Source organism: Vigna umbellata, chromosome 1, assembly GCF_029865625.1.
Source record: "Vigna umbellata cultivar VRB3 chromosome 1, Vumbellata_1.0, whole genome shotgun sequence".
Taxonomy (NCBI): domain Eukaryota; kingdom Viridiplantae; phylum Streptophyta; class Magnoliopsida; order Fabales; family Fabaceae; genus Vigna; species Vigna umbellata.
Window position 1 is genome coordinate 104,825,919 of NC_142165.1, and position 70,248 is coordinate 104,896,166.

At 32.4% G+C, this 70,248-nt stretch overlaps 9 protein-coding genes across 17 annotated transcripts in view; 5 read left to right on the plus strand and 4 right to left on the minus strand.

Moving 5' to 3' along the window:
* LOC124823560 (serine/arginine repetitive matrix protein) overlaps positions 1–1,200 on the plus strand; it is an 11,330-nt gene extending 10,130 nt beyond the window's left edge. For both annotated transcript variants that reach the window (XM_047295783.2, XM_047295784.2), the window contains exon 15: positions 113–1,200. In XM_047295783.2, coding sequence (XP_047151739.1) covers positions 113–831 — 719 coding nt within the window. In that variant the 3' untranslated portion in view covers positions 832–1,200. The remainder of the gene's footprint in view (positions 1–112) is intronic.
* Positions 1,201–6,266: 5,066 nt separating this feature from the next.
* On the plus strand, positions 6,267–10,125 carry LOC124823557 (protein phosphatase 2C 50-like). 5 transcript variants are annotated; one of them, XM_047295779.2, is made up of 6 exons: positions 6,267–6,432; positions 6,867–6,942; positions 7,067–8,132; positions 8,214–8,570; positions 8,667–8,772; positions 9,546–10,125. In XM_047295779.2, exons 3-6 carry the CDS (start codon positions 7,245–7,247, stop codon positions 9,878–9,880), a joined length of 1,686 nt encoding a protein of 561 aa, XP_047151735.1. In that variant the 5' UTR covers positions 6,267–6,432; positions 6,867–6,942; positions 7,067–7,244; the 3' UTR covers positions 9,881–10,125. The 5 variants fall into 5 exon arrangements, with proteins under 5 accessions (XP_047151735.1, XP_047151736.1, XP_047151734.1 ...); XM_047295780.2 differs by having other exon boundaries at positions 7,099–8,132; XM_047295778.2 differs by having other exon boundaries at positions 7,103–8,132.
* Positions 10,126–10,206: 81 nt separating this feature from the next.
* On the minus strand, positions 10,207–15,662 carry MKK2 (MAP kinase kinase 2). 3 transcript variants are annotated; one of them, XR_007027656.2, is made up of 10 exons: positions 15,328–15,620; positions 15,131–15,215; positions 13,872–14,006; positions 12,355–12,579; positions 12,077–12,259; positions 11,758–11,987; positions 11,145–11,190; positions 10,973–11,064; positions 10,793–10,850; positions 10,207–10,583 (listed from the first exon to the last, which is right to left on the minus strand). XR_007027656.2 is itself a non-coding variant. In XM_088105346.1 (10 exons), the coding sequence occupies exons 2-9, from the start codon at positions 15,402–15,404 to the stop codon at positions 10,975–10,977; spliced, it is 1,071 nt and encodes a 356-aa protein (XP_087961472.1). In that variant the 5' UTR covers positions 15,405–15,454; positions 15,644–15,662; the 3' UTR covers positions 10,207–10,583; positions 10,973–10,974. The 3 variants fall into 3 exon arrangements, 2 of the variants coding, with proteins under 2 accessions (XP_087961472.1, XP_047151738.1); XM_088105346.1 differs by lacking the exon at positions 10,793–10,850 and adding an exon at positions 15,644–15,662 and having other exon boundaries at positions 15,328–15,454; XM_047295782.2 differs by lacking the exon at positions 10,793–10,850 and having other exon boundaries at positions 15,328–15,617.
* A 10,865-nt stretch (positions 15,663–26,527) lies between these two features.
* On the plus strand, positions 26,528–30,926 carry LOC124823556 (uncharacterized). 2 transcript variants are annotated; one of them, XM_088105347.1, is made up of 6 exons: positions 26,528–26,670; positions 27,513–27,582; positions 28,862–28,972; positions 29,693–29,819; positions 29,892–30,009; positions 30,541–30,926. In XM_088105347.1, the coding sequence occupies exons 2-6, from the start codon at positions 27,573–27,575 to the stop codon at positions 30,616–30,618; spliced, it is 444 nt and encodes a 147-aa protein (XP_087961473.1). In that variant the 5' UTR covers positions 26,528–26,670; positions 27,513–27,572; the 3' UTR covers positions 30,619–30,926. The 2 variants fall into 2 exon arrangements, with proteins under 2 accessions (XP_087961473.1, XP_047151732.1); XM_047295776.2 differs by having other exon boundaries at positions 26,533–26,794.
* Positions 30,927–31,734: 808 nt separating this feature from the next.
* LOC124823555 (zinc ion binding protein) lies at positions 31,735–35,074 on the minus strand. Its single transcript, XM_047295775.2, has 6 exons — positions 34,855–35,074; positions 34,698–34,772; positions 34,138–34,268; positions 32,402–32,891; positions 32,096–32,209; positions 31,735–31,999 (listed from the first exon to the last, which is right to left on the minus strand). The coding sequence occupies exons 1-6, from the start codon at positions 34,939–34,941 to the stop codon at positions 31,937–31,939; spliced, it is 960 nt and encodes a 319-aa protein (XP_047151731.1). The 5' UTR covers positions 34,942–35,074; the 3' UTR covers positions 31,735–31,936.
* Positions 35,075–36,513: 1,439 nt separating this feature from the next.
* VIP3 (Transducin/WD40 repeat-like superfamily protein) lies at positions 36,514–39,370 on the plus strand. Its single transcript, XM_047295774.2, has 2 exons — positions 36,514–36,940; positions 38,625–39,370. Exons 1-2 carry the CDS (start codon positions 36,602–36,604, stop codon positions 39,249–39,251), a joined length of 966 nt encoding a protein of 321 aa, XP_047151730.1. The 5' UTR covers positions 36,514–36,601; the 3' UTR covers positions 39,252–39,370.
* An 876-nt stretch (positions 39,371–40,246) lies between these two features.
* On the minus strand, positions 40,247–42,057 carry LOC124823553 (threonine synthase 1, chloroplastic-like). Its single transcript, XM_047295773.2, has one exon. It carries the CDS (start codon positions 41,982–41,984, stop codon positions 40,404–40,406), a length of 1,581 nt encoding a protein of 526 aa, XP_047151729.1. The 5' UTR covers positions 41,985–42,057; the 3' UTR covers positions 40,247–40,403.
* Positions 42,058–48,878: 6,821 nt separating this feature from the next.
* Positions 48,879–64,793, plus strand: LOC124823552 (myosin-17). Its single transcript, XM_047295772.2, has 39 exons — positions 48,879–49,132; positions 53,239–53,367; positions 53,607–53,750; positions 53,861–54,006; positions 54,086–54,242; positions 54,398–54,456; positions 54,744–54,903; positions 55,012–55,161; positions 55,240–55,376; positions 55,452–55,598; positions 55,973–56,074; positions 56,145–56,202; positions 56,297–56,398; positions 56,496–56,533; positions 56,767–56,893; positions 57,010–57,180; positions 57,315–57,446; positions 57,565–57,674; positions 57,792–57,852; positions 58,328–58,505; positions 59,148–59,353; positions 59,457–59,576; positions 59,664–59,762; positions 59,872–60,093; positions 60,497–60,636; positions 61,142–61,259; positions 61,343–61,393; positions 61,495–61,575; positions 61,705–61,875; positions 61,999–62,154; positions 62,248–62,454; positions 62,895–63,032; positions 63,118–63,188; positions 63,271–63,370; positions 63,448–63,504; positions 63,584–63,640; positions 63,727–63,807; positions 63,916–63,998; positions 64,093–64,793. Exons 1-39 carry the CDS (start codon positions 49,130–49,132, stop codon positions 64,214–64,216), a joined length of 4,593 nt encoding a protein of 1,530 aa, XP_047151728.1. The 5' UTR covers positions 48,879–49,129; the 3' UTR covers positions 64,217–64,793.
* A 2,582-nt stretch (positions 64,794–67,375) lies between these two features.
* Positions 67,376–70,248, minus strand: part of LOC124823551 (glycerophosphocholine acyltransferase 1) — a 3,965-nt gene continuing 1,092 nt past the window's right edge. Inside the window, exons 5-8 of the mRNA XM_047295769.2 lie at positions 69,737–69,832; positions 69,569–69,662; positions 68,029–68,266; positions 67,376–67,861 (exon numbers count right to left, since the gene is read on the minus strand). Coding sequence (XP_047151725.1) covers positions 67,531–67,861; positions 68,029–68,266; positions 69,569–69,662; positions 69,737–69,832 — 759 coding nt within the window. The 3' untranslated portion in view covers positions 67,376–67,530. The remainder of the gene's footprint in view (positions 67,862–68,028; positions 68,267–69,568; positions 69,663–69,736; positions 69,833–70,248) is intronic.

Here is a 70,248-nt window from a genome sequence, read left to right on the forward strand (position 1 = left end):
TTAACATCTTTGTCTAATGTGCTATGTCATCAACTCATCTTGTTTATCTTTTTGCACATCTTGACAAACTCTGATTTTTTTTGTTTTAATTTAATTGTTTTACTTTCTGCAGCTTCTATGGGTTCACAACAGAGTCCATCGCAGTTTAGTCAGAATATGGATAATCATGACCTCCATTCATCAGATATGCTTCCTGCTTTAAATCATTCATCTGACCAAACTAGTGGGAAGGAAGATCTCTGGTCAAACAGAGTGAAGAAGAGGGAATTGTCCCTTGATGATGTTGGTGGTACTCCTGGTCTTTCTAGTGCTTCAGGCATTGGAAGTTCTGTAACAAGCAGTGCCAAAGGAAAGAGGAGTGAGAGAGATAGAGATGGAAAGGGGCACAGCCGGGAGGTACTATCCAGAAATGGAACCACAAAAGTTGGTAGGCCAGCATCATCCAGTGCTAAGGGTGATAGAAAATCCAAAACAAAGCCTAAGCAGAAAGCAACTCAGAATTCAGTTTCTGTGAATGGCCTCCTTGGGAAGTTATCAGAACAACCAAAACCAGCATTATCTTCTACTCCAAAGTCTAATGAAATGCCTACAACTAGCAATACGAAGGAAAAGGATGAGTTTGGCTTGGGTGGATTGGATGATCACGAGCCTATTGATTTGTCCAACCTGCAACTACCTGGAATGGATGTACTTGGTGTTGGTGATGACCAAGGTCAGGATCTTGGTTCATGGTTGAATATTGATGATGATGGATTACAAGATCATGATGACTTTATGGGCGGCCTTGAAATTCCAATGGACGATCTCTCGGACTTGAATATGATAGTTTGAAGCTGCCTTTTTTGTATAGTCCTGTTTAGTATACCAATAACAAAAGCAAACAGTACGTTCAAGAAATGACTAGTTACATAGGATGGTCTTATGGCTAATCCCGTCCACAATTAGGTTATATAGATTCTTTGGTAGACTATGCCCTCCAAGTTGTTTTTGAGTGACCTTTCCAGCTGTTTCGAATTTTGCTCGTGTTAAAGTTCATGACTTCCACTGTAAAGATCTTTTTGTTCTAAGGTACAAGTTAGCATTCCTGGTAATTATATCTTAGCCAACACTTCCTGGTTGTAGCTCTTACAAATCAGAGAACAAGACCTCATGTACATACATTTAATATTTCTAATAAAATCAGCTTTTCATTTGCTGAAATTACACTTGGCTGGCCACCCTCATGGTCTCCCTTCTCTCTCCCTGTTTCTTTGGTTTTCTTTTGGAGTTTTGCTTTTGCAGGTACATATTCAATGTGATGTACGAGCGGTCTGCTGCTGTAGCTTCATCCAGGTATTATCCACATTATTGTACGAGATAGTCTTGGAAAAACTGATGCTGATGCTTATCTGATCAACTGATTGTTGTCTACGTTGCACCAGATAATCCAGTTGCTGTGTTAATTTGGGTATATGGGGCAGATTCTGGGAATAGCATCGCTCATTCTCTCGTCTCCAATTAAGGTTTGGAAGTGAATAGGGACTAAACATTTTTCCTGATATTATAGTCGTTCTAGTTGATTTTGACTTCTGAGATTCTGTAGATGGATGAATTACAACCTTTGTAGATTGAAGGGAGATCTTCTGGAGTATTTCTAATATTCTTCACAGGATTCACCATTGTTACAAATTAAACAATATGCAAGGGAATTTTCTTCCCTGATGAAATTGGACTGCAGTTCCTTGTATGCTGGGAGGTAAGCTTTGAATCCTTGCTGGCCCTCCTAACTTAACAGCTTCCTATTTAAGTTTTGGTTAGTATATTGTTGAAGAGACTATGCTATGTCATTGTAGTAAAATTGCATTGGGACATCAAACGCGCTAGTAATTTGGTTACACCATCCATTGATTTGTAGCATGTGGCACACATGGACTATCTTCTTCCTTAAGCCTGACTTCCTCTATGTAATTATATATTATATGTTGCTGAAGCCAGGGTTTTCCTTTATATTGGGACTTGATGTCAATTTTGAATTGTGTTTTGAATGCGCAGTTTTAACCCCATAAACAAATCAACAATTTTGTTTTTAATTCTTACATGTCTGTCTGCTTCAAAATTAGGAATACTGCTACAAAAAAAAAATGTTTGGTAGGTTACATTCAACGGAAAAGCTTAGTGAGAGTAAAATTCCGTCGAACAAGCTTCGTAAATCGGGATTAATATTGAACAGACGTACACATTGTAGTTGTGAAGTTCGCTTCAATCCTCTACGGATGCCAGCTGATATCTGTAGATTAGTTTTCAGACTATTATGTTGAACAGTGTATTCTCATGAATCCTAATGGTCTTCATGGATGTAAAAAAGTAGCTTGAAATTACACATACTGATTGTAGATTACATAATAAAAAAGATAACATTATTGTTCAAAATATATATTACGAAATATTTATATTTACTAATGATTTAATAAACCCTTTTTGCCAAAAAATAATTATTTATAATTTCTTAATATTTTTTGATACAGTAGTATTATTTTACTAAAACGTGTTTATTAATACTTTAAAAATGATTTACATGTGAAGGAGTATTTCATTTGGAATTAAAATGTAAACTAAAATGAAAAATAACAGGAGAGTAGGTTTTACAAAGAAACAGAGAAGGTGGAAGCAAAAATAAACTAGACATTTTGTTATAAGATTACGGGAAATAAATTGTGTATTTTTTTTATCCATATGAATATGATACTGGTACACTAACAATAATATAATTGAAGAAATGCATTCAACGGTCCTTTTATTTAGTTGTAATAACTATGAATAAAGGAATATTTAGACTGTCAATTTAACATAATATTTTCCTTTATGATAATACAATGTCTAACTTTCTTTGTCCTATTATAATAGTGCCGTATTAGAATAATTGTTATTTGTTGTTTTAAATTTAAAATTAGTCCTTTTCTTTTTTGTAATTAAAAAATGTTTCTTTTGTAGTATTTTTTAACATACATTATTGGTGTGAACTTTTTACGAATTTCATTGATAATTAATGTTTTGGTAACTTTATTTTCCATTTTAGGCTTAAAATAGGTGTGGAAGAAGACAAAGGCATACATTGAGAGAGAGAGAAAGAAATGAAAATGATATGGTCGGTTGGTCAGCAGCGAAGATGGAGAACACGTGGAGACAAAGGGAAGGTGTTGTGTCGTCTCTCTGTCATGATTTTCTTTCTTTCCAATTCTAATACAATATAATAAAAATATAATAATGTAAAGAGAAAAAGAGAGAATCTCTCGTCTCTCTTCATCTCTTCCCATCTCTTGTTTCATCTCATATCTCATGCTACGCCAATTGCTCATAACTATTTCTTTCCACTTCACTTCATGCATCCCCCATCAAATTATTTTTACTTTTTTATTCAATCTTTTCTGTACGTAAACATCTACTCATCCCGCCTCACACAATTTTTATACTTTTTATTTTTCATTTTTATTAAAAATATATGATGAAATTACAACTACTTTATCATGAATTTCTCAATAAAAACTTTTTTTCTCATCATAAGAACCTTTTTAAAAATAATATAATTTAAGAAAATATGTCTAGTTTATGTAGATTAGAAAATAAATACTTTTTACACAATATTTGAATATTCTAAATGTGAAATATCATTTATATTGTTTATGTAAATATTGTGAACATTATTGACATGATTTTTTTGATTTGTTGTTCTTTATAATTCACTTTTGTTAGCAATTTAGTCTTTAATGTTTACCTTACCTCCTTATGTAGGAGATGAATGATAAAAATCTTAAATATTATCAAACACTAAAATATGTAGAAGAAAGTATACTATTGTCCAGTTAAAGATGGTTTAACCTTGATCTAATTTTTCTCTCCAAAGCAATACCAACTAATGACGCCAAAAACATAATTGAACTTCAATCTAATCTTGTCTTCAATACAGTTGATACCAATTTCAGATTTAAATCATATCATACGTAAAGTGTAACTGTTTTTTTTTTCTCTTATAAAATCTGCATGGAACTTGGTATCACATTGGAAAAGAAAAATACTCCAAAGTGAGACACCATTTATTTCACTATAATAAAGTTTACGTGAACTTGAAAATTTATGTAAATTCATGAAAACTTAGTAAACTCAACTATTACTAAATATAAAAAAATAAAATAAAAATATAACAATATTATCTTAATTCAAATAAATTTACATATAAATAATGTTCATAGATATATTGTTTATAAAAATATTATAAAACATAGAATGTTATCCATTAAATTTGTCTATTAAAATCCAAAACAGTCTATTAAATACCAAAATAGTGTTAGAGGCTAAACTCACGATTTTGTTAAAAAAATAACTTCACTCAACAGTGAGTGGCGCAGTGCTGAAAGCAGGCGAGACGGTGAGCACGACAACAGACAGCAAGCGTGAACCAGACATGACGACGACCAAGAATGGAGTGCGAACAAGTGCGACCGATGCTGGGTGCTTATATTCCTACATGATTTAATAAACACACTAAAGAGCATGATCCAACAAGGCTTATTAAGTATCTTTATTCTTGAGTAGTCCAAACTTATGTCTATTGGAGCAATATTTGCATATCATAACCAATCTCGATAGTTTGGTATTATGGTTATTATGTATGATAAGGTATCATTATGTCATGTTATTATTAACTACTCTCTCATTATATATTTGAGATAGATATTATTCCAATAAGAACATAGGTCAACGACCCATGTGGATCCTATAAACACAACTTGCATTCTCCAAGGAATACTCATCATATATCTCATACTGATACTTATAGATAATAAACTCTCTTATTAACTTGAGCGTCAAATAATCTTTTGCAGGTAAATCTGTCACAACAGCAAGAAATTTCATTTTGACCATAAAAAACATTCAAACCACGTTAGAATTTCATCATCTATCCATAAATTCATACTACATCTGATAAGTTGAAGATATAATTTGAAATATGATGACATATATATATTTTTTTAAAAAGTTATCATTTTTTTTTATTTTTAGTACATTTTCTAATAATTTATAATTATCACTTTTCAATATGGTTCAATAACGCAATATAGACAATGAAATTGTTGACGAAAATTATTGACAGTGTTAATATCCATTTGATAACAAAATTATTTACAGTAACCGAAGGAAGTGTATATTAATAAAAACAAATTTTTGAAATTCACTAAAGCGCTAACAGCTATATTTTTTAAAAACAAAAATAATAATTTCAGTTATGTAATTTTATAACGTGTTGAACTTTAAAGAAGTAACATGTGAACGAAAACTAAAAAGAATATTAATGTAGATTTGATTGGGAAGGTAACCATGTATCATAATTACTAACTAAAAAAACATTAACTAGCGAATAAAAAATAACTTCAAATACATTAAATACTACTAACATTCTTTTAGTTAGCAATCAAACAGTATTCAGATTTCAAAAAGTAAACAAAACCCCTCTTAGAAACAAAAATCTAACGTATATTTTATTATATATACCATCTTTAAAAGAATCAGCTAATGTGAAAAAAATATTTTTACTCTTTTCAGTTTTTGATTCTCTTAAAAAGCTAAAAGAACTTTATAAAACTGGAAATAGTATTAATTTATTCAAAAGTAATTATATGACAAAAAAGAATAGTGAGAGATTTAAACAGATTTTGTCCCTAACATTTTCACTTGAGCAGGTATCTAAAGAAAATAGAAACAGCCAAAAAATAAAAATAATAAGAGAAATTGGTTTATTTTGGTGTTATTATGTTAGAAGTGGTTTCGTACATGTACATCTCCCTTTGAAGTAGGGTTCTCGATTGTGACGCCCACGTGGCTTCCTCGTACTGGCCTTCTTCTTTCCGTGCGAATTAAAATAGGAAAAATAATGTTTTGGTTGGTTCAACGTTTCATCTTTTATGATTAACCTTAACATTAACATAAGATAGTATAAAAAGACAGCACATTCAGAAAAGATAGTAAAGTCCATAATGGATGAGAGAGACTGAGATTAGAATGACTTCCACGTCTTAACCTCCTATTGGTCGATTTGACAAAAATAAAAGTTCTTTCCTTGGGAAACGATGTACCAAAACTCAACCCTAATTTAATATTATTTTTTACGAAAAAGAAAGGGCTAGGTGTCGATCCTCCAGGGGAAGAAACGGAAAGCCTGCTAATAATACATTTACTTTTTGTTTCTAAAGAAAATTATAAATAAAAAAAACATAGTCATCTGTTACGTAATAATTTATTTTTCAAAAGCTGAAACTCCTTTCTCTCTCTCTTTCTCTCTCTCTTTTATTTGTCAGAAATGAAAACTCATGAATCAATTACTGTGTTACCACTGCATATAGTTTGTTAAGGTTTCTGTGCCTTCGTCCCTTCTCTCACTTTTCGTCACTGTTTTTGAAGGTAAATTAACTCAGGACTCAGGTTACTGAATTAATGTTATGTCCTTTTTGTTATCTGTAGAGATTGATTAAACTGAAATGGAATCTAGGCGTAGTTTGAGCATAGATGGTGAAGGCACGGAGTGGGTATGAGTTGACATGACGGAAAGTTTTTGGCTTTGGTTTGATATGATTATTCATTTTGAGGGGTGGGTGGTGAAGGCTTATTGTAGTTAACACATGAAAGGAACAGAAGAGGTGAAACCAGGGAAAGGAAATTTCAGTGGCCGGGGTGACTTGCCTCAGATCTAGGAAACTTTTATTATTTCTTTGCTATTTTTTCGCTTTCAGTGACCCCATTTCTCTTGTCTCCCTTTGCTGGAGAGAGACAAGGCATTTGACGTTGTCAATTATTTGCTGCTGTTTTCTTAAACAATCTGTTGTCTGGTTTTCCAGGGTTCATATACAGAGGAAGGAGTAGAAGTTTTTGGGTCATCAATTGTGTCATCCTGGCCTATAAAATCTAAAACAGGTGAATTCAGAAAGGATCTTGTGGATTTTTTTTATTTTTTTTTTTAGTTTTTGATGCCGTAAGAGAATAATAAAACCTCAGGATTGAATTTTGTTACGCTGTGTTATTTGACTGATTTCTTAAGAGGTTGGTTCTGAACCTCGTAAATTTCTTGAGGTAGGAGCCTTATTGGTGTTTTGATGCCGATTGGAATTATATAATAGAAAGGAGGCTTGAGGGAAAAGGGTGGAAAAAGTGGTTAAAGGGATAGCAACTTGTCGGATACTGAAGGATAAGAAGGCTATTGCTACAAGGCAAAGTAAATGGAGGAAATATCTTCAAGTGTTGCAGTACCTTTTACACTTGGTGTTGGAAATTTGATTCAAAAAGAGTCTGCAGTGACAACTCACATGGAGATAACTGGGCTGAAGCTTATGGCAAATACAGCAGCGGCTGCTTTGATGTTAAATCCTGCAGTGGAGTGTTGTCAGTCATATTCTGTTGGAAGTGAAAGCCATGCAGATGTAAGTCTGCAGCACCAGATCACGGTATCTGCGGAGGTAAAAGAGAATCAAGTTGGGGATGCCCTTGTCTCAGAAATGGTTATTGAATGTGAGAGTAATTGGGTTTTGAATGAAACCCATCATAAGCCTATAAAGGAAGATGAAGTAATGTTAGCTGTGGATTTTCACTGTCTTCATAGTTCAAGCTCTCAGTCTGTGGCTAATGGCCAAAGTGATCCTTGTAGGGAGGAAGCGGTGCCGTTGAAGACTAGTTATTCTGAAATAGAATCACCAATCATCATGAATGTTGATGATGATGTTCATGGCAAGTCTGGAGTAAACGAACCGTGTTCATCGATGAAGTCAGTGGAGAACACAGTTTCTGTTGCAATGGATATTACTAGTGAGGATCAAAGTGGATCAGATGAGTCTGATCCTAAATCATCTACTGTGCTTCTTGACCAGTTGTCTGGGGAGAATAAAGCATGGAGAACGAACAACAAAAATGCTTTGGAATTGAATAGTGGTCCTCTGTGGGGTTATTCATCAATTTGTGGAATGAGACCGGAGATGGAAGATGTTATTTCTGTTCAGCCTCAACTTTTTCAAGTTCCTTCACAGATGCTGATGAATGACCACGTAAATGAGAACGAAAAACAGACACTAGCCCACTTTTTCGCCGTCTACGATGGACATGGGGGCCTTCAGGTATGCCTTTAGAGCACTGTCAAATTATACGAATTGTATAGTTGAAATTAATGTTTGACTGATGAGGTGTTGTTTTGATAGGTTGCTAACTACTGCCAGGAACGTCTTCATTCAGCATTGATTGAGGAGATTGAGGCTGCACAATCAAGTTTGGCTGAAACAAATGGGAGAGATGATTGGCAGGACCATTGGAAGAAAGCATTCATCAATTGTTTTCAGAGAGTAGATGATGAGGTTGGAGGAACTGGTGCAAGTAATAATGGAAACAACAGTGGTGGATCTGAGTCTAGTATTGAACCTGTTGCTGCTGAGACTGCTGGTTCCACCGCAGTTGTCGCTATTTTAAGTCAAACCCTCATAATAGTTGCAAATTGTGGAGATTCAAGAACTGTCTTGTACCGTGGAAAAGAGGCCATGCCACTGTCTTCTGACCACAAAGTGAGGCATTTCAGTATAGTTTCATAGTATTTTTGGTGAATTTATAGTAGAAGCAGAAGTTGCCGGATAGATGTAACATAAGTTCCTGTTTTGCAGCCAAATAGAGAGGACGAGCGGGCAAGGATAGAAGCTGCAGGAGGAAGAGTCATACATTGGAAAGGATATCGAGTTCTTGGTGTCTTGGCAATGTCAAGGTCCATAGGTATGTATCTTCTCTACAACATGATTGGTTTTCTTGCAACTTTATATCATGCAATTGCATGTAAGGAAAGGTCAAATGCTTCAGCCACTATATTTTCAGTCATGCATCTCTTCTAGATATTATTTATCATGAGTTTATCTCAAGTTGAATGCGAGGACAAACACTGTTTATTCATGTCATTGATGTGTTAGTTTTAACTTTTGCTAGTTTCCAAGCAACTTGTTCTTGCTGCAAGTGTTTTTTTATTGGTAGTCTCTTGTTTCTTCTTAATTGTCAGTTTTTTTGATAAAAAGTTGTTTATTTTTATTTTTTATTTTAAAAGTTTTAAAGTATTTTTTTATTCATTATACTCTTAATTTAATCAATATGAAGAGAAAGTATTAGTTATGATAACATAAAGAGAAAGCTAAAAGGAATAATAGGTAGTGCACATAAAATTGCATTAAAAACAGAAAATTATTCCCTTGATTTTGGTGAAAAAACTTTAAAGGGAGAAATTATCTGAAGCAATCAGTGTCCATTATGACTATAAATTTTTACATCACAAGTAACTCGGATTTTCAAATTACATTGAGAGTTATTAGTCGGATAAAATTGATTGGAAACACGATAAATTGAACCATGTAGTAATTTTTCGTGTCCAAAGACATTCAAATGTTAATAATTGGAACAGAAAGTGGGTTTAGTAAGTTTCCTTCAACTTCATTTCAGTGTTCAACAATTTTGCTGCATAAATTTTTTGTAGACTAATTTTTGTTCGTACTCAACAACAGGGGATAGATATCTTAAACCATGGATAATTCCAGAACCTGAAGTGAATATTGTGCGTAGAGAGAAAAATGACGAATGTCTTATTCTAGCAAGTGATGGTTTGTGGGATGTAATGACAAATGAAGAAGCCTGCGAGGTTGCTAGGAAGAGAATCCTTCTTTGGCACAAAAAGTTTGGTGAAAACGGAGCAACAGGACATGGCGAAGGAGCTGATCCTGCTGCTCAGTCTGCTGCAGAGTATCTAACAAAGCTTGCCATCCACAGGGGAAGCCAAGATAACATCTCTGTAATTGTCATAGACTTAAAGGCTCAAAGAAGAATTAAGAGGAAGCCTTAAAGTGACGTATTTCACTTCCGGAACATCTTCATTTTAAGCTATTTATTTATTGTATTTTAGAGTCATTGGCACATTTTAGCCCCTCAGTTTTTCACCAGGGCTAAGTTATATATGCTAAGATTCGCACTGTACAAGGGTACATTCAGCTTGGATGAGATATCACTCAGTCTCTGTGGGAACTTTCCAAGCGTAACAGTTTTTTTTTTCTTTCAAAAATTTATGAATCAACCTTTTGTGTTAGTTAATCAATTGATCAGAAAATAGTTTATCACATACGCACCTTGGAGCAACTCGTAAATTTCATTGTTAGTAATTTGCACGCAATAAACACTCGAACATCAATCAGACAATTTGACAAGACTAAACCAAATACAAAGTCTCAAATATAGCTTGAGAAACTGTTCAGCTAGCGTGACTCAGATTTATGGTTCATTTGGGACTGCCTGACAAAGCTTTCATCTCATACAAGTTTGTACATCAGATCATATTATCAGCAACTCGGACAAATCCCAGTGATACATTCTGTTGCAATCATAAAATTTTAAACATTTTGCTGCAACTTCTTGACCCTTGCATCTGAGTTTCTCAACAAATTCTTGAACTCAATCACTCAATAACTAAGTACAGAATAATCTTTGACGTAACTCTAGGAGCTGGTTCTTCAACTCATCTGCAATCGCTCCTCATATTTGCAAGCAGTGCTCTATAACAGAAAGAAAATCTTCGGTTACAAACTACTTCCACCGTTTAGAAATACTAAACATCCGGAAATATTAGTGTCTGAAACTTGAAATTGCATGAAAGCACATCCTACCATCGTAATTTAGGAAACAACATCTGAATTTAAAGAACCATAAGCAACCCAGGACAAACTTTCATAACAAATGATCTTGTCAAATTTTAAAAAATTACCTTCAAAGCATTGTCAAAGAAAACAAATTCCTCGATACAGAACAAAAACTACTTCTGCCTACGACAAATTAATACATTATCATTTAAGAACACCTGATATATTCGTAAATAAAGAACAAAAGAATAACCTTTACTTCAATTTATAAATGATAATACAGTCCAAGATTGGAGCATACAAACCTTTATAAGGTAGCAAGAGGAGATCCTGCATTGGAGAAGTAAGATGAAAGATTCACCTCCAAGTCATCATACAAGCTGACAAAAGGATGTCCCTGAAGTTTCAATCAGATACATAACATTAGAAAGACAATATTCTACATGGTATGTGTACATAAGCAAGATTTACACATACCATTAATTCCTGAGCTGACAGTCGATTCTTTGGGTCTTTCTGTAGACTAAACATCGTGAAGATTGAAAAGGAAGATCAGCAGACAAATAAAGTCACATAGTAAAATAGAATTTTTGGAAAAAAGCCTAGAGAATAATGATGGAAATGCTAAATTTTACATGTTTAAACACGTTTGTTCAATGAAATTAAGAAGATACCCTAGAAAAAATTTAATTAAAACAATGGCTGAAAGGTATGACAAGTGCATTACATTTCAGCAGAATGAAAGCTCCCCAAGCATCCACATAAAAGGCACATAGTATAATAGAATTTCTGGCAAAAAAAGCAAATAACGATGGAAATGCTAACTTTTATATGTATAAAAACTTCTGTTCAATGAAATTAAGAAATATACCCTAAAAACATTTAATCAAAAGAATGGTTGATGGGTATGGCAAGTGCATTACATTTCTGCAAAAATGAAAACCCCTCAAGCATCTACACTTACGTCTGGATGACCTTTAAGAAACTGCTACAGTTACGTTAGCTTTCTCAGTGTGTGGTTGTGTTTCATTTTCTTATGAAGGATTAAGATTCTTGTCTTTACACAAGTAGTATCATACGTTAAACTTACCATGCTGAGATAAATGAGCAGAATTCTGTAGAAAATTGTCCAGACGGAGGAATAGGAGGAGGTTTATCAACAATGGTTTCAATAAGCTCGAAAATGCTTTCCCAAATTTCACTTTGATCTTCTGGTGTATATGGAAACCGCCCCAAAGCACACTCTAGCAATATTAGTCCCAAACTCCATATATCACTTTTATAGTTGTAGCCTCGCTGGCTTCCATTGATTCTCTCCGGCTGTAAAATTGGCAGTGTATGTTACATTCTAGGAAACACTAGCATATTCTGGTAGTAAATTAATAAATATAGTTGCACCTATTACTCACAGACATATAGTTGTAAGTTCCAATGAAGGTATTTGCTTGACCAGATGTACTTTCCATAATTGCACTCACACCAAAGTCAGTAATCTTTACTTCTCCTATATGATTTATTAACAAATTAGAAGGTTTCAAGTCTCTGTGGATAATATGCTTTTCATGGTGAAGATAAACTAAACCCTTCAGCACCTACATCATTAAAAGAGAAAGTGATCAGATCTTGTTTGGGATTCATTCAATAGAATTATGGGTACAAGACTGAAGGTAAATTCCTTACTTCTTACCTGCTTACAGATGGCAGCAAGAAAAGGCTCTGGAATTGTTTTAACTTTCCTCAGTAGATCAGCTAAGGAACCCCCATCCATGTACTCTAGGATGATTGATATGACACCGTTTTCATAAAATGATTGATAGCAGACAACAACATAAGGACACTGTGCCTGTTGATTAATTTTCAACTCTTGTGCAATCTGCTTTCTCATAGACTCCTCAATATTCATTTGAATTACCTGAATTGTGAACGATGCATACATTAAGTGATAAATATTAAGCTTGTTTATATAAACAAAAAGAAAGTTATTTGTTTGTTGGAATCAAATAGAAACACAGGGAGTAAAAATGTTGTATAACTATCCGATTACAAAAGAAAAGACTGAGACATTAAAGAAAAGCCCACTGTACAGAGGACCAGCTCCCTCCCAGAGTCACCCATTTCGTTACAAACTGATTCAGCATCTCGTTCCCCTAGTTCCTGCATGCCACCTCCAATAAGTTATGCCCTCTTTTCCACTCATTTACTCCAAGGCCCATGTAACCTTCCAGCCCAATATTAATTTTCGCATGACCATCCTTGCTCCCCTTTTCTCTTCTTTTATATACTTGCAAGTTAGGCATATTAATAAGCCTGTCATAGTTCAACTACAAAAACTAGTTTGAAAAATAAGCAAGATGGAAATTAAAAATTGCTGGAAGGAGGGGACCATTATGGGACATGTTACCCCATCATTGCTGCTCTATTTTCAAAAACTAAAAAGAAAAATAAAAGGAAATGAATGTAGACCTTAGACCAGATGTTAAACACAAGATTAGTTGTTTTTTGTTCTATGATCGATTAATATATACAAGTTCCTAGGGATGAGAACCTCCTTAAATCAGAGAAGGGGAGAAGGAAAGTTTAGACGTTGAAAACAATTCTGAGGTGCAAAGTTGGGTTAACAAAAAGATGATGTTCTTTGAAAGGGCATTAGAGAAGGGGATTTGGAATATTAATCAGTTAGTTAATCAGAGGGAGTAACTAAATACAAATAGGGAAGGAGGTACAATAGCAGGATTCGGGAATAAGTTGTCATTTGTAAATAGAGCAATAGCTCTTTGTGAATGGGAAAACCTTTGGAGGGAACCTATTAAAGAAAAAATTTCTTTCCTTTCCCATTTCTATTCTTGGTTTGTATCGTGTTATCACATAACAAAGAAAGCACCAGCAACAAATTGAAGTAAACTAAAATTTCTATTTGAATGAAAACAAACTACTACTAATGAAATTAAATGATTAAGCACTAATTGAAAGAAAGAACATTCTGAAACTTACAGATAATGTGCCTTTCAGTGACACTGAAATTGCATACAGAAAACAAGTTTTCAAAATCCTTGCTCAAAGAAACGGATGTAAAGGAGAGGGGAAGGGCATTATCAAAAAGTATTTAAATGCGTAGGCAGTGCCAATACAAGGATAAATGAACTAGAAATAAGAGAACAGACTACTCAAATTCAAAGCATCGTATGCAACATGCAGCAAGTGTACCTTCAATGCAAAAAACTGACTAGTCCATTTATGTTGTACCAATTGGACTACCCCTCCATTTCCCTTTCCAACAACTTTGATAACATCTACATCTGCCAAAGTTAACTGGTCGTCTGTAGGCTTGATTGGAGGTGGCTGAAAACATATCACGAATTTTATAACCGTATACAATAAATTGTCAGAAATTCAACCAGCACGTGTATTGTGTATTTTGACAGGATAAAAAAAGCAGGAAGTTCAACATTCAAGCCTCCATGTGCTGCTCTTTTTATACCTTAAACCACTGGTTGGAATGCACAGATATAGATATTAGAAGTTTAATAGGAACAAATTTAAACATGGTCACTTATAAAAGCACGGGCCCACGTTTAATGTTACCATGTATAATGTATCTACTATTAACTCATTTTGTTTTTTATAAATTGTTTACATTTCAATATAATTATTCAGATTTATGTTTTTCTATCATGATTGACAATGTAATACATCAGGAATTGCTGAAAGAATTGATGTAGGAAAGAAGAAGAGGACCCAACATTAACTCAGAATGCAAACAATTTTGTGCAACAAACTTCGTTTTACAGAGAAATGAATTTAAAGAATCGATTCGTTTAGTGGCTCGTGAATTGGAAGACTTGTGCTGAGCACAGTTTCACTTGATAAGCGTGCAACTTGTTCTCCATTTGATTAAAGATACTACACAAATAAGATAAAAAATGTATAACAAAAATTTTGTTCACTTTGAAAACAGTAGCAAAGAATAGCCCCATCACCGCTAATACCGCCGCCGCCACCGACATATAAAAGAAAATAAAGGCCAGGGAAAACAGCAAATAATCCACTTCGCAATTTTTTTACTCATTTCAAAAAATACAATACTCCACTGGGTTCGAAACCTGAGAACAATGAATCCACAGAAAAATCAAGAACCCCTTATTACAAGGCATTTCATCAGATCCAAAAGATCAAATTCATGAAAAGAAACAGTTGAGCAAGAAGAGTGCATACATACTGAAACAAACAAATAAACATTCTGGAAAGGCAATAATGCGCAAAAACATATATTCTTTAAGAAACAACTGAGAAATCGGATGGACATTTACCGAAACAAACAAATAAACAATCTGCAAACGCAAAAATGAACAAAAATATATATTATTTAAGACAAGATGGACATTTGCTGAAACAAACTGCAAAGGCAAGAATGCACAGAAAGATGTTTCCTTTAGTAGAAGAAAAAGGTGAGAGAAATATGTTACAGCTTCGACATCACTCTGAGAGACAATTCGAACTCCATCCCTGTTGACAAGCAGATCCCCATCCTTAAAAGTCCCACTTTCAGTCCTGCAAGACCCCCCACATGCCATCAATTCCATTTGGTCAAAACCCAAGCATAATTAACCAATCACATTCACAATCACGCACAGAGCAGAGGGAGAGATAGAGAGAGACTCACAGGAACTTGGCAAAATTGGATTGATCAGAAACAGGAACAGAGAGTTTGAGACCAAGCCCCAAGTTTCCTTTCTTCATGATTCGGGGACTCTGATGGGGTTCACTTCACAAAGTCTGACACAGTCTCACTAGGTTTTCAAAGAAAAGAAAAAATTTCTAGTTAGACTCTCTCTCTCTCTCCGTCTCTATGATTTGGGTATATAAAATCAAGACATAGTACACAGTATATATATATACTATTGGTGACAGTATTTTAAAAGTTAAAAATACACTGAAAATTATAAATTTTGTGATTGGCTGACAAAGAGAGCAGTCACCATTGACGAACTGAGAATTGAAGAAAGAAGCAATTTTGAAGATGAGCTGCTGTTGACTTTTCACACTTTCTGCCTTATTTAATATTCTCTCACACTTTTCTTTTTCTTCAAAACAATTACCAATATTTCTTCTATGCCTTTTCTTACCCAAATTCAAAACATTTTTTAAGACAATTATAATATATATTACATAAATTATTAATTTTTTGTTTAGTTTTTTATAAATTCTAACCATTTTTTAGGCGAAAGTTAAAGACTAAACTTATTTTAATAAAAGTTTCAGGGATTTTTTTAGAGCTTCTTTATTAATAATACAAAAATATTAATGGTGAATTGTAGTTTTTAATCCAAACATATCTACTTACAGATACAGAATTACATATCGATTTAAAAAATATTGGAAAAGTTGGGTGTATGTCTTGTTGTTTATAAAAAAAATTCTGATGATCAACGAAGAATAATTAATAAATTTATTAAATTTTATAAAAGTTTAAAATTGACTATGACATTAAATAAATTATGACATTAATAACTATTAAAATAATTGACCTTTTTCTAATGATAAAGTGATAATTTATTTTATATAAAAGGATTTTAAAAATAATTAAATATAGTTTTTTTTAATTATTTTTATTTAAATTTTGTTAAAAATTAAAATATAATTAAATATAAAAAAACTTAAATTAACAGAGAAAACAAAAAAAATAATAATAAACAACTATCAAGTAACAAAATATTAAACATCTAAAAATAAAAATAAAACTATTAAAAACTTTTATAAGTATAAAAGAAGTATTTTTATTTTAAAGAAATCTGTTATATGAATTTATATTATTTTAATCAGTTGAGTTAATTATTCTAAATTATTAATGTAGTGAACTTAAGGATAATTGATTTTAATTAGTAAAGTTAACTGTTTCGTATTTCTACCTAATATAGCAGAATTGATGATTATTAATTATACTTTAAAAGTACTGAAAATCATTTTTAGTTGAACAACTATATTTATACCTTTCATGTGCATGCTTAATCGACTCATTTAAAAAATAAACAGATTTCTAATATTTTTGGAGAAAAACTTGTATATGTATCCTAAATGAGAACTTTTAATAAATATGAATACCAAAATATAATAATTATATGTTTAGTAAATCTTTTCAATATTCTTTGTCACATATAGGTCCATTTAAAAGAATACAAACTATTAATACGTTGATATTTGTTGAGTTGTATATAAAAGCGAAATATGCTTATAAAAAATGTGGATAATTTTTTCTGACCTCAACTTTGTTTTCTATTGTATATTAAGATAATGTTATTAAAATTAATATATTATTCATTTTGAATTTTAGAGTTTAGCTACAATTTTATCCTTATAAAATATTTAAAAAGTTATATATACATAATTTATATTGTCTTTTTACTTTTACCTCAACTATATATATTTTTATATTATTTTAATATAACAGACTAGTGTTTAGTTGGTTGGCAAGTAAAAAAAATATTTATGTTTATGTATAATCTAGATAGATAAACTTAATGAAGATGCATTGTTAATATTAACTATTTACGATGTTAATCAATTAAACAATATGTCTAATATAACTTTTTAAATGACTGCTACAAAAATTAACAATTTCATTACATATAATGATAGTTTTGTTAATGATGATATGCAATTTTGTTTTGAACGTGTATTTTTTATGGTCAGTAATTGCCAATATTAGGATTATCTAATTCATTATTTAAATTGCTAAGAAAATTTTATATTTTTATGTAATTCAATATTCCTAAATTGATTTACAAAGTTTCTCGAATTTAGATTCTCTTAAAACTTTCTGTAAGACCCTAGAAAAACGAGCGTCATTAATCCCTGTCTCATCCTCATTAATTGCCCTAAAAACCTTTCTGCCGTGCATTAAAAACGCACTTCCAGACTCACTGCCTTCCTGCCAGGTGTCATGATGGAATGTTCCTAAATCAGTAGTGGAAGACAAGTGGCAGCAAGAGAACGGACGTTGGTTTTTAAACAAAAATGAATTTTCTGAAGTCCGCATCACTCTTTGCATGCACTCTTCTTCTTCCTCAGATTCTAACTTTTCATATTCTTCACCTTCTCTCTAGAAACCTCTACCTTCTCTCTACTGAAACTTCTTCTTTCTCTTCTCCGTTCACGTTTCAGAAACCGTAGAACCATTCCTGGTGTCGTGAGCTTCGTTTTGAACCGATCACCTCAACGTTCTGATACTAGTAAGTCTCTCTTCTTCGTCGAACGTTTTCTGTCTCATGCAAAGCCAAATCCTGGTTGCATGAAGGTTTGAGTTCTTAGTATTTCTTGGTTTTTATGGTTAGATCGGGTTGGAAGAATTAAGTGATCCTGTGTGAGTAGAGAACTGTTAGCGGGCGAACCAAACACCTGAGTTAGGACGTTCACTTTTGATCCAGGTAAGGGAAGCTTATTAAATTTAATTCGTATGTTTGTCTTGTACTGTATGAACATTATGTGTGTCGCATGAAGTATGAACGGTGTTATTTGATTGTTGGTATATGATCATAAGTATGAGGTGTATATTGGTTGAGTATGCATGATCGAACGTTGCTGTACTGAATGAATATGATATATGTTGGTTGAAATGTATGATATGGGTGATACGTGTGAATATGAAATATACATGTTTAGAAGCAGTGAACGTAAGTGAAACTTGAATATCAACTTCCCTATGATAACGTATTTCCGATATTAAACGGTTCTCGACCGTTTGGTGTTCCAGTAAACTTCTTTGAATTGGAATACTTTCATTTGGGAAGGATTCTGGTCGAGCATGAGCTATGAAGGTCTTTTACTTAGAGCTCATAATGAGCAGTGTCGATCTTACACATAGTAATCGTATTGGGTAGTGCTCGGTCTTACACCAAGCGCTCTTACTCTTTTCTGGAAAAATCCTTGATAATACAGATCCTTCATCTGTGTCGACCAACAGTGTCAAGCGTCCTTGATAATGCAGATCCTTCATCTGTGTCGACCAACAATGTCGAGCGTCCTTGATAATGCAGATCCTTCATCTGTGTCGACCAACAATGTCGAGCGTCCTTGAGAATACAGATCATCCATCTGTGTCGACCGACAGTGTCAAGTACCATTGTAATACTGATCATTCATCTGTGTTGATCAACAGTGTCGAGCACCCTTGATAATACAGATCATTCATCTGTGTCGACCGATAGTGTCGAGCAACCTTCTTAATACAGGTCGTCCATTTGGGTCGACCGACAGTGTCGAGCACCCATGTTAATACAGATCGTCCATCTATCTGGTAGTCGGTCCTATTCTGTTTTGGAACGAGGTAAATTCTCCGGTCTCGTTCCTCATGGTTGTCCTCGTTATAAAGAGGGCTGGACGTTGTGATTTTATGTATTTGGACTGAAAGACAAAAAAAAAATGAAAATAAAAGTGAAAGATTATGAATGATGAACATTATATGAGATGAAATAAACGGTTGTGGATTTTGGACGAGCGTTCCAGGGAGGAACGACTCATGGTTGAATATGGAATTTTGTAAAGTATGACTGTGGGCATGCTAATGCTGGCTTGGTCCATCCTGATATTCCGTGATACTCATCTTCACGTAGAGGAGAGTAATTCATGTGTGGGAATGGCAGGAGGTCCTTAGTCCATAAGTTAACATGGGCGACGTAAGAAACGGACTAACCTCGAGTGGCAGCTGTCGAGTGTAATACAGTTACTACACCACTCGGGTGCAAGGACGCCTGTAGCTACACAGATTCATACAGTCCGGACGGTCAGTCTAGTATCAGGAATTGATTTGAGTTAAGGATTGATTTAATTATATGTTGTGAAATATTTGATATGTTGATGTACTATGAAATGAATGATTTTACTTGAATTAAATTCAATAAGCTTACCCTGTGTTCTCTTCCTTGCGTTGTCGATCGTCTCTGTACATTCGTCCTGTTTATGCAATGATCATCCGTGTGGATGTGAGCAGATGGTGAGGCGTTGCTCGAGGAAACACTGGAAGAAGAAAATTTGGAGGAAGCAACCCTTGTAGATGTTGAAGTGAAGGCCGAACAGTAGACGTTCGGTTAGCTGTTTGGACTAGATGTTTCATTGTACTAATTTTTGGATCGACCTTTATATTATTTGGTCGATCGGTTTATATCTGTGCTTTGTAACCATTGGTTGGGTACGTTTATGTCGAGCGTGTTTTTCTTATTTGACTTCTTGTAAGGCCGCTCAGCCTAAACCCTTGCTTTCGTTAATTTAAGACTGATTTGTTTATCATTAAATGTAATTAATTCTACTATATGATGTTACTGTATTTTGGGATGTTACACTTTCTATTGTTTTTCTGTTTTAAAATATATTAATAAACATTTTTATGTTTTAAAATATATAAAAAATATATATTTAAAAATATTAATATATTTTAACTCGAATTTCTCGCTATGTTTTAACACGTCATTATTCAAAAACTGGTGACGTAATTTCGTGTTGGTGTTGGTCTTTTTAGTAGGTTATCATTTAATATCAACATAAAGTTGTCCATTCAACATGCTACATTTAAGATTGAATCAGCTGAGTAACGTTGAATTTTATTTATTTATTTATTTTTCTGCATTAATTTCTGAATAAATTCCAACCATACCTTTCCTTCAATCTTCTTCTTAACCTTTTATTAATCACATGTGTTAACAAAAAGTTAATGTCATCATTAGATAACAACCAATTATTATCTATATTCTCTTCTGGCTTAATTATGTTATTATAGTTCATGTTTTCAATTTTTATTAAATTATTTTTCTATTTAAAAATTTTTACTTTTAATTGAATTTATGCTGTTTAAATTTTTCTTTAATTAGGTAAACATGGTGATTATATTGTTTTGTCATCTCTTTTTTTATCCCCATGTTAAAAAGATTATAATTTTTTTTCCAGAACATAAAATAATAGAATACTTATAACTTTATATCAGCAGTGGATTGAAAATAATAAAAATTGAATATCCAGTAAAAAAATAATAATAGAAGCTCAATAAAAAAATGTATAAAATTATTAGAAATTTAAAATTTAATAAAAATTTAAGAAAAAAACAAATTAAAAAAATAAATAAACTGTGTTGATTTTTTAATATTCTAACATTATCTGTAAAACATTTTTCTTATAAAACAAAAAACGCCGTAACCATTAGTCAAATATTAACGAGAGTCAGAGTATTTTTATAAACAACATAAAAAGAACTGCGATTTTTTTTGTTTATAAAAAAATAAAAAAAAAATTATTGTTGTAGTCAATAATATTGAAAAATGGGATTTATCGTCAAATATTGTGACTACCCAGTGACTCAATAATTAAAAAAGAGAAGCGAATGAAAGAAAGGAAAAGCTTGCGAGGAAGGCACATAGAAGAAGGTGGTTGGAAATTTTTTTGAAAAGGAAGGATGAATATTATATTATGTGTTGAAAGACTTTCTGTTCAAATTCAATCATTTATCATTCATCTATGCCTGCCTGGAATGGTCCTACTGCTGCTGCTCCATTTCACCAATAATCAATGCATAATTTCTACCATCATTTTAGTAAATAGGTCTATCATTAGGTCAATCTTACATATTTTGACTTTAAAATATGCTTTCCTGTGAGATTTTTAACTTATAGTATAAAGAGTTAATTAAATTATTCAAATTCATAATGTTCCTAACAAGACTGGTAAAGAAAACAGTTAAAAAAGATATCGTGTGGTGTTAAAAAGGAACTCAAATGTATATAAATGGCAAATCGAAAAATGCGTGTGATGATAATATATTTGTGCTACTACATCACTCCAAAGGTCCCTCCACTCACCACTTGTATGCAACCTTTGCTTGTGTGGCTTAGTGTTACTGTTTTCACACTTTTACTTTATTTTTTACTAAGTCAATTGCAGTTTTAGGAAGTACCTTTTTATGTACAGTAATTATTTAGATGATGATACTTTAACACTTTTTTTAAAAATATTTTAATATTATTTACGTGTATTGGTCCAAAATTACTCCATAATCAATAATAATAATCATAAACATCAAGGACCAATCACAGAATGACATGTAGATGGTCTTCAAATATTGTCAAAATATTATTATCCTACTTATTTCACTCTTTCTGAATAAAGATGTAAGGTTATAAAGTGACCAAACTTATTCTTTAATAATACTTATAGCACATTTTGCTTATATTGCATTTTCATTTTTCTTATTAAAGTTTCAACGCTATGATACCAATGACATTAAAAAATTAATTTGTACCGTTGTACTAAAATTTTGTTAGGATTCTAAATGTGAGTCTAAGTCTGTAAAAATAAAAAAGCAAAGTACCATATGAAGTTGAAGATTCATTAACCCATTGTCTTAAGGTTTTTGATAGAGAGTGATGTTAATCTCTTATATGGTTTGACTCATATCTCATTCGTCTTATACTTCTTGAGGCATTTACATTGGAATAAAATAAAAATTGGATAATTAAATAAAAAAGAGAATATAAATTGTTTAAGGCATTTACATTAGAATAAAAATTGCAAAAAGATGTTAAAAAGAATGCAATAAAGTGACATCTTCTTAGAGAAAGATATTATAAATACTAATACACAAGTTTTAGCATGAACAGTGAGTAATTAATATTAAGTAAGTTGTAATACAAATTAAGCATGTTTGGTGGGTGATCTGTTTACTACTTAGCATCATAATGCTTTCAATGGAGAGGTGGACATTTGTATATATCATAGCATTGATAAAATGTTTTGAGATATACAGATTACTAAAACCAGATTACTTTCCTATTTAAATATGAACCTAATTTCTTGTTATTTGTGTTTAGCCAGTTGTGTGAAACTTTGTTGTGACAGACAACCTAATTTCAAATATTTTGTATTGTGTGAAAGATTAAATGGAGGGAATAACTAATTTCGGCCATTTCATTGAAACAAAAGTAAAGATTAGATTTAATTGATATAATTTATATAAAAAAATATTTATCTATTTGAAATTATAATAAATGACAGTCCCATTCACAAATAAAAAGATGAGAAACCATGAATCAGAATTACAAAAACTAGTTGGCAAAACACATACACCTGGTCTAATTGTCCTCTAACATCACTGTGTTCGACTAAAGAGGAAGAAGATGGTCCTAAATGTTAGAAATGGACTTGAGGCCTAACTCATCCCCACAAAACCGGCTTGTAAGATGAGGTCTGCACCCACTTATATACTTTAATTTGGCCTTATCTCTAGTCGATGTGGGACTCCCAACACTAAAGCCAATAGCCAATAGTGCTGAGAAGATACTATACTTAATCATTTCTGGAAGAAACAGTAAACATCACGTGTTAAAAGATATACCAAATTAAGTGTCGTTGGTAGAAACATAAATAGAAGTAGGAATACAACCCAATCAAGATAACAAATTATATATACTCTTAAAAAAACGACAAATTACTGATAGAGGGTTATTGATATATTTAAATCTATCGATAATTATAATTTATCAACAAAATTATCTACAAAATTTTTTATTTAATTTATCATAATTTTGGAAGTAGATCATATGAGAAAAAACTTTAACATTGTTAAGTTTAATGTTTTGATTTTAACGCATTTCACATACTAGTTTACTTATTCGTCCATTTTGACATTTTGTACAGGCGTTTGATTTTGAATGTGGTTCTAGAATTGTAGGTTAGTATTTAGGTGGACAATCTCAATACCATTTTTGTTTTCTACAACCAATGGTTAGAAATTTTGTTTCTTGTGTGTATATACAAATTGACACTAAAATTAGGAATATACAAGCATTATGAGTTTTGAATATCATTTGTTGTGAGTTTTGAATCAAAACCAAACCTATTAATGCATGTCCATATCAGGTGTCTGCAATCCCATGCTTCTCATTTCAAAAATATTTCAGTTCCATATTTTTTTATGTGTGAGGATATACACTAATTTTTTGTTCTTGTTCATCATGTACCTTTGTCTATTTTCTAATAATCCAATTGTTAAATATTAATTCGTTATGCATGGTGTAAATTACTTTGATTGTAATAAATCTTCAACTGCATAATATATATACTCACACAAGCCACACTCCTATATCAAATAAAAACCTTATAAATTTTATTTAGAACAACCAAAAGTTAAAAAAGAATGTTACTATGGCTACAAAAAGATTTGACTTTATAAGTCTATATTTTAGAACTAAAATTAGTTCGTATGTATTTGAACTAAACTCTCTAAGTTTTCATATCTGAAATTCATTGTTAGCACATTGAAATTCTACCGTTTATCACAATAAATGTGCTATAGTCCAAAGGAATAAAGTTTCAAAAATGGATGAGACTTACACACACGTGGTTCCATAACTACTAATAAGCATGTCATTAGTATGGTATAAATAATGATTCCTTTTGTTATCACATTATGATATAACATATGTCTTTTAAAATTTATGTATATATATAAGTCCATATTTTGTTAAAAGCACGTGAGTTTGGATGGATTGTGCATGTTGATAAGGTATTTCGACAAACTCATTTTTGCAAGGAATTTGACCAATTTGTTGATGAAAGGTCTCGGATGATAGATGTAAGCAAATATACCTTGTGATATATTCCCTTTAAACTCTAAACTTTTACTATTATTTAACTAATTCTTTAACGGAAAGAATCTTCAAGTAGACTCTCACAGGTTATATTTAAACAATGATCATGTCCTGATGTATGATAATTTTAGCCACAATGTTGACATATAATGAAAAATCTGGTCATGATTATTGTCTCTAGAAGCACACACTTGTCTTCAATAGCCTCAGTTTAACCCAACATCGTCTTAATAACAACTCAGTTCAGCCTACCTCAGTTCAAACACAATCCCAAAAACAACAACTAGACCTTCAAGAAGAAGAAAATATTTCTGATGATTATGTAGATTATTAAGATTTCTTTTACATTATTATGTATTTTTTTATTATGCGTGGATACATTATTTATAAACATATTTTAAAAACTCGTTGTTTGTCTGGATTGCCATAATAAACATATTGTGATGTTTGTATAATATTATAATTAATGTTTGTTTGGATTGTCTAGCTAAATTGTTTAGTTTTATAAGATCGATAGGTTTAAGTACAGAGAATACATTCCAACGCATTGGAAAATAATATTATCTATCGACACATATTATTGATGGATGTTAGTCGTCTATAATGTCTCGTACCTGAGTCATATTATTACCAACAATATATCTATCGATAATTATTGATCTGTCAGTAATTATTGAAGGTTGATATCTGTCAATAAATATTACTACTAATATTTTTATCGATGAATTTTTATCTATTAGTAATTCGTTAATAATCACGGTTTTCTGATAAATTTTTGTAATTCCCTGTAGATGTTAAGGTCAATAAATTTAGTTTTTTTAAATGTATAACAAATAACAAATTATTTCTATAATGTATAATTAATCTTTAATAGATTTTCACTTTTTTTTAATAATAATAGGAGATATATCTATTGTTTATTAGTAAATTAATCGCATAGTTATAGGTTGCGGATTTATTTTACATTTTTACATTTATGATAAAATAATTAAGAGAAAAGACAAAACATTATAATTTTAAATTTTAGTACACTACTTTGATTATTTTATGAAATAATAAATATAACACAAAAATATCTATTATAATTACGAACAATGTTATCTCATATATATGATATTTGATGTAATTATAATGATTCTATATTATAGTAATGTGACGTACCTGTAGTTAAAATATGCATCGTAAAATCTTTATATATTATTATATTATATGAGTGGAACCTTTTAAATATATATTATTATATGGGTCAATAATCAATTAGGTTTCTATGTATAAAATTGGGATAAGTATGACTGGAATTTATTTCTTTTAAAATTCCTAAGTCACTGTTGAGTGACATATTAGCAGTTTATTTTCGAAAGGAATTTCCAATTTAAAATTCTTTCATCCATTCGGCAATTTTATCCAAACGCAGAAATTCCTTGGGCGATGGACCATTCATTTGTTTTTTTCCTCCAAAGTATATTAATTTTATTTGTTTAAATTTAGGTTTGTAGAAAATTATGAGACGTAAGTCCGCATTTATGATGTCACAACCACTAAAATACAGCACATACCAAACCAGCCAAAATAAGAAGACACTATTCATTATGCACAAAAACCGAATTAAACCGGTGCCTTATTAGTCAATCTTATCTATTTAATTATTTTTATATACAATTTTAACAACAAAAAATTAAAGTTTAATTTCAAAACTTTTTTTAAAGATAAATATGAATGTAAGAGACAAAATGAATAATTATTTCATACCATATTATTAATATAAGACAATTATCTTAATAATTTCTTATAAAGAATTTGAATAATCTCCAACGAATCTTCCTCCTAACCTCAGTTACAATATAGTTTTAGTTCATCCAAAAACAAATAAACATTATTAAAGAATATTAAAACAAGACAATGGCCATAGAAAGACACGCGAAAGTCGCCAAGGAATCTGCATAAATAACCAAAACCTCGTCATTTTATTGTAATTTAGGTAGTAGGAGTAATTTTTAACTAAAAATATGTCTAAGTTTTTATTTTCTGATAACTTTGAAATATGTTCAATAATTTTATGTAAGAAGTTCGTTGTAATTCACATAAACATAGGTCTCTTGAAGTTAAAAGAATCGTGCAAACCATTTTCTTTAAATATGAAGAGTTTAAGTTTATTAAATATGCACAAAAATATTATTTTTTTTATCAATAAATGTATGTATCGAATTTATTATCGTTTTAATCATATTGAGTTGAAGCCCATAGACATACAAGTAGACACAGCATAGTCAATCTTATTAAGCTTTGAATGGTTGAATATGGAAGGAAGGTGTTGAGCCAAGAAGGGATGAATTAGCAAAGAAGCAGCAGCAACTTTTCTCGATCAACACCTGTCAAATGCAAGCACACTCTCTTTCTTAATTATTTTCTGTTACTTTCTTCTTCTCACCACTACCCTTCCTTGGCGCTCCTCGATTAAAAAAAAGAAGGAAAAAAGAAAACATTCCCTGGCGCTATTCAAAGGCCAGTATCACTTTAATTTTCTCAATTTTATGCTTTTTCTTTAATTTTCTCTTTCATTTTTCTAAATGGGTGTTCCAGTTTTCCTTTTGATGCGGAAAAAAATAGCTTTTTTTTCTCTGGGTTTTTGTTCTTGATCCAAGTTTATTCTTTCTCGATGGTTTAGTAGATTCAGGGATTTTCGTTTCTTTTGGTCGTTGCCCATTATCCTTTTTGGCACGTTCTTTACATGTGTTGCTTGTATGAATTAAAATTTCAATGCTTTTGTTATGTGAGCGGAAATTCTGAATTGCGGTCGATATCAATTGCAGTGTATGTTTTTTAATTAAGAGGTTTGTGGTTTTAGACGAACAGTTTTGTTGATTCGAATGATTATGTCTCTCATACATGGTTCTAATGGGAATCAAGAACAAAGGTTGTTCTTGTGACATAAGTAGAATGTCCCAATAACTCAGAATTACTGGGAAAAACTGAAGATTATGTATGGATTTTGTGAAAAACTTTGGATATTTCTCAGAATATGGGAGACCTTGCTTCCCTGTTCTGATTTGTGAGTGGCAGGTTTGTTGAATTATTCTGAAGACTTACTGAGCTTCAAAGTTGTCAAACCAATATGCCCTTATCTTGCAAGAGTTACTTTCTTTTTTTTTCTTTTGGTGAAAACATGCTGCTTTCACAACTCACTTTTCTGTAATCTAACATGTTACATTTTATCAAACAGGGATTTTGAGTGTTATCTGAATTGCTGGAGGCCTGAGAGTGCAAATTATCTCCACAACCGATGGATAAAGGTACTCTAATTCTCTTGCCATTATTAACCAACTAACTCCAATGGGTATAAGTAGAATTGACAATGCTTATTTGAAAGTGAATGTTCCTCATCATTTATCTCTTCTTTTCAATATGCCCAAGCACTACATCTTACCATGACATATCTATTCCGAGAAACATACTGATCCTTCTTATGACATACATTGCTACGAGAACTTGTGCAACAATTTTTACTGAACAATACTTGTATTAGCTCCAGTGTGATTGGCAGGATTTGAATTTTGAACATCTGCTCAGCTTGATTTCCAGCCTTATCACATAGTTTATCATTGTTTTGATAATTGAACTATTAGGTTTTTGGATTCTAAATGTCACAGTTAGAATTACATTATCATTATGTTTGACATTTCACTAGCTATGAAAAAACTACCAAAAGCATGGAAGAGTTTCATTATATATGTTGTTTCTTATGGCCTTTTGTGAGAATGAACTTCCATCTAATAATTTAATGGAAAGGCAACATGCATTCTGTCATCGGAGTGTAATTTACACGCATGCAGTGCACAAACAGAAATAAATGTTTAAGGAAGATCCTAGTCAGTCAGTTTTCTCCAATTTCGGTTTTAGTCCTAACACTCTTCCTCTTAGGTTCTAACTCCTATGAGTTCACTTATTTGGGTTTTTAGTCATTGCCATCAACATCTTGGTCCCTATATTTTAAACTCATATGGATTTTAGACCCTTTAGTTATCTATTCATTAAGGTGTCCATCCCTATTTTCAGTGACATTGATCCTTATTGTTTTCACTTGTTAAGGTCAAAGTTTTGAGTCCTAGATAGTGGCGTGCAGTGGTCGGGTCTAAACTGTTCTACTACAACAGTCTTCATCATTATTATTACATCTATTTCATATTAGCTGCATTAAACTGTTCTACTGCAACAGCCCTGTAACAGGACTTCATACTGCTGTAGCGCTATTTAAAACCCTAATTATGGTACCAGTCCCTAATGTACCTAAACCTTTGTGGTTTGAAAATAAGGACCATATCCCCATAAAGAATATATAAATATAGACAAGGACTAAGAACTAAATGAATGAAAATTATAAGGATCAATATCTCGTTTAAACCAAAATCAAATTATCAAGGAAAGCGGGGTTTTCCATAGGAACAAACTTCCACTTTGCATGTCAATATGTTTGTAGAATATAACTGCATCTATGATATAAATAGGGTAATTTGAGACTGAAGATTCAATGCACTTACTTTCAATGAAATGAGATTTCCTTTGTTATTCCAGATGCTAGGGTGGAAGAGACTGTTGATTTGCGAACCAATGTGGAGTTAGTGAGATCAGTCTCTGATAAGCACCATGATCTTTTAAGGCCATCTGCTCGGAACTATTCAAGAGGTTTGGAATAAAAAAAAAAATATTATTCTTCTATTTGTTTCCAATTATTCTATTATAATTTATTTTTCATGATTTTTTGTTATAAAAACTTATTATCAAATAGGATCTGCTAGAACACATGGATTAGTATATGATGATGACACCAATGCCTTATATCATTCTCAATTTTCTTTTTAATTGGGATGAGATGCGGCTAGGAGTGTATGTTGCTGAATAACATATCTTACTCTAGTACATCTATTGTTCTAATTGTAACCAATTTGGAGGATTTTTTTTTTATTGTTTTCTACCTTTTCCGTTGCAACTGTTACATCATAAAGAATGAACTCCTCTTTGCATAATTGATGAATGCAACTGTCCTTTTTTTTCTGCATCTTGTTTTCAGTGACTCTTGATTTTTATTTCCATTAGATCTATATAGAATTGTTAATAATTTCCTTCAGAGCCTTGCCCTTTGTCCTTGTGCTCAACCTCAAGGACCAGTTTTGTCTCTTTACTAGAGTTTAGAGAACTATGTATAAATTTTGGCCAAGTGGCTAATGTTCTTTAAGAAAGAAGGTCAAGAACAGGGTTGGGGATGACAAGTGTAGTGGTAATGTTCTGTATTAACTTAATAAAGACAACTACTGCACACATCAAAGCTTCTCTTTCACAGTTGCTCTTGATCTCATATGCAATTTTTTCCACCTGAAATGTTAACAAATTTTATGGCCATGGCAGGACAAGCAACAGATGCAGGTGGCCGTGGAAAGGGAAAGTATGTCTTAATTAGAGACCCAGAGGACTTCCAAAATGGAATTTATGATAAGCCCCTTCCATTTTATGGATGTGGAATCGGATGGTTCTCGTAAGTAATTTCAATCAACTGTGTTTCCCAATATCCTCAACTTGCCTCATGGCTTTGTTTGTTAAATGGCAGATTTCTTTTTGGATTTCTGTGTCCTCCCATGTGGTTCTATGCTACAATTCTCTATTTTGGAAATCACTATAGGAAGGATCCTAGGGAACGAGCAGGGCTGGGAGCCTCTGCAATTGCTGTAATCTCTCTCCCTTTATACTCTTTCTGTCCATTTGTCTGTTTGTTCCTGCATGCAGTTGCATATGTTAACAACAATGTTGTGCACTGGAATGAAGTCTTCTGTCACATAGCATTGGAGCAAGCTAAAACAAACAAGAAACCTATAGAAACACCAGTTTACTTGGATCAAACACTTTTCTTGAAATTGAATTATAGAAGTGAAGTTAAGTTCATTCCATATTTTGAAGATGTCTTTCAATGTACTGGCATCTCTAGTAACAGCTCAAAATATCATTTCATTGAATATTTTTGCAATAAATGCCACAACCAATAATTTTAACTTGTGATAAATACCGTCGTAATAGAAATGTAAACCAATCAAACTATAACTTGATAATGCATAATGAGCTAAAATTGAGGATTGCTCTTCAATGTGATTGTAGTTGTTCTTGCCTTGTAAGTTCATTTTCTGCATTGCAGATACTATGTATTATTTGTTCATTACTATGCTTGATTGTGTTGTCTAATTGGGGTGGTGATCAATTTGCAGGCATTGGTGTGCTCTGTAGTGTTGCTGATAATTTTTGGAGTAATTCTTGTGTTTAAATTGCGGTTCCTGTATTTATAATTCATGAGCAAAGGTGAGAAATAGAGAAGAAAAGCATTTGGAAACAATTCTGGCGTGATATTAGAAACAATTGGACATATGATGTATATAAGAACTTCAAATAGATGGAAAAAAAGCCTGCATATTGTTTGTGAAGTAATTCACAGCAAGAAATCTGTGGGCTATACCATAAGTTGAGAAAAGATGATTTGTCATATCCCTTATTTCATTATTTTCCTAACTCATTTATACTCAAAAAGAAATATTTTGAGGGAGTGTTTGTGAATCTCCCAAAATCACTATTAATTTTATTTTATTTTATTTGTTAACCCTTGGGATGCTGAAGTGTTGCTTATGTAGATAAGAAAAGTGCAAGGCTAACACAGCTAGAGAACTAACTTAAGATCTCTGACACACTGCTAATAATTTTTTATGGTTTACTGTAATGTTGAATAGTAAGACATGGAAACTTCTTGGTCTAAAACTTCTTTTAACGAAATAATTATTTTCTTGCTCCCGTTTAAAAATTGTATATAACTTCTCAGGTACAAAATTTTGTATTCATTTTTATAGATATTAAATAGGTTTAAATAAGTGACCGTTTAATAGGCATCTTGAAGAACAAATGCAATTTTGACAACTAAGTTTTAGCTATCTTGAAACCACTAACAGGAAATCTTCATGCCATTTTATTCAGTGGGAAGGTGGAGAAGTTGCCACTCGTAAAAACTAAACTACGAAATTATTTTTACAACAAAACAAAATCTTAGTAGATTGCTTTCTTATTTTCAAGAATGTTATGCTTATTTGTATACATTTTAAAAAGTAAAAAACAGTACGTTTAATAACAAAAATATATGTAAGATGTAGTGTAAAACTGATTCGCAAATCAAGCAAGATCTAGGTACTGAATATTCGCCATCTACAAGTATAAACACACCTGATTTAAATGAAACTTGCTTCCTTCAATTAAAGAGTACATAATGAAAAGTAAGACTTGACTATTAAATCCGTCTTAAAAGAGTTCTTACAGGAGAATATATATATATATATATATATATATATATATATATATATATATATATATATATATATATAAGACTACGTTCTCCAGATTCTACAATTAATTGCTTGTAATTCAACAAACCAAAAAAATCTCTCAGCCCTTCTTTTGGATTTTAGACAAAATAATAATTGAATATTTGCATAAAGCAACAACAATGTATTCGTTCCCAAAATTTTTCTATATGGATCTTTTCATGAATGAATGTCTACCAAGCAGCAAGACAATTAGGAAAAATTGCAGGACTCCTAGTCATAAGAACCCTAACTGGATCGGTCAGTTTTTAGCCACCAATCGCACGTACTTGTTCTCGACTGTAAATCTGGAGCTGGAATTGATCTGTCCACACAAATTTTTCATAAGAAAACCAATAATTATTGCTTTTAAAGGATTAGTTAAAAAAAAAAAAAAACACAATCAATTATAATGGCTTACCTTCTGCTCAAGCGCCTTGCTCAATTCAGCTTCATCCACTGCAATGCCAGATTCTTGCAGTGCTTTGAGAACAACTTTTCTAAGTTTCTTCATCTTCAAAATTCCATCAGGATGCTGTAACAAACATAAAAATAACCATTCACATTTAAGTGCACAATGAAATTAGACGTATAGACCAACATTCAAGAATCCAAATTTAGAGCAAGATCGTTGTAGATGGTAATGTCATAGCAAGTCTAAATAAATCCGTCCTAAATCAAGCACAAAAACAAGAAAGGATGCCAGTCTGAGATTCAAAACACGTACTGATTTCAAGGCTGATTTGATAAATTTCTTCCATTTTATTTTATTTTTGACAGCAATTGTACAGCAAGGTTCTAACATCCCTTCTTTCTTCAAATTGCTCTCTCCTGTTGCTTTTTCACCCTGAATTACTTCTCCATTTCCCATGTCAACCGAAGTGTCATTCCTGTTTTTTTTAACAAGGTCAACAGATTTCCCATCCCCCAATGCTTCAAGTTTCCTCTTTTTCTTTGCTGAAGAAGTTTCATTCCCTTGTTTGGAGTCATTTTGTGTAGAAGACTCCTTCAATTTTGGCACCTCTACATTACTGTCATCTCTCACCTTGTCATTAGGACCAGTCTCCACAACAGTCTTAGCATCATCGGTAGCAGATTTATCTGCCTGGATTGGTTGCTGCTTTGAAGCATGGAATGCTCTCGCCTTTGCCCTGTGCTTCTTTCCGTCAGCATGGAGAAGAAGTGTTTGCTTACTTGTAGTTGTTGTATTGCAAAGACTGCAGAGTCACAAATAGTAGAGCATAATATGAGATAACCATACAGATGACAGAGAATATAAGAAAAATTCTTTCTTGGTGAAGATTATGGACATAATACCAGGCACAACTCATTACTATAACACACTTTTTCAAAGAGTGTCTCAGACCCTCAGATAATTAGCCACTTTTGGCAGTTGACTCTATTTTTAATAAGTTCACAATCTACATTGTTGAGAGAAGACAAAACGATAAAGCATATGATGAATTCAGTGTTTACTTAGACCACAGCAAAGCTATTCAATCTATAGAGGACAGAACATAATTACTAAATATTCAATTACCCTATTTTAAGCTAATAACATAAATATAGAATCTATATAATTGATCCTAATATCATCAATTATTATATCTATAGGATTCTAACATACACGTTTAACAGAAGGGAAGGGGGAGTGAACACTGCGCAGGCAGTGCACCATACTCACATGAAGTAAGCAACACCAACTAAAAGAACAAAGATGTTCTGAATTTTACTAGCATACATTTTCACAAAGATTGACACCAACACAGACTTGCTTTGCAGGGTAGAAGTCAATCAACACTAATAATATCATTAGTCAGCTGAATATATCTTATTAGATAGGATTACCATCCTACATTAAACTTATACACTAAACCTCTCCCTCTTGCATAAGGATGACAATAGGACTCCAGACCCATGGGTATCCACAAGCATTAACCACAATAGATATGATATTTTACTCACCAAATAGTTCTGTGTTCAGATATGATATGGATAATTACCCACAAAATTGTCTGCATGTATTTTAAAACTCAATCCTTCCCGTAACCACAGAGTATAGCTGCAATATCTTGTAAGTAGGATATGGAGGTATTACGATTTTTAACAAATAACCCCATTTGATATGTTTTATAATTAGGAATTAGCTCATATTTGAATTTTTCTTTTAATTAAGTTATGCATACTTCTGTAAAAAAACGCATGTAATCCACATTCAACTCCGTGCCCTTTTACACACATTATTTACACTACATAAAGACCACAAAAGATAAACTACAACCTTTATGATCCAGGAAACCCGTAAGACATGGTACAGAAACTCAAATGCATTGAGTAAGAACATAGAAGTCTAAATCTCAAAACTTCTTAAAAAATACAATGCAGCATCTTGATTGGCATTGATTCTGCAATGTAAACACACTGGCCACAACCATGATACTGGGAACCCATTAGAATACATACCTACAGAACCAAGGAGGCCGCTCAGATAAACCCACATTAATATCAACTTCAGGCCTCTGTTTGTTATCCTTGTTAGGCGTGGCAGTTGCAGCACTCAGAGTTTTGCCTTGGCCTTTTGGACCATACTTTTCCTGGAAATCAAAGTAAAAGTGGAAGGTGTAGAGAAAATAAGACATACATTTCACAGACTTGATGAAAATCCATATGCTACCAAAAAATCCAAACAACATGAATAAAAATTTGACTCCTCTAAAGTAAGGAAACTGCATAAATGCACACTATCCTCTAAAACGTGCCCCCCACTTCAGATTAAAATTCTGAATTTCAAGACAACAACAATAGAGAGAAATATTGAAAATCGTCAGTGAGGAAACTTTCAAGAAGCTCCTCTAGCGAGATCAAATCAACCAAAAATCCCCAGCACTAAAGTGGTGAAGTTAAACAAGAAAAAAAAAACGTTTATTGATTGAAAAAAAAAACTACGCACACAAACGCATCGAACAAAAACGAGACGGGGGAAGATCCATTGACAGGAAAGTGAAAATAAATGAGAGACTCACAGCTTCTGTAATGCACTGTGTGTGATCCTGAACGGTGTCACGCCCAAATATTTCCCCACAGTCAATGCACGACAACTGCATAACAGGAAAAAAAATGAGCATTACAAATTCAAAAGATTGTGACGGGAATTGATGAAAAATGGGATTGAATGAGAACTTTGTAAGCGGAGCAAGTCCGAAAGTGACTCGACAACTTGGGTTTTTTGAGGTTGTCTCCACAATCTTCGCATTGAAACCAAACCATGTTTGTGATTTAACTTGTATGTTGCTTTGCGTCGGTACCAGGACCAAGCGAGGATGTTGGTTCTCTTTTACAACTTTTGGGTTTAAGAACAGGCTAGGGTTTTCCGTTTCGCTCCAGTATATCCTTTTTCTCTCATACCTTCAAATAATTTATCTTTCTTATTTTATTCACCTGGAAAAAAAATGTGAATTTTGGAAAAAAAAAATCTTAACCATAATTATCTTATTTATAATTTTTTTTCTCAATCAAGGCCTTTAAAAAAATTCAAAAACAAATTCAAGCCAACTTCATTTACCAAACTCGTTTACTGTTCACGATCACCAATGGAAGATCAATCAAAAGCTAGTTTTTCGAAAATTAAATTAAATCTTACTCCTTTATTGATAAAATTTAAAAATAAGAGTTTAAAAACAATAAATACAAAAAATAAAATAACATTATACTTATATTTAGTTTTATTATTTTTAAATAAGGAATGAAATAAAAATAATTTAAAAAGTAAAATAAAAACATTTTAGTATAAATAGTATTACTTGGATTTGTTTAATTTTGATATTGTTATCAATAATTGATATTAAAATTTAATGAAATATATAAATGAAAAAATATATAAATATTTATGACTATTTATTTAATAGATTTAAAATAAATTAAAAATAAATTAACGAGTATAGTTGTTATTGAATCTCAATATTTGTTGAATAAAATCAATGTGTTATTTTTTATTAAATTGATATTAATATTATTTTTTGAAGACAATCGTATATCAAATTAATTAAAAAAACTTAATTAGTATTTTGGTTTTATATTTAGATATAAAATTAATTTTTGTCTTTATATTTTTTTATTCAATTAAAATTTTTTTAACCACATAATCCTATTAAGATGGATTCATTCATATCGTAATTCCAAGACTTTCATTTTTTGTATGTTACACTATCCAAGATAGACACATAAACTTAATTGTAAATTCTTATTAATTTTACAAAAAGAAGACTTTATTTTACCCATGTAAAATTTATAGGACTTTAATTGAGTATGAAGAAAAATATAAAACCTAACTTATTAATTAAATTTTTTATTAAATTAATATGTGATTATTTAGGAATGGACGTTAACTCCGAAAAAGAAAGAAAAATATAAAGATCAAAATGATTAAAAATTTAAATATAAAAACTAAATTATTAAATTAAATTTAATAGTGCAACTCATATAAAACTAAACAATTATCCTTCATTATCAAATATCATACACTAACTCGTAAAGTTATAGTCTCAAGCCATAAATAACACATGGTCGGACGATTGTAAATATGAATAGTAAATGTAACTAAACCAAAACTCAATTAGGGTATAATTTTTTCTCTAAATTTATCGAAAATAATTAATTTTTCTCAATCTTATTTATAAAATGAATAATTTTAATGAATAAAAAAGTGGTGAGCTAAAATGTCAATGTATGTTAGTCCTATTAAGCAGTAATCAATGAAGGTAATGAAATTGGGCCTAGGACCTACGAGTGTAGGCCCATGAGAGTCAATCAGAGTTGAAGAAAAGTCCATAGCCGACATGGAGTGAGAAAAGAGCATAGCATAGGCGTAATAGAGAGTATCGGAGCAGAGAGTAGAACTGAGTTCAGTTCAGTTTCGAAGAAAATAAGGATGAAGCTTGGTGGAATCAAATCGGTGGAGAACGCGCACGATGATTCCGTCTGGGCGGTCACATGGGTACCCGCAACCGCCAACCGCCCACCGCTCCTCCTAACCGGTTCCCTCGACGAGACCGTCAGGCTCTGGCGCTCCGACGACCTCCTTTTGGACCGCACCAACACCGGCCACTGCCTTGGCGTCGCCTCCGTCGCTGCCCACCCTCTAGGCTCCCTCGCCGCCTCATCTTCCCTCGACAGCTTCGTCCGCGTCTTCGATGTCGATTCCAATGCTACCGTCGCCACCCTCGAGGCCCCTCCCTCCGAAGTCTGGCAAATGCGTTTCGATCCCAAGGTATAGCCTTTTTCCTCTCTTTACCTTATGCAATTGTCTCAAACTAGCTCTTGTCTTGTTCGTTGCCCTTAACCTAATACACTGAAATTTATCAACCAAAAAGGGAACTTGTGTGTGAAAATGCCATGCTGGCTTGTCTTTTATGAAGACTCTTGATTAGTTCTGAGGTTAAATTTTCGTGGAGAACTGGGAATGTTTGTGATTAATCGTTGTTTTAATTCTGATTCGACGTGCTTCGTGAACCCTAAGTAAGAAAAATCCGTATGTTAGGCCAGGGCTCGAAGTATTGACATTCTAGATAATTCTCGTATTGACTTATACATGTTTCTTAATGATGATTGTTGTAGCTTATGAAAAAGTGGTGGACTGTTTCTTAATCAAGACTTTGTTATGCAAATGAATCTAGTTTTCTTCAGGGTTTTATTTCTTACTCAGCCACCTCTTTAAGATATTGTTGGAATGGGCTTACAAGTCTAAAACAAGTAGAAACTGCCCGTGTTTATTACTTTTCCTTGAGCAAGAGCTATTTAGTGCAAAATTTATACCATAAACGACAAAACTGTAAGAATGGGATTAGTGAGTCTAAAACAAGTGGAAATTGCTTCTGTTATGTTAATTTGTCTTGCATAAGAGCTATCTAGTTCACAGAGATGTATACTGAAAATGACAGTTTTTTGGAGAGAAGGTTTCCATCTTACCCTGCCACTTTTTAATATATTTTGTGGGAATGGGCCCAAAACAAATACAAACTTCCCTTGTGTGAATGCATGTTTCATTAATTTTTCTTGGTACAAAGAAATTTACGCGATTATAATATGAAAAGTTGCTAGCCAAAGTAGAAAAAATTCACTTTCAATGAAAACTCTGCATGTTATATTGGTTTTATTTCAAAATGGGTTTTTTGCTCTATTGTCTTTTGTCCTTTTCTTGTCATAGCTGCCATCAGTATCATATGATACACGATTCATATAGTATAAGAAGTTAAGATTCTCTACCCATGTGGTAGGAATAGCTGGGACAGTTTTTGGCAATTTTTGCATACTTAATTTCTGCTTGACATGATTTTATTTGTTAACTTATAATTGTACTAACTGCAGGTGTCTGTAGTAATATATAATTATATCTTCAGCTCTCATGCTTCTTTTTTTTCTGTATAAGACTACTACCATGTTCAATGTTACGAAGTTTTTTTGTCGTATGGAGGATCTTCACTATTTTGGAGTTTGCATATGTTTGATTCTGCAGTCACGGTAAATGTTTTTTCGAAGGATACCGTATACCTGGGGTCATTTGTTAGCTGTTAAAGTTAAAATGAGGTGAAAACCTCCAGGATCATTTTTATGTGAACATTTATGAGAAAAATAATCCACTATTTTTGGTCAACATTCTTAAAGAATGTATGAAATTATTACAAGCATGAAATCCCAATCCCCAAATATTCAGTATTGCATGAAGGGACTTGTTAAACTCCCCAATTTATACGCTTCAAACTACTAAGATTATCTGTGCCTTGTTCTGTTGATTCACTGTAGTATTTACCTTCCCCTTCTATGGAAATTGTAATCATTCCACCATTGCCAAGTGATATGTTACTAACAAAAATGGGCATTTCATCCCAAGTCTTAAAACTTATCCTTTTTACCAGAGAATAATTATTTGATCATCCATTGTTTCGTACCTTCAGGGTTCTATTCTAGCAGTTGCTGGTGGGGGTAGTGCATCAGTCAAGCTTTGGGACACTTCAACATGGGAACTTGTTGCCACATTATCAATTCCCCGTCCAGAAGGACCCAAGCCCACAGACAAGAGTGGTAGCAAGAAATTTGTGCTGTCAGTTGCATGGAGTCCTGATGGGAAACGACTTGCTTGTGGTTCGATGGATGGCACCATTTCTGTTTTTGATGTTCCACGTGCCAAATTTTTACATCACCTTGAAGGTCACTTCATGGCCGTGCGGTCTCTTGTTTATTCTCCTTATGATCCAAGGGTACTGTTTACAGCATCGGACGATGGTAACATCCACATGTATGATGCTGAGGGGAAAGCTTTAGTTGGGACCATGTCAGGTCACGCTAGTTGGGTACTTTGTGTGGATGTGAGCCCAGATGGGGCGGCCATTGCCTCAGGTTCAAGTGATAGATCGGTAAGGCTATGGGATCTTAGCATGAGGGCATCTGTGCAGACAATGAGCAACCATACAGACCAGGTATGGGGAGTGGCTTTTAGACCACCTGGAGGGACTGATGCGCGAGGTGCTCGTCTTGCTAGTGTATCTGATGACAAGACCATTTCACTTTATGATTATTCTTGATTTAGACATTGCGCCCTCTAGTTGTACTCTTTAAGCTTATCATCTCGTTATTGCTTTGCCGACAACTTCATTTTCAATTCAAGGAAATGCATGCTTCTACATGCTGTATCCTTTATTCATCTTTTTGTTTCCCGTCTTAATTTTTGTTGCTTTTCGATAACAAGCAAAAATAGATGTGATCCTGCGTCTTCTGACCTAATTAATCTTGAAAAAAAAAACAGTCTGCACAGTCATGTGGTCCAAGACTTTTTATTTTAGTTAAACTTCGATATTCCTAGACGAACAAAGGATATAGGTTGTTTCTTTAAGTTAGGGATTAATTTATCGTGACAATAAAATAAAATTCATTTTTATCTGGACGAAAGCAAATTAATGATTGACTAGAATTGTTTGAATTCAGCAATCGGAAGAGAGAAAGTTAAAGAAATTCTCAAAAGTTACGTGGTTTTCCTTTTCTTTTTACCAACTTCTACCCTTAGAGACTGCAAAATTGTGAGCCAGAAGCAGATTATTTATATGTAGCATTACTTATTGGGTACAATTATGATGGAGGAACAATGCTTATTTGGTTTGGTAGTGGTTGTAAAGCCGTATGGGTTCAAATGTCCTGGTGATCGTCACGTAGAGAAGTTGTACGTTGTTTGCGTAATCATACAAAATTAGTCACGGATAATCGCCATTTTTTATAAACAAACAAGTAAAAACCGTTATAAATTCAAACTAATCAAACGATTTGAAAAGATTTAAATGAATAGTTGGCCGCCAGAAAAAGCGCAAACATGAAATCTTCCGCGACCTCTCAATTTCGTTTTTTAGTCAAATGTATCATTAAGGACGTAATCGTGTTTGACGGTAAAATAATCAAGTATGTTTTTTTGCAAATAAAAAGATACCAGTATTAGTATTGCAATGGGATGGTGTGTGTGGGTGGGCTAAAGAGGGAAAGGAATTAAGCTTTTGAGGGGGATATTGTTAGTGGCAAAATACAAAAGAAAGGAGAAAAAAAGAAACTATTCATTCATATGATGGTACAAAATCTGAAACCCAATAGCTAAACTTCTATGAATAACTTAAATTGAAAAGATTTATTTGATGTGATTGATGAAATGAAAAGCGGAAAGAAAGCTTAACTTACTTGGCAGCGGCAGTGGGTCAAGAGACGCTAGACTTGGGGGATTTATCATGCAAGAAGTCCTTGAGCTTATCCATGACAGAGCCAAAATCGGCCTTAACAGAAACGGGAGGGTTGGCAAAACGGCCCATTCCAGGAATTGCCCCAGTGTGATAATCAATCTTAGTCTGCGCAAACTTCAAGCCATGGGCAGTGCTGACCACCACAACCCTCTCTCTGGGTCCAATAACCCCACTATTCCTGAGCTTGATGAGAGCCCTGAGAGCCACCCCAGTGTGCGGACATGTAAACATTCCAGTAGTATCAGCCTGCTGCGTGGCATCCATTAACTCCTCCTCCGTGGCCTCCTCCACAATCCCCTCCGAGTTCCTCAGAGCATGGACCGCCCTGTCTATAGAAACAGGGTCACCAATCTGAATCGCAGAAGCAAAAGTAGTTTTCGCCTTCACAGCCTTGTAGTCATTCCACCCATTCTTGTAGTACAAATACAAAGGGTTGGCATTCGCAGCCTGAGCACATACAAGCCTCGGAATCTTCTCCACAAGCCCCAAATCCTTGCACATCTTGAATCCCTTGTAGAACGCATAAATGTTTCCCAGATTGCCCCCGGGAATAATCACCCAATCCGGAACCTCCCAGTTGAACTGCTGCAGAATCTCAATCGCAGCAGTTTTCTGCCCCTCCAGCCGCAAACTGTTCAACGAATTCGCCAAATAAATCGGCAATTCCGCGGTTATCTCACGAATCAGCTTCATGCACCCGTCGAAATCGGTGTCGATGCTCAGCACCAGAGCGCCGTTCGAAACCGGCTGGATTAGCTGCGCGGTCGAGATTTTGTTCGCCGGGAGGAACACGATGGAGGGGATTCCCGCCATCGCGCAGTACGCCGAGAGCGCGGCCGAGGTGTCGCCGGTGGAGGCGCAGCCCACGCCGACCACCGGACGGTTCATCTTGCGTAGACGGTTGACCTGGCTGACGAGCACCGTCATGCCGAGATCCTTAAAGCTTCCGGTGTGGCTGATTCCGCAGTGCTTCACCCACAAATCGTTCATTCCGGCACACTCTTTCCCGAACCTTTCCGCCCAGAAGAGGTTCGAGTTGCCTTCGAAGGCGCTCACGATGTCATCGGGGTCGATTTCCGGCAGAACCCACTCCTTCTTGCTCCACACACCGGACCCGTACGGCCACGTCGTCTTCCCCACGCGCGAGTCGAATAGCGTCCGCCAGTACGCGCCGTCGAATCTCTTCAGCGCCTCCATGTCGTGCTCCACGTCCAGGAGACCCCCGGAGCGGCTGCGGTACACGACTTCATCGAGCGAGTACGATTCCGTCGAGTCAAAGCCCGCGTTGAAGGGAACATACTTCGCCGTAAACTTGTGCGCGCCGCCGGCGCGGTGGCGGCGCGCCTCGTCCTTGATGTTTGGCGGCGGAGGCGAAGGAGGGGGGTGGTTGGTGGTGGTGTTGAGGTGGGAGGAGGAGGGATCGAATGTAGAGGAGGTGCATGACACTAGTGTGGAGGCGCAGCGGTTTTTATTATTAGGGATTGAAATCGAATGATTTGGGAGAGTGGAGAAGGAAGGGTTCAACAGCGACGACATCATTTTCCTTATTATCCTTCCTTTTTAGAGAAGAGAAAGTGAAGAAGTTAAGTGAAGTTAGTGATGAAATATGAATGGTTCTTGTTTTTATTTATTTTCTTCTTTTGCTAAAGGAAAAGGGAACGTTATTCCACCACCCACCTTCATCTCCACGTGAAATTTATGCTCTCAATCGTTATTATTGTGTTGGATAATTAATAATTGATGATTGAGGCACATTATAAAATTACCAATACCTCTTAAATTAAACAAGTCACCACTTTGGACAATTCAGAGTCGGACTACTGAGTCAATAATCAAAATAATTAATTTTAATGTTCATTAACTTAGAAATAAAGTGTAATTATTTTTCATTGAATTATAGTTAAATTATTGTTAATAAAAAATTTATAAATATAAGTTTGAGATAATAAAATGGATGATCTCCATCTACGAGATGACTTTTGGACAATCAGATGACTCAGTTGACGTTGGACTGTTAATATCGATCTTACACCATAAAACAATATTCTTTCTCCATTAATTTTGAATTGTGTGAAGGTTTATATACAAAAAAATTAGAATGAAAAGTTTAAAGGATAAAATTACCATTGATTTAAAATTTTGAAACCTTAAAAGTTATAAAGTATTTAAAATTACATAACTCGTTAAATAAAAGTGTCATACAATAATATTTTTATGTGATTTTAAACCTCTTAAAAGGTTAAAACAGTGCTATTAATTCTCGCTCTTAAAATTTTTCTTTTAATTTTAAGCACTATAGATTAAAAAATATTTAATAAATATGTGAATTTTAATAAAAATATTAATATAATATTTATTTAAAACTTAAATTTAGTCTAGTGACAAAACTATCCTATTTAAAACAAAAAGTTAAACTAAATTGAACAAAAACAATAAATATATAACTAAATTGAATATAAAAAAAATGTATGTGATGGAAGTAATACTAACATTACTGTTACCATATGGCACAACATTATATTGATATATGAATATTTCTTTTTTTAAATTAAGAAAAAGAAAACTACAAACTAACACATAGTATAAATAGTTTATTATTTATTAATTATTTAAATAGTATTATAATAATGACCAAATAAAAAAAATTGACAAAAACTGAGATCTAATTGAAAAAAAAAATATTAGGACTTGAATTAACAAATTCAACCAAAACAGAACCAAATTGGATAGTAACAATTATAATCTCACTGTAGTCAATGATAGTATACATATCCAAATACTAAATTGGGTTAATGGTTAAGTTAGTGGATAGTTGTGTGTTTATTTATTTTTAACTGCATTATTGATATAATTTAATTTGTTTTTATTTTAGAATTAATTTTTTTGTGAGCTTTAAATTTTATATTTTATAAGCAAGTTTGGATGTACAATTTGACCAAATAAAATCTAAGTTTTCTCCTTTTACTAAGGTAGTATAAGGTTCAATTTAGGTGAGGCCAAACATAGGTCTGTAATGAGTAGATTGAATGCAAAACGATATGTTTTAAAAGAATTTTTAAAAGCATAAAAGATAGATAATGAAACTGAATTCAAACAATTGCAATGTGATAAACTAATGAAACTAAATCATTTAAAATGTAGGACAACTACTTATCTAATCTGAACTAAATAAACACAAATTAGACCAAAAACTTAAAACAACAACTAAACTAAGCTAGTTTGACCAGTTGCTAATCACTAACACAATTTATAAGCTCAAAGGAAATTGAAAACATGCATTCTCAGCTGTACGTGAATGGATTGAACTGCATGGTGCTGCAACTCCTAAAATTTCCTAAAAATTACAAAGTAAAAGAAACAAAGACGTTAAAAGAGTGTAATACGCTTCAATATGATAATATAGAATTTAAGTTACAAAGGTAAATTTTTAACACAAGTTTATTGATTTTTATTTGACTAGGATGTTCTTCTTCTATCCCTTTTTTAAAAGTAGAAAATATTTAAATGCATAAGTTATTTGAGATTTGTGCACAACGATAAATATATAATTAATCAACAATACCCTACTTTTTATTTATTGTATTTATAGTGTATTAACATTTCTATCTAGATGGATTACGTGTCTCATACCTTAAATCGAGAGGTGAAATTGAAAACATGAGCAAGAACCCATTTGTACCTTTTGGAAGTAGATATCATGAGATATTAATATTGGGGGAAGAGAGAATAGAGGAAGAGGTGTAGGAAGAAATTCCTTAAAAAACTTATTCTGGCTAAAATAGCACCAAAAACTTTCACACTTCAATAATCATCTTCATGGGTCTAACTTTTTTTTTTTCAGAACAATATTATCAATCTAACATTTTTTTATTTTATTTTTGTAAATTGATTATGTATAGCATTACAATTTTTTTTTTGTCTTTCAAAAAATAGTTAAAGAAGATAATTGGAACTCAAGGCAATTAATCAAACACATGGGGCACACAGGAAAAAAGGAAAAAGAAAGGTGTTGAAGGAGACCCAACCATGTGATCTAATTCAGATTGTTAACAATTTGCAATTTGCAATTTGCAATTTGCCATTGCTTTCTTTCGTTGTTATGAAAGGTAGCAAAATTCTGGTTCTAATCTAAAACTCTAAATACAAGTTCTCCTTTTTTGCGATTAACTTTTTTCACTACAAACATTAATAGGTTATAACTTCAACGTAAGTTACATAAAAAAATTTAACATCTTAATCTTTCTCTGATAAAAAAAAAAACGTTTTAACTGTTTAATAGTTCTATTCTTATTTATTGACTTTTAAAACATATTTATTTGTAATTTTGGTTCTTATGTTTTATAAGATATGCAGTTTTTTGCCATTTTTAGTTCCTAAATTCTTTTACACAATATTGACATTTTAATTCTTTTCCACAATTTTGTTTATTTATCAATTTAAGATAATTGTAATTATGTTTTAGTATTTACAGTTTCTATGTTTTTATTGTTTAAATAAGTTGAAAAAAAAAACCTTATTCAATTTGGGTGACAATCTCACCTCGGGTTTCTTAGAAATAACCTGTGTTCCAATTTTAGCAAATCATACAAGGTGTAAATAACATCTAATTTTAAGCTACAATTATTGAAAAAAAATTTATTTACCATACATTAATCTAAATCGATAAAAGGTTAATATTTCAGAGTACAAATTGCTGAATAATTCATTATTATTTTTTACAGCCTTTGATTTAATATTTGGTTCATGTTATTGAATTTGAACAATAGATTTAAAACTGTAAACTTTATTACTGGATAACGAAGACATGGTTCAATAGAAAATTCATCATAACGGCCAAATAAATTTTTTATACAGTTTAATAATATTTGTTTGTAAAAATGGCATTTATTAAAAAAAACAAAAATCCAGTTAAAAAAACAACGTATTAAACTTTGTATGATATTAAAATGGTTTTATTTTAAGTGATTATACTCTCTTCCGGTAGAATATGATTGTTGGTGTGGACAATAAAAATACGTCTATTTTAATTATTGTGAAGTTTGTTGAATATGATGAAAACAATATATATTATAAAATCCTATAAATTCTGTGATAAGTAAAAAAAAGTAAGTGTTAATGACGCGGGTTGTTTATATTCTTGTAATAGAGTATTGCGAGATGTAATTAAATTCTTGTTCTAAAGAGTGTGAATATACTTGGAGTCAAGGGTAAAAAAATTGAAAGTATTTTTTATATGTAATACAAGTTTTTATAATTTATCTTATTAGACAAAAATGATAATTTTTCTCTAAATTTATAGTTTTTTATTATATTATTATGTTCATTTTGTTTTCTATTCACTTTTCTATAGTAAGGTGATCCCCGTACTCTTTTCAACATTATATTACATTGGTTTATATTAAGTGTTTCTCGACAATACTTGATTTTTTTTCACTGTTATCTAAAGCAGTAGAAAATAAGAGAAAGGGAACATCTTGAGATGTAATTCATTTATCAATGTTAGTTTAAGTTGAAAATGAATCATCAATAAAATAGAACAAAAATTCTTTAACATGTATATTCAATTTAGTTACTTATCCTTTTCTAAACATTATTTTATTCCTCAAGTTATTTTAGTTCTTTCCGTCACAAAGTTATCACATAGGTTAGGTATAAAAAAAGAGTCAATATACCATACAGTGATATTTTAAATTCTACATGACATTATAAATAAATAATAAAAACATCACTTTTAAGAAATAAAAATAGAAAATATTGTGAAAGCTAGCATTTTAGTGTAAATTAAAAGTGAGAAAAATAGTACACAAACAACCAGTAATACATAATGGCCATTTTCAAATAATGAATATGATTTTAGCTAGAAGCAGGAAGCAATATAATATAATATTTGATAAAAGGTGAAAGTTAGTTAGTTTGAATGTTGCAATTAAACTCCAAACAAACCCTAACTACTTTAGTTTGAACATTCTGAGTTTGAACGTGATTTCCATGTCACACGTACTTACGTAAGAGTACATCTATACCCACCCTAATGTCTCTATTAAAAGCTCCTCTCGTTCCAAGTGCCAATTTTTCTAATAAAATATTTTCCTGCCAGCCAACCATACCACAATGTTTCGTTGGTTTCTCCACAAATAATCTCTGTCTCACAAAAAAATTAAAATAAAAAATGTCTGTGATTCTAAATGCCTTACTTGTATGCACATTTTTAACCCACAGATTCTTTTTTTTTATCTTTAATGAATAGAAAATTACAGTTATTAAAATATGACGTAACATTTTTGCTCAAAAGCTATTATAATAAATATTTGCATGTATGGCGGTTACAACTTTACCATACCCAAAAGATTGGATGATTACGATTTACTTTATTTAAATGATGATTAGCTAAAGCTTTTACGAGACGTATTAAAGTGAGTTACATGTCGTGGAATTATTAAAATTTAAAATGATAAGGGTTATCTTGCTTCACCCATACACAGACAAAACAAGTTGTACTTATGAACACGTTAATATTTATGCAATTGAGTGCCTATATATAATTGCACAGATGAAATGGTTTATTGCAACAATATCATAAATTTAAGTATTAATAAAAAAAGGAAAATTAATGTTAAGGGACTTATTTGTTGAAAACACAGTTTAAAGTTTAACGTGTTTTCCCTTTTGAAGAAACTCTGTTTATATTTTAAATGAATAAGTTTTGTTTGATTATGTGACAGGTGTATGAATTCATAACTGTTAATGATAAAAAGTATATGTGTATGTATTTGATTAAGAATCTTTCCCAAATAATAATTTAGGATTATTTTTTGTGTGTCCCTAATATTGGTTTTCAACAGTAACACCTTTACTCAATGTCTTCATTGTAAAATGACACACTTCATACTTCGTATTATCGTAATTCTCAACTATGTAATTAAAAGAGATTAATTGTTTCAATTTATACTCACCAACTTTTTATTATTCTTATTTAAATATTTTTTTTAAAGACTTCAAAAATATTTCATACCATGTTTTCAATTTTAAAAGTATTTGTTATTTTTAAGTCAAACAAAAATTATATTTATAAAAAATATTCTAACATTCAAATCCGTCAAGTATATTAATGATTAATAAATATAATTATTTCGTAAAATATATTATGTATATTAATATTTATAAATTATTATTTAAATGAATTTGAGTTTCATGACCTAATTACTAATTAATCATAGTTAATTATAAATATTTTGGCCTAACCTGTAAATCATTATAGTTAATGAATAATTAGTGTAATATTATCCTGATTAAATAGGTATGTATTGAATTTTAATATACAAAGCATGTATTATTCAGTCGTGACCCGTATTATATTATCATGGTCAAGAAAAACTTGAACATGTACAGTATAATTATCAATGTTATTTAATTTGAACACAATTAAATTCAACTTTTGAAACAAAAATGTTTGAGTTTTGTAAATATATTAACGAAAAAAACTTAATCTGAAATGTTCTATTGGATCTCTTGGAGATACAAAGTAATCATGTGAGTATTTGATTTTGTAGCACAATTAAAAAAATATATATTTGTTTTATTACCTTATATTTTAAGAGATGATATTATTTTTCGGACCCAATAAAACCAATTTATTTAAAACTATACATTAAAATCATATCATAAATAAATTACTATTTTTATTTGAAAATAACTGCTGTTTTTGTTTTAAATTTTGTTAATGAATGATGTTTTTAGTTTTTATGAAATATTCTTCTTTTCTTTCTTCTTATTCTATCTTCAAATAAATTACATTAACATTAATACACATATAAAAAAAATTACTAAAAAGGTAAGAATGTTTTAATGAATTACTTCAATAAGTAATATCTTTATCGTCATTCTTAATTTATCAGAAAATCCCTTAATTTACGTTTTATTGGATGGAAAAAGTGAAATTTATTTTTTATAGTGTTTGCAATTTCGTAATCGTAAACAAATTAATTCAGGTTTTTTATTATTTGAAATTTTAATTTAAAAATAATAAATCTTAAACACATGTCTTATAACTTAATGTTGCCTACAAAACGAATAATATAATAGTATAAATTTACAATTTATTCTTAAAATTTCGTAGAGACGGTAAATAAAAAAATAATTTGTTACATTTTTCGATTTCTCACTAAGGAGGAAATGGCATAATGCAGGCCACGAAAATGTCCAGCTTCATTGGTCCCACATCGCCTTTCACCAAACAAGAAACCTCAATATTTTAATTTAATTTGAATAATAAAAAATTATTTAAATAAAAGCCAGAGAGAGAGAGACGCAGCAACTCTCTGTGTACAGAGAGAGAGAAAGAAAGAGAAGCTAAAACTTGTTTTCCGTATAAATAAATAAAATTAAAATTAAAAATAAATACATAATGAATAATTGTACACAGTGGGTGTTCTCCTATTACCGCATTTCTTCAAAAAGTCTTTGAGAAGAGAGAGAGAGAAAGAAACCAGAGTGAAGTTGCTCCATACCTTTGTTTTGTTCTTCTTTATCGTTTTCTCCAGCTTCTAATTTTAGCCTCTTCTCTCTCACAATTGTCGTTCAAACTTCAAAGCTACCGTTCTATACTGTCCGATCTGACTCACTGAGTTCCTTCCTCTGCTCAACTCGGATGACTTAGACAGGAAGATCGCGCCGCATTAATCGCCATGGTAAATTTCAATTAATCTCTCTGTATTCTCTCTCTCCATCGTCTCCTTGCTTTTCGTTTCACTTCTTTAGCTTCTTCGTTGAATCTGTGTGACTTTGATTTTCTTTTTTCTTTTAAATTCTTCCGTGTGAAAATGGTTTGTTTGGCGGATTTTTTTTTTGTAGTATATTTTTTTATTTCCGGCGTTTGGATGATTCGGATTAGTATTTTTATTTATCGTGGTGAGAGTTATGTTAGTCGATCCACACATTACTACTAGAAGATCTTGTGAAATGGAGTTCGGCGAACATGAAGGGTTGATGAATAAGATTGGGGTAATTGTGGGCAGGCAGTGTTTGTAAGTTATTTGATGGCTTAGTTTCTTGGAAATACGACCAGATGAATTTAATCAGAGTCTTACGACATAGATTGAATGTTAGATTGGTCGTTGGAAGAAAGTTGAATGATAAGAAAAATGAAGGGACTCTTTATTCGGCATATTCCTCTATGAATATACTTGGACGGAAATCAAAATAAACAAGGTGGAGGTCATAAGGTTTACTTGCTTGTTTAAAAAGGGAGCTACTAGTATTGGTTCAATACTGATTATCATGGGTTTTTTTTTTTGGGCGAGAAGATGGGTGGCTTGAGATGTTGGTATGTCCAAAGCTTGCAAAAAGTGCCTTGAACTATTATCTAATTGAGGTTTCTTTTCCTTCAAATGCCATTGAATATATATAGATAGATTGGTAGCTTAGCTAGGATGATTTGGTATAGAGGGGAAACAATAGGAATAAACCCATCCTACTTAACTAAAAGACTTATGATATATTGTCTTTAACTTGAAATTCTGAATTTATTTGCAAGAAATTGATCATTCATTTTGTGGTACTTCAAGAAATTGAAAACATATTGACAAAACATTGAGTCAAGTCTGAAGGTATCACTGTGGCACTTGACTATTGCTTGAATCTCAATGATTGTAATAGTTCACAGCTGCATGGTGGTCTGGTTACATGATTTGAATATGACAACAACTTTGGTGAATACAAACATTATTGTTTTTCTTTGCACACTGAACTTGTTGACAGAAAAGAAAAATATGTTAAATGATAGCCACCCAAGCCTCTCCCTTCCCTATCATTTCGTCCTCACTGCCCTGTAAGAGTCAATCTCTTGGCAGCAACTGCATTTTATGATGCCTTACGCTGGCTTTATGGTCAGACCCTCCATAGATAATTCTTTTTGAGATACTTGAAACAAATACTAATTGATAAGCACTGAAGCACATGGGAAAGCTTCCTTGAAAGCTAGCTGTCAAAAGGAGAGAAACAATCCACTCAAGCACTCAGCTGCACATTCGATATTACTCAATTTAAACTCATACTTAAAGCACATGAAGCAAAAACATTCCTTGGGTTTTAGGTTCTGGAATGTTGAACGCACTCAAATATTAGGGTAGAATTGAATTATTTTATTCTTAAGAGTACATCATACACACACACACACACATAAAGACACGTAAAAGATTGGAAAACTAATTTTGGAAATATAACAATAGCACTTAAAGTAATCATATTCCTATTATTCAGGGATAATCATATTCCTATTGTTCATGGATATAATTAGGTCCCTGTGCTTCAAGGATATTTATGTTATACACTTCAATTATAATATGCTAAATATGGAATAAGAAAATATGATTGTTGACTGAAAACCAATAATTAAACCCTCTTTATTTGGCTTCCACTTGAAAAAATGTGGTGGATATTCAATGACATGAGTATAACAATAAGATATTTATATGTATGTTTTTTAAAATTTTAAAACTGTCAATTAAAAATGTAATATAAATGATTAAAAAAATGTTTGTTTGTATGTTTTTGTTAGGGTCATTATCACAGCAAGGTGCTTATACGATAAATCAGAATATACAAATATTGATTATTATTTTAAATCTTTTGTTATGTTGTATATATATATATATATATATATATATATATATATATATATATATATATATATATATATATATGTATGTATGTATGTATGTGTGTGTGTGTGTGTGTATATTTAGAGAGAGAGAGAGCCATTTTTAACTGATAGTGAGAGGAATGAATATTGATCATTACATTTTGTTTGAATACCCTTTCTTCCTTCAACCCTCCTACGTGTCTTTTATGGACAAAATTGAACGGAACTCCAAAGTGAAGAAGTTTCATGTTTCAAAAGGAATAATACCTCAAATGTGGTAATTGATTCTAATGTTGTTACTTGACAGATTTAGGATGAGAATACATTTTATTATAAAGGGTCGAGAGTAATACATATGAAAAGTTATGTAACTCTTTTAGGCCCTATTTGTATCAGTGGAATTACTGTGTAGGATCGAGGGAGAGTGAGGCAGTCACCTATTTGCATTTGTTGATTTGCGGGTGGTGAAGAGCTACGATTTGAGAGTGATGCACCTAATTTCACTCCTCGCGAATTGAGGAGATTTGAAATGATGTACTGTAGGGGCTCGTTACAATTACAAAATGACCCATTGCTTTTTGTTTGAATCTTGGATAAGTTATGTTGTATGTTATAAACCTTGAAACATGCTTCCGGATGATATTATTGTCATTTTTATTTATAAATCCAATATTAATATAATAAATAATAATTATAATAATAAAATAAGATTATTATTAATTTTTATTATGATTTAATATCATTGTATAAATTGTCAACATAATAATGATTCAATATATTTTTGGTTAACAATTATTTAAATAATAATATACAAATTATTATTTATGAAAATGTATTTGAAATTTATTCCTACAAATTCCTATTATAAATTTTAATTTTATTTTTCCAATTTAATTTTTTTATTATAAATAACAAATTCAAATTTATTTTAATATAATTTTCACTATTTACATTTAAATTTATACACATTTCTCCACAAAGATATGTTGGTAATCATTTATTTTTGTCAATTAAAACATTTTTTTTAATCTATCAAACCCATCACATCATTCACAAACTCTCACAAACTTTCCCCTCAAGTCTCTTCATCTATTCCTTCAAATCCCTTAATCTATACATACATATATATATATATATATATATATGTGTGTGTGTGTGTGTGTGTGTGTGTGTGTGTGTGTGAAACATATTAAATGAGAACTTTTCTTGTTGTGAGAAATGCAAACAATTAAAGATAGACCATTAGATCATATTTGAATGGTATAGATGAAAATAAAAATGTGCATGACATTTTTAACTGTCTATGTGACTACTAATTAACTTTACTCTTCACTATCAAGGTATTGTTGTATGACCCAATTTTATAGTTATCATTTACCATTACAACAAGAACTCTCTCTCTCTCTCTCTCTCTCTCTATATATATATATATATATATATATATATATATATATATATATATATATATATATATATATTGTGTGTGTGTTTGTGTGTCTCTATGTTTATGCTTGAACGTAAGTTGTGCATAGTGTGTATCTATATTGTGTCCACTTTCCATTTGGAGTCCCTGGTACATAGCTTACAACACTACCTATGATGATTAGCATTTTGATCCATAACTTGCACATAATCTTCCTGAAATTATGAAATTGCTTGCAATGATAATTTCCCATCATTTATTTATTTATGGATCTAACATTTTGTTAAGATATTTTTTTTTCTTTAAACGTTTTTTTTATTCATTATATTTTCATTTTTAATTATTACTCTTGCTGTTGAAATAAAATGAACTAATGGAGTTAACTTTCGTATACATGCTTCTGTAAACTCAATCCATAGGGTTGGCAATGCCATTTATGACCAGAGCACATTTGCTTGCATTGTTGGTTACATATTGGCTACTTATTTTAGATAACTGCTATATCTTTAATTTTTGTGCATGCCTTGTGGGAATATTTTCTTCAATGAGAGATTATATAAGTTTTAGCAAATAACATAAACACACAAACATATATATTAAATACCTATTTAGTGAAAGACTATTTTATTCTCAAAATTAATACATTAAGTTTTGATATATGTGAGTGGCAGTATTGTTCCCCGATTTAACATTTTTTTTGCTGTGGATGTTGCATACATTTGTCTGTGCAGTCTGCGCCGGTGAATATTATTGTAGGTTCTCATGTCTGGATTGAAGATCCAGCACAGGCGTGGGTTGATGGAGAAGTTTCCAAAATCAATGGTGAAGAAGTCCATGTTCGCACCACAGCTGGGAAAATTGTGAGTCAAACTGTCTGTACTGTGTATTTGTTACATTGTTTGTAATTGTTTTTTTAGTACTCTTGTGTCATTCTTACTGGGTAAAATCACTTTCAGAAATTAAATATTTATTTTTTATTTATTATATACTAAGTTGCAGAATTCCAAGTTTATTATCAATATCCTATCTGTTTGACTTGTAATAAAACGAGTTATACCAGGCCTTACTATCATGATTAAGTCTGCAAAACTGGTTGCAGGTTGTAAAAAATATTTCAAAGGTTCTTCCCAAGGATAATGAGGCCCCTCCTGGAGGTGTAGATGACATGACAAAATTATCTTACTTGCATGAACCAGGTGTTCTGCACAATTTGGCAGCTAGATATGAACTCAATGAAATCTACGTGAGATTCTAAAATATCTATTATTTCATTTGTTACTGCAATTGTTATGTTATGTAAGAATTGGCACGTATGAATGATACAATCATGCTACTCCCCCATCATCATTGCAGACATATACCGGAAATATCCTGATTGCAATAAATCCTTTTCAAAGGTTACCACATCTGTATGATACTCACATGATGGAACAATACAAAGGAGCTGCATTTGGAGAATTGAGTCCCCATGTTTTTGCAGTTGCAGATGTTGCATACAGGTGACTGATAGATGACTTTTCATTTTCTGTTTTATTCTTTTTGTATGGTTTATTAATGTCCATTGTTTGTATTCATCAGGGCGATGATTAATGAGGGGAAAAGCAACTCAATTCTGGTTAGTGGTGAGAGTGGGGCTGGAAAGACAGAGACAACAAAAATGCTTATGCGGTATCTTGCATATCTTGGGGGTCGATCTGGAGTTGAAGGGCGAACAGTTGAACAACAAGTTCTAGAAGTATATATAGTTTCATTTTCTTGTTTTGGCCACCTCATCTTTTTTTTAGCCTTACACTATTACTTTTAGCTTTTTTTATTTTATTTAATTTGTAGGGTGTTAAAAAAGTGTCAAAATGGTTTCCTCATACTTCTTCTGTTTTAATTACTTTGCAGTCTAATCCAGTTCTTGAAGCATTTGGCAATGCTAAAACTGTTAGAAACAACAATTCAAGGTGGGTGTTGACAGCCAGATGGTATATCAAGTAAAATGAAAATGATCGTAAATTGGTTAGGTAAAGTGATTGTGATTATGTTACTTCATAGATAGAGAGAGGGAGAAGAAATTGTGATAGCTTAGTTTGGGATTTGTTCCTGTAGCTTCTTGGAATTGTGTGTTGTTTGTCCGCTATATGTTGAACTGAGCAGTAAAAGAAGACATTGCATATTTTTTCTTGTTCAAGGAACACTTATTACTTCATATAACATGGTGCTTGCCTTATTCCTCCTGATTGATATGCAGTCGCTTTGGTAAATTTGTTGAGATACAATTTGACAACAAGGGAAGAATATCGGGGGCTGCTATACGGACATATTTGCTTGAAAGGTCCCGTGTCTGTCAAATTTCAGATCCTGAAAGAAATTACCATTGCTTTTACCTTCTATGTGCAGCACCAGCTGAGGTAAAATATTCCTTTTTGTTCTAATGTTCCCTTGTCTCTGTCAGAAAGATTGGCTCATATTAAATTGTTAATATATTCATATTTAATCATTGTGACTCTATTTTATAGGAAAAAGAGAAATATAAACTGGGAAGTCCTAGCTCCTTTCATTACTTAAATCAATCCAACTGCTATGCGCTGGATGGAGTGGATGATGCTGAGGAATATCTTGCAACTCGAAGGGCAATGGATGTTGTTGGAATAAGCGAGGAGGAGCAGGTTAGTCTTTCTGAGTCCTAGTTCTTAATAAAATGAGATTTTATATGATTGCTTTAATGATATGGCCCTGTATTGCAGGAGGCTATTTTCAGAGTTATTGCAGCAATTTTGCATCTTGGAAACATTGAATTTGCAAAAGGAGAGGAGATTGACTCTTCTGTCATTAAGGATGAGAAGTCTAGGTTTCATCTTAATGTTACCGCCGAACTTCTAAAGTATGCCCAACATAATCCTTTTATGCATTATCATTTTATCAACGTGGTATGCATTTTAACATAACATTGTTGTAGGTGTGATTGTAAGAGCTTGGAAGATGCATTGATCAAGCGTGTGATGGTAACACCGGAGGAGGTTATTACAAGAACCCTTGATCCTATTGCAGCTCTTGGTAGCAGGGATGCATTGGCTAAAACCATTTATTCTCGTTTGTTTGATTGGTAATGAACGTTTAGCACTGCTTTATTTTACAAAAACAGATCCTCTATTGCATTGATATGTTGGAGGAAAGAAAGATTGATTGAAAAGTTCCAAAACTGAAATCTATTATGTAAAGGAACCTAAACAATTTTATTCTTACCAAAGACTACTTATTGACCTTTATATTTGACTCATTTAATTTGAATATCAATTGTGGATTTTATATGCCTGTTTTAAATTACTTTAGAATTATGTTAATCATATTTATAGTTGAAATAACCATGCATTAACATTCTGGAAGTTTTTGTTGTTAATGATGTGTGTGATTGGGCCAAATTTGTTCTAGATTATTTTTTATGGTGTCATACTCTGACAGTCTCATCATTGCTTCCAGGCTTGTTGAGAAGATTAACAATTCAATTGGACAAGATCCAAATTCGAAATCTATTATTGGAGTTCTTGATATCTATGGGTTCGAAAGTTTTAAATTCAATAGGTAAGCTAATGATTTCATCTAGCACTCGGTTTTGTATTTAGCCTTGATCTGACAAATTTCTTTTACTTAGTTTTGAGCAGTTCTGTATTAATTTTACAAACGAGAAGCTGCAACAACATTTTAATCAGGTTTGGTAATTTCTGGTTCAAATTTGTAGTATATATTCTATAATATTTTTTTCCCTTTGGTAACTGAGTGTGTTTTAATCCCGAATGGTTGCAGCATGTCTTTAAAATGGAACAAGAAGAATACACCAAAGAAGAAATTGATTGGAGTTACATAGAATTTGTTGACAACCAAGATGTTTTGGATTTAATAGAGAAGGTATTCTACTGTTGCTGCCTTATGACCAACTTATACTCCTTATTTTCCTACTTGATAAATTCAGGTAGTGATGATTATAATATTGAATCTTTTGCAGAAACCTGGAGGAATAATTGCCCTTCTTGATGAAGCCTGGTATGCAGCTGGGAGTGACTTCATTGTTAATCTAATATTGTTTTTAAGCTAAATAAAAGCTACATGCATTACCTTTTCTGAAGTTACTTTCTCTTATCTCATTTTCATACCTGTATGCTATATACAATGTGTTTAGAGTAGGTAGGATATATTATATACACTACTATTTCATATCAGGCGTTGCTTAAACTCTTTAATTTGGTTGGACTTATTAGCCTCCCTGTGTGATACAGTATGTTTCCCAAGTCTACACATGAAACATTTGCTCAGAAATTGTATCAAACATTCAAAAGCAACAAGCGCTTCATCAAACCTAAGCTTTCTCGGACTAGTTTTACCATATCCCATTATGCAGGCGAGGTAAATATATTTGATCTTTTTTCTATTACACGTTCACTTTTAGTACTTTCTAAATATTTTTTGTTGCTTGAATGTTTTTCTTCCTTCTTTTTGACATTTTATTTTTCTTTGTTCAGGTGACATATCTAGCTGATATGTTTCTTGACAAAAACAAGGATTATGTAGTGGCAGAACATCAGGATTTGCTCATAGCCTCAAAATGCTCATTTGTGGCTGGTCTATTCCCCCCTTCTCCAGAAGAGTCTTCAAAATCATCAAAGTTCTCTTCAATAGGATCTCGCTTCAAGGTATTATCATTTTTTACTGCTCTTCCTTAATTCTGTTATACTATATACCAGTCTTTGACATTCTTGTATTAGAAATATGTAATTTTGTTTTCAAGTTATGCATGTAGTAAATGACACATTTCTGAAACATGCAGCTACAACTTCAATCTTTGATGGAGACCCTAAATTCAACAGAACCTCACTATATCAGATGTGTGAAGCCAAATAATGTTCTCAAGCCTGCTATTTTTGAAAATCTCAACATTATTCAGCAATTGCGTTGTGGTGTGAGTATATCACGTGTTTCTTTGTCTTTATTGCCATTATATAATTGACAATAGAAGGGATAATATCTGTCACCTGTTTACACTCGGTGATTGTTTTCCTGATTGTCATTTGTTTTAGGGTGTTCTTGAGGCAATTAGAATCAGCTGTGCTGGGTATCCTACCAGACGAACATTCTATGAATTTCTAAACCGATTTGGTGTTCTTGCCCCAGAAGTTCTAGACGGAAAGTAATGTCATTTCTGGGCTGTTTTAATATTTGAATTGGAAAAGGGCTCTGTATTTGAATCCCCTCTTTCCTTTTGTCTGTACTTATGGGTCAATTGTTTTTACTTGTTCCTTTTCAGCTATGATGTCAAGGTTGCATGCCAAATGATCCTGGATAAAATGGGTATGCAAGGCTATCAGGTGATACTCCTTTTTCCTCACAACTTGGTCTGTTGACAATGATGTTTGGGAGGGTCAGTTTTAGGAAAGAGGATCAGTGAGCCATGCTCTACTATTTTTGCAACTAAATGTCACGTTGCATATGTGATTTGTTTTTTTATTATGGACATGTTGAATAATTAAAATACCCAACTGTCTGAAGACTCAAGAGGCTTATGGAGCTTCTGAAACAACTTCATGCTAATTCTTCGTAGACTATTCCAGGGATTTTTTTTTTACTTAAATACCAAAAAACGCTTATTAGCATATCTGCTTGTTCACCCAGTATGTAACTTCATAGTATTTTATAACCTCAAGTGACTTCTGATCTTAGTTGGAAAATTGCTTTATTCTTTATTTCACGATTATTACCTTTCAACTTTAAACTAAATGGAAGTCCTTTGTATGAATGAATTTAATATAATATGTAATCATGACATTTATGATGGTTTACCAGATAGGGAAGGCAAAGGTTTTCCTAAGAGCTGGTCAGATGGCTGAACTGGATGCAAGAAGAGCAGAGGTTCTTGGAAATGCTGCTAGAGTCATCCAGAGGCAAATACGTACCCATATTGCACGCAAAGAATTCATTGAATTGCGCCGAGCTGCAATCTGTCTGCAATCTAATTTGAGAGGTATCCTTATTCCTTAGTTCTATCTAATATGTTTTCTTTGTTTTTCATTGCTTCTTTGTTTTGGAGTTCATTAACTTAACTGCATATTTGGGATGAACTAAATTTCTAGAACAATTTTTTTTTTCACCCTTAAAAATTTCTCCTGGTGACATTCTAATAGTAAGCTGTCTTGAATGCAAGATCAACTGATTCAAACATACTTCAAGACAATCTCGTGCATGAACAAGCTGTTGGTATTGGTATGCGTGTATAAATAGTAGTGATGATGTCTGATATTATTATCTAAAATTCTTCCTCCATGTGATAGGATATTAAATATCAAATCTTAGGTGTGTCTACAAATACCAAATCCACCAAATTTGGAAACTCTCCGTCTTTTCTCTAAAATTAGTTAGGAGTTGGACATTTTAACAAATTGAGCTTGCTATCAACATTTAAGTCGTGCTTCTTTGGTCATTAAGCCTTTGTTCCATATACCCCCTGTTTGTATACTGTGTTAGTGTTCATGGCATTCTAAAATTCATGCAGCCTTAAATAAGTTGGGATTTTCTCCTAATGTAGTTTTATTGCTCATGGTTTCGTCTTGTGTAACCTACTCTCAATCTGACTCTAATTCTTATGGTGCTTTTCAATAAAAAATAGGAATATTGTCCCGCAAACTTTATGAGAAGTTGCGGCGTGAAGCAGCAGCTGTAAAAATGCAGAAGAACTTCAAAGGATACATTGCCAGGAAATCATACTTAAATGCACGATCATCTGCAATTGTATTACAGACAGGTCTAAGGGCTATGAAAGCTCGTGATGAATTTAGATTTAGAAAGCAAACAAAAGCTGCAATTTATGTGCAGGTGCCTTTGTTAATCTTCTTTACAGTTAGAATATTAAGAAAATGAAGTCATGCAACCTTTTTACGTGCCTTACCATAATGTTTTTTTCTGTTAATCTCTGCAGGCTCACTTGCGTCGGTTAATTGCATATTCTTACTATAAACAATTGCAAAAGGCTGCAGTTGTTACTCAATGTGGATGGAGGAGAAGGGTTGCTAGAAGGGAACTTAGAATGCTTAAAATGGTGCAAATAATACTTTCTCTGTTATGGCGTACTCAGTCTTTTTTAAAAAAGAGCCTTAATAGTAATATTTTGTGTAATTTTATTCAGGCTGCTAGAGAAACTGGGGCTCTCCAAGAAGCTAAGGACAAACTTGAAAAGCGTGTTGAAGAACTTACTTGGCGTTTGCAAATTGAGAAGCGTTTGAGAGTAACTTCATTATCATATATCTACATATATTTTATTTCCATGTTTGAGTATTGATATTATTGTTGCAATTTTTAATGCCATAAACTTCTCTTATTTTAACTTATTACAGACTGATTTGGAAGAAGAAAAGGCACAAGAAATTGCAAAGTTACAGGATTCTTTACATGCAATGCAAATACAAGTCGAAGAAGCAAATGCCAAGGTCATCAAAGAGCGTGAGGCGGCAAGAAAGGCCATCGAGGAAGCACCTCCGGTTATTAAGGAGACTCCTGTTTTAATTCAAGATACTGAAAAGATTACTTCTTTATTGGCTGAAGTCAGTAGTTTGAAGGTACGCAATTGATCATCATTTTGACAAATGACAATACGTCAGCAATTTCTTAAGTCATAGCATTTTCTGATGAATTGTTTATAAATATGTTGTAATAATTTTTAAAGAGCCCAATGGATTTTTTCGTACAAATGTCTCCACTTTTTTATCTTTTAACTTTGTCTATGCTTGGTTCTCTTAAATTAATTTCCATTGAGTCCTTGGCCTTCAATCATCTTTCAAAACATTTTAATGAAATGTGAATGTAGTAGTTACGTATTATATGCTGAATTTCTGCAAGCTCAACCTACAACATGAGTTCTACTTAAATTGGAGTTTTTTACATAATAGTTGTGAGGCACTATACATATTTACTATGAATAATTGCAAATTTATTGAGTACCCTTTTTAATCTCTGATACAGGAATCACTGCTATTGGAAAAAGAGGCTAAAGAAGAGGCAAGAAAAGCTCAGGTTGAGGCTGAAGCTAGAAATGAAGAGATGGTTAAAAAGGTTGCAGATTCTGACCGCAAAGTGGATCAACTTCAAGAACTGGTTCAGAGGTTAGTAAAGTTTGAGCAGAAAAAAGTATCTATTTAGTTATGTACGAACACTTGCTCCATAGTTTAAAATTATTTCAAAAGAAGAGATGAATAATTTTCAGTTTCTGATGACATCGCAAATGTATCACATTTAAGAAGTAACAATAGGTGTTGGATATGAAGCCATTCATCTTCTTTCTCTGCCCTCATTCTTCTAAATTTAGAAAAGAAAAAAAAATGAAAATCAAGGACACTATGGGCGAGCTTGTGCATTATCTACACTTCGCTAGCAACTTCAGCTTTTGAATAGTTGGTTTGTGATATGAAGTGTAATATTTTTAATATCATAGTTAAATGCACCTACAAACTCCTATCATAGTTCATCATCAACTGTTTATCAGCCATTTTCTTGCATCAGTTCTCCATGGCTATAACTGTGTTTTTTTTACTTTTTCAATTGGATGCATTATACAGCTATATTTTCTCATTAATCGCCGTCTGTACTACCTTTATTTCTATTACGTAGATTGGAGGAAAAGATTTCCAATGCAGAGTCAGAAAATCAAGTTCTTCGGCAGCAAGCACTGGCTGTGTCACCAACTGGAAAAGCTCTGTCTGCAAGACCAAGGACAGTTATTATTCAGGTAAGAGAATAAAATACATTCTCATTACTTTAAATTATAGCACATGAAGAGATTCACAGTGATGTTTCATGCATAATATGCAGCGGACACCTGAAAATGGGAGTGCTCTAAACGGTGAAGCGAAAATTGAATCGGTAAGAACACTGCTGTTTTATGAAAGTATATATCAACAATTAACATTAGTGTGAGGATTTATTTATTTTTTTGTTTAATTCTCAACTTTTATGTGTTTCAGAATATGCCTCTTGTTGTATCTAATGTGCGTGAGCCTGAATCCGAGGGGAAACCACAAAAATCTCTCAATGAGAAGCAGCAAGTGAGTGTTTCCACATATTCATTGTGTAATCTGAATCTGTTACAAATATTTAAAGTTAACTTTTAAATATAAATCCTTCCCCCGCATTCAAGTTATAACTTATCTTAAAAATTTCACTTTCTTGTTCAGGAAAACCAAGACTTGTTGATCAAGTGCATATCTCAAGATTTGGGATTTTCTGGGGGTAAACCTGTGGCTGCATGTGTCATATATAAATGCCTTCTTCACTGGAGGTCATTTGAAGTTGAAAGGACAAGTGTTTTTGACCGGATCATTCAAACAATAGCTTCAGCTGTTGAGGTAACTTGATATTTGGGATTACTTGTATGTTATTTACGACACAGTGCTTTTGCATTTAAAAGTACCTGGGTCAATTTCTGAAAACAAAGAATGTTAGTAACAGTGAATTCTGCACCATTGAAGGCCCAGGATAATACGGATGTATTGTCTTATTGGTTGTCGAATACATCTACTTTGTTGTTGCTACTCCAACGCACTCTTAAAGCTACTGGAGCAGCTAGCTTAACACCACAGCGGCGGAGAACAGCATCATCTTCTCTTTTCGGAAGAATGTCTCAAGTATGAGGCAACTGCTTATCCTTTCTAGAGAGAACGTTATCAGTGAATGTGGATTTCATTTATCTTACATTTCGTTGCCTTATGTGATTCCAGGGGCTAAGGGCATCTCCCCAAACTGCTGGATTGTCATTTCTAAATGGTCGAGGTCTTAATAGACTGGACGATTTACGACAAGTAGAAGCAAAATATCCGGCACTGCTGTTTAAGCAGCAGCTTACTGCCTTCCTTGAAAAAATATATGGAATGATAAGAGACAACCTAAAAAAGGAGATATCTCCATTACTTGGACTGTGTATACAGGTGATGTCATTTTTTGGGGAGTAATAGGGTGGAAATAAAAATTGTGAAAGTCTAATTGGTCTAGGGGCTTAAGCAATTAACAAATCACGTGGGTTTAAATTTTATTTTTTAAGTGAATGTCATCTTATATTTATATTAGTTGCACAAGTATGAGAATCACAATTAATATCTATTCGAATTAATAAAATATAATTTTTTTCTTTGACATGCAGACACCGAGCATATAGTAAGTGCTTAAGATTGATAACTAAAGAAAATATTTTGGTCTCTATATGATTAATCAGACAGAAATCCATTGCAAGGAACAATTTTCGTTGTTATTTGCAAATGAAATAGTTGTTTACTAGCAATCCTTTGGTCAAGCTACTGAGTAATTAACAAGGTCAACACTATGGGTGTTATTTGTTTATTTATCTTGTCTGTGATAAAATCAATTGCAGGCTCCAAGAACCTCACGGCAGAGTTTAGTTAAAGGACGCTCACAAGCAAATGCAGTTGCTCAGCAAGCTTTAATTGCTCACTGGCAAAGTATTGTGAAAAGCTTAAACAATTGTCTGAAGATAATGAAAGCAAACTATGTGAGTCACACTTTCAATTTCTGTATTTCCACTGTCTGAGCATAGATATGTCATCTTAACAAACCAAATACTACTGGTATAACAGGCGCCTCCTTTCTTGGTCCGGAAAGTGTTCACTCAAATTTTCTCATTCATCAATGTTCAATTATTCAATAGGTAATCTCTCTTTCTCCTTGCATTGCATATCATATTGTGGAATGCAGACTCTTTCATGGACTTGTTATGATAATCACTGCAGTCTTCTGTTGCGTCGGGAGTGTTGTTCGTTCAGCAATGGGGAGTATGTAAAAACAGGCCTTGCTGAATTAGAACAGTGGTGCGTTGAGGCAACAGAGGAGGTGAGAAACAGACAACTATTTCAGATTTTTCTGTACTTTTCCCTTCTTTAAATCCTAACCTGAATCATTCTGTACAGTACACTGGCTCTGCTTGGGATGAACTGAAACATATCAGGCAGGCTGTTGGATTCCTGGTAAGTTACTCCTATACAAATTCCAATTCAATCCATTATTAACTGATTCTGACACATGACTCTCATTCTTCATTCTCAGGTGATACATCAAAAACCCAAAAAGTCCCTTAATGAAATTACAAAGGAGCTTTGCCCTGTGGGTGCCTTCTTCCTTTCTGTCAACTATTTTTTAACTCATTTGATACTGTTTCTCTTACTAAGTCTAATATTCCTTTGATACAGGTTCTCAGTATACAACAGTTATACAGGATAAGTACAATGTACTGGGATGACAAATATGGCACTCACAGTGTGTCTTCAGAAGTAAGTTTTACTTGGTTACTGGTTGAGTATATACATCTTGTGAACAATTCCCAAGGTGGAACAGCTGCAGTGTGATAAATCTCAAACCATCTCTCTAACTATATACAGGTTATAACGAACATGAGAACTATGATGTCCGACGACTCTAATAATGCTGTCAGCACTTCTTTCCTATTAGATGATGACTCGAGGTATGTTATCACCTTCAGCAAACAATTTAAAGTTTGGTTGCTCGTCTTGGTCTTTACTGTAATATTTCTACTTAAACCTTGAATATGAATGCAGCATTCCATTTTCGGTGGATGACATTTCCAAATCAATGCAACAAGTAGAAGTAGCAGATGTGGATCCTCCTCCAATTATACGTGAGAACTCGGGATTTGGGTTCTTACTAGCAAGGTCAGAGTGATGCAAATAGCTGGTGATTATTGCCTCTGATGCTCCGACTCGTGGTTATTTCCGAGGTATTGCACCAAGGTGCAGGTGCCAAGCTGTGCATAAAATTTCGTTGTGGTTACTTGTATAGTATATTTTAGCCAGCTCAGGCTTCTAATATTGGTTTGTTGCCTGGGTTAATTCATTTTTACCCCTCAAGTTTCATCGACACGAGGGATTTTCTTAAGAAGCCATTGTCACTATTGATGCGAGTCGTGTGACAAAGGCGGTCATAGCTAAAGGCTGGTGGCCAGACATTCTGGCACACCTGCCAAGGTTCTTTTCTCATTTGGTTGGTTTTCAAGTGTTATAGGTGGATGCAATTAGTGACTCCCATGTATTTTATAGGTGGTGGGCGAATTTGTTTCACGAGATTGCTTTTTGTATTTACTTGTGAAATATTCTTTCTTTCTTTTTTCAAATATTTAAACTTTAAGGTAGTTATTTTTAACGACTGAGTTATGATGGAAGATGACTCAGTGCACTTGTACAGACTTGAGATCATTTATTTGAGTTTCAATTTTTTAAAGAATTAAATGTATCGTAAAATATATGTCGAATGTCAGAAGATTTCGCCTTGAAATGAAATTTATGTCTAGAAAATGTTATTCAAGGTTCGTGCAAATAACTGATAATATTGATTAGTGGTCGAAGCAGTTAACATGGGAGTGAATGAGCATTGTCCATTAGTTACAGCTGAAACACTTGCAAAATATGAGGTGATGTATTATTTTAATCCTTAGTGTTGGTACATTTTTGTGGTAATAGATACTTAATGATCCCTCTCCGTTTCTGATAGTTCTTGCTTTTATGCCAAATCATGCTGGCTATGAAATTCAGTATTGGAACAAGGGTATTCATTTGCTAAACCATAGATATATACACTAAAAGTTGTCATGAAGCTCTTCACTCTCCTGTATAAGTTAAACACTCTAAACTTTATCTCCTTTCTCATTTAGCTATATGTTTTCTCATGTTATGTTTTAAATTAGTAAAGAAAAATCTTTCGATCATATCGAATGTTTTATCTTTATTTGTATATGTAATTTTTTTAATCACCTAATCCTTCGATTTTATTTTCTTTTATCTTTTAATAATTTGTTGAAAATTGTATATAATTAAAAGGTTCATATCTCAACTCAAAAGTGTTGATTGTAAATCCACTTTATAATTTCTACATTCAAAGATATTTGTTATAAATTTTAATTACTGAATGTTCCATAGTTCGTTGTTTGGCACTTGATACAAGTAAGTCGGCCATTGAATTTTTGGGTCAATTGGTTCATAATTATGACCCATTTAAGTGAGAGTTGATGGTCAATGAAGTAAATCTATAAATAGTACTTTAATCATAATTTAACTTTACTTTTTATATTTAATTTAGATTTGACTAGAATTTTTATCAAGTACTAACTTGAGAGGCATTTCACCATTTGATAATGGACAACAGAGGCTTAGAAGACTGCTATTCGATAGTAGAGAGTTCGTGAGAGTAGGGACAAACTTTGTAGGGTAAGTTCAACAAGAATAAACTATTTAGCTATTCACCTCAAATAAACAAGATTATGTAAAAATAAAATCAAAATTTTCTGAAGATGGATTTATTTTTAAAGTGGACAAATATAGATAATTTTAAAAATAAATGCAATATAATTTAGTGTTATTTGGACATGGAAAAAAGTATAAGAAAAGTCTAAACATATTTTTGGGGGCAATAGACTAAATACAAATAAAAATAAATTAAATGTTAAAATACTAGTTAGTAATTTTGCGTCTATTTAGTCATAATATTTTTTAATAAAATCTATTTTTTTCAATTTTATTCAATTTAATAATTTTTATTAACAAAATAATTAATAGATAATGAACAATATAATATATTAGTCAATCATACATCCGTCATTTTTTTATTCTTCTTAATTTAAAAAAATGTTAATGTGTTAAAGTTATTATTGTATCACGTCATGATAAGTGACATATGATACAATAGTTATTACCATGTTTTCATGTGTAAGTGGATAATGAAGATTGTTATTACCATGTAACATAAATTTAACATGAACATTTTTTAATTAAAAGATTAAAAAAATAAAACAAAACCACGTATAACATAGATTATCTATTATCCATTAATTATTTAAACAATAATAAAAAATGAAAAAAATTAACAAAAATTGACATCTTATTAAAAAATAATATTAGCATCCTTTGTATTTTGTAATATTATAACTTGTGTAATACAATTTTTTTGTTTTTTAAATTGGACACTGCAACCTTTGTATTTTGTATTTTCTCGTCCCTCCCTCCCATAGCGGAAAAAGTCTCTCATACAAACCTTATCCTCAAAGTCTCCCTACCCCAACAATATTCCCCAATCACACTTCCCTTCAACCCTAACCCTAACCCTAACCCTAACCACAACTACAACCAAAACAACTACTTCATAATGCCCACACAACTTGGGATGGTCAGAACTTGCAATTGGGAAAACATATCTATCACCTAATTTGGAATACTAGGTAATTTATAAAATTCAAATTCCTAAAAAAGTAAAAATATGAGTAAGTTTCATTTGGTGAAAACGGGATTGTTGTAATATATACATATTGCCTACCATATGAGGTCAAGGGTCTTTTTCTCTGGTTAACCAATCACCCTTTTTCAAAAACTATTCTTAGTTATATTTTTCAATATAAGTTGAAATTTTATTATAATCACAAACCATTTCAAATAAATTAATAACATTTCTCTATAATTTCTTTTCTGAATATTATTAGTTAACTTGTTTTAAATATAATCGTGTTTTAAAACATTTATTAAATTCAGAAGCTATTTTAAATAAATAGTATAAAATTAATTACTTTTTTAATAAAATAATTTTCCAATTGTAAATAAACATAAATTAGTTTATCTCCTGAAATATAGTGTTAAACCTACTTGTGCCTATTAATGAAAATATGGTTGTGTGAATATAATGAAAACCAGGAATTTTCAATTCAAATGAACAAGAAAAATAATTTTCATTTAAGACCACCAAACACGATTAAACAAACTTATCCATAAATATTTTTTAAACAAAGAAGTTATATTTTTTTGTAAACAAAAATTAAATTGGTATAAATTAAAAATCATGTAAGACTACAAGAAAAAACTGAATAAAAAAAAGTATTCATGTGAGTTGTTTATACCCCCAATCCCATATAGAAAATTGTATAGAAAGACTTGAAGAAAATATACATAGATTGAAGAGTTGAGTAAGGATTAGAAGTGAGAAGAAGATTGAATGTTTTAACTTGATAACATTTTTCCATCAGTGTTAGTGTTGGATTGAGCTTCAACAGGTTGCATCTCTGATTTCTTTTTCTCCTTAAGAATTGCCTGTCTTGGCATTACTTCTAACAGAAAACTTCCACCATTCCATATTGCGGCTGAAACCTTCAGTATCTGGAAAACTACATGCAACTCATATGACAAGAATATTGGCACAGCCAGTGCCATGGTTGCCACTGTAAATATTCCTTGAAGAAAAATGTACATTAGCATGCGATTTTGATCCCCTAGCAACCCACTTAAACGCCACCATATGTTGTTTGCTTTTTGAGCCTTTTTTGAGAGTTCCCTATCAAACAATACAACTCACTAATGAGAGAGGTAAAGGGAAACTTTTTCTCTATAAAGCATCTTAACCTTTGAAGTTTTAACCCTCTTCAGAACTTCTACTTTGATAGTACAAGGCTTTTGTTCTGAACTGTAAGAGATACGGAAGTGTATGTGTTCATTGTTTACCTGTAGGAAGTCATCACTTCGGGATCTCTTAAAAACCTTTGCCTGCGCAAAACATTGACGATGAGGAAGTACAGAACCTGCCACAATGTGTAAGCTACCAAGGGTACCAGAAACAGCCATGTCCAGAGAAATGATTTGTCTTCAATGTAAGGCCACGTAGGTCTTCTAGCAGTCCCCTCTGGATGCATGGCTTCGAAGGTTGCAGGATCCCACCATCGAATAGTAAAGAAAACCAAACCTGGAAAGTACTACTCTGTTAAAAGCAAATAAAAGTAAAATGGAACAGCAAGACACATAAAGTTAGCATTTCTATCACAATTCTGTTCTACTACTTGCATATCTCTAACAATTGGATAAATGTAGAAGTGCTTCTCAGAGTTTCTCTACTAGAAATATAGAGCATTTATCAGTTGAAAAGTTTTCAATAGTTCTTCTACCTTTGTAAATTGTACCCAAACAGGCTCTGAGAAATATAGAGTCAGCAAATCTACAGCAAGTTCAACCCACCGGTTGTTTATATTTAACTATATGATATCAATCGTGAAAATGGGATGAGGATGCTCTATATATTATGGTAGTCATCAACATAAATACCTTAATGTCAAAAGAGCAAACTATGTCAAAAGTAGAAGAAGCTATAGAATAGAGGCTAAACAATTTGAAATGCATATTGATCTAATGTGAAGAATGGAATGTGATATGACATTTTCATATGTTATCTCTTCCTCGAGCTAAAGCTTATTGGTTAAGCTTGTTACAAATGCTTCCTTTAAAAATGAAAAGTATAATGTGGGGTAAAAAATGGCTAGAGGCAACCCAAGGATGCTGGAGAAATCAGATAGAGAAGCCTGTTAGAAATATAGCTTGGTGAAACAGCCCAAATTGGGCGTTAGAGTTTGCACCACCAACAAGGAGAAGCTTCATTGGAATGGTTATTAAAGGAAATATGTTAGCTAGCAGTATTAAACAACAAGAACCAAAACTTCTCCAAATTTGTCAAAAACAGCGTTTGGAAGCTTCACAGCAGAAAAACTTGAGACTGAAAAAATTGGAAATAAAATTTGAGAAGGAGATGGGGTGAGATTGCAACTGAAAGGGTCAATTCATCTAGGACTCGAGAGTGGAGACTGTGCCTGAACATCAAGGAAGAGAAGATAAACATTTACAATTGGAATGGAGACACAGATATTGTATCTGAGACTATGGAGACAGTACATGGAACCACTCTAATATCATGTTAAAATTACTGAGTTTTGGTAGTGAAGGAAAAAAAGAAAGAATATAGATTTAATAGTATGAAATTAACATCGATTTGGTGTGAATGATGCCATACGATATGGGTTCATGTTTCTCGTATATTCTCAAAACATAACACTAAACATTCCTTTCCAGATAAAAAGAAGATAAATCTTACACCCAATATTTGACTATTGAAGGTAGAAGTCAACAATTATTGTAGCTGAAGCCTACAATTTCCCAGAATTTGTTTTTCTTGCTGAAAAAAAAAATAGAGAAACTATAAGAAAGTGGTATAATTTACCAGGTAAAAGATGGATAAGAACACTGACAATTTTGTCAACAGAACTGAAAACCAAGCTGCAGCGCCAAACAATCAAAGCCCATGCTAAGGGCCCCTGCAAAAGCTCTTGAATAAGACACAGATTTGACAGATGAATCGTTCTTTAACCATTAAAAATAACGTTCTTACCTCAGCAAAAGCAAAACAAACCATGAAAAGCTTCTCATTTTTTGAGTAAAAAAGAAGATCAACCAAGAATATTGTATTGGCATAATAGCAAAAATCCTGAAACACAAACAATCATGTAACTCGATGTCAATATTAGTACTCTATCCGCATGAGAGTGAGTTAGTAATTAATGGGAATCGAGAAACTATTGAAACGATTTTAATTATTAAAACAGGGAAACACAGTTTAAATTGTCTGTAATTACATCTTTTCCAAATGCTCTATAACACATCAAAACCATGTTGGTAGTTGGTAATTCGCAATTAAACATTCTTTTTAACTGGCCTACAACACATAAGAAAGAAAAGTAACATGGTAATCAAATATTGATAATCCAACTAATCTTTCATCTTAGTTATTTGGTAATAACTGTAACATATTCGTAACTAAGGGTGTCCCTTCTGTCTAAGACTCTACATACTCAATCAGATAATTGCCTAATACCTCAACTTGGATCCTTATGGTTTTTGGTG

Bases quoted from the DNA above. Each gene is read 5' to 3' on its own strand.
- LOC124823556 (XM_088105347.1), top strand. The intron at 28,973-29,692 runs GTTTGGAATAAA...TGGCCATGGCAG, and splicing joins TGCTCGGAACTATTCAAGAG to GACAAGCAACAGATGCAGGT. The intron at 29,820-29,891 runs GTAAGTAATTTC...GTTAAATGGCAG, and splicing joins TGTGGAATCGGATGGTTCTC to ATTTCTTTTTGGATTTCTGT.
- LOC124823555 (XM_047295775.2), bottom strand. From the start codon at position 34,941: ATGGTTTGGTTTCAATGCGAAGATTGTGGAGACAACCTCAAAAAACCC. The intron at 34,773-34,854 runs GTTCTCATTCAA...CCTGTTATGCAG, and splicing joins GGACTTGCTCCGCTTACAAA to TTGTCGTGCATTGACTGTGG. The intron at 32,892-34,137 runs GTATGTATTCTA...GTGACTCTGCAG, and splicing joins CGGCCTCCTTGGTTCTGTAG to TCTTTGCAATACAACAACTA.
- LOC124823557 (XM_047295779.2), top strand. From the start codon at position 7,245: ATGGAGGAAATATCTTCAAGTGTTGCAGTACCTTTTACACTTGGTGTT. The intron at 8,133-8,213 runs GTATGCCTTTAG...TTGTTTTGATAG, and splicing joins ATGGACATGGGGGCCTTCAG to GTTGCTAACTACTGCCAGGA. The intron at 8,571-8,666 runs GTGAGGCATTTC...CCTGTTTTGCAG, and splicing joins CACTGTCTTCTGACCACAAA to CCAAATAGAGAGGACGAGCG.
- LOC124823553 (XM_047295773.2), bottom strand. From the start codon at position 41,984: ATGATGTCGTCGCTGTTGAACCCTTCCTTCTCCACTCTCCCAAATCAT.
- MKK2 (XM_088105346.1), bottom strand. From the start codon at position 15,404: ATGAAGAAAGGAAACTTGGGGCTTGGTCTCAAACTCTCTGTTCCTGTT. The intron at 15,216-15,327 runs GTGAGTCTCTCT...GGGGTCTTGCAG, and splicing joins TCCAATTTTGCCAAGTTCCT to GACTGAAAGTGGGACTTTTA. The intron at 11,191-11,757 runs GTAAGTTTAACG...CACGATGTTTAG, and splicing joins TGCTCATTTATCTCAGCATG to TCTACAGAAAGACCCAAAGA.
- VIP3 (XM_047295774.2), top strand. From the start codon at position 36,602: ATGAAGCTTGGTGGAATCAAATCGGTGGAGAACGCGCACGATGATTCC. The intron at 36,941-38,624 runs GTATAGCCTTTT...TCGTACCTTCAG, and splicing joins AAATGCGTTTCGATCCCAAG to GGTTCTATTCTAGCAGTTGC.
- LOC124823552 (XM_047295772.2), top strand. The intron at 55,162-55,239 runs GTTAGTCTTTCT...CCTGTATTGCAG, and splicing joins GAATAAGCGAGGAGGAGCAG to GAGGCTATTTTCAGAGTTAT. The intron at 56,203-56,296 runs GTTTGGTAATTT...GAATGGTTGCAG, and splicing joins TGCAACAACATTTTAATCAG to CATGTCTTTAAAATGGAACA.